The sequence below is a fragment of the Salvia splendens genome, chromosome 4, assembly GCF_004379255.2.
Source record: "Salvia splendens isolate huo1 chromosome 4, SspV2, whole genome shotgun sequence".
Taxonomy (NCBI): Eukaryota; Viridiplantae; Streptophyta; class Magnoliopsida; order Lamiales; family Lamiaceae; genus Salvia; species Salvia splendens.
In genome coordinates, this window is record NC_056035.1 from 35605964 (window position 1) to 35678052 (window position 72089).

Consider the following 72089-nt stretch of genomic DNA (forward strand, 5'->3'; position numbering starts at 1 on the left):
TCTCACCCAAATTCGAAATAAAATCCTTCACATCCCCAAGTCTATTGCTGCGAATTTTTGTTGCCTCGAGCTTTGATCCTACAGAATAAGACGTCGCAACTGATGATATCTTCTTCTGCTTCTTTGAGTTTTGAGATTTTGAATTTAGAGAGAGTGAGCGGAAGATTTTATATTATGTATTTTTATTTTTTAAGGATTTTATTAATGTGGTTTTTTATTTTTTTAGAATTTCAAGTTGTAATTTTATTTTATTTAATGAAGTGTGTTTTTATTAATTGAATTTGTTGGAAATAAAAATAAAAATGAAATTGAATGAATAGTTAAGGGATGAGATGGTTAAGAGATTGAGGGATACAGGTGCTGTCTCTTAGAGCATCTCCAATAGAAATAGCCCAGCCATAGCTCAGCCATAGCCTAACCACAAACTCCTCCTGCCACATCAGCAGCACTAAAAACTTCTCCTGCCACATTATCAGGACAAGTAACTGGACAAGTAATAGGTCAGCCATAGCCTAGCCACAATAAACAAAATTATAAAAACAAATAATTAACAATCACACAATATACGGAATTAAATTTACGTCATAGATACGAGAAAACTCAATAATAATATTAAAAATTAAAAAGTACATTAATTAAAAAAAATACATTAATTAAAAAAAATTACATTAATCTAATAAAACTCCTCCGCCACACACGAGCACCCCTACCTCCGCCTCACTCCTCTCCGTCGTCGCCGTTGTCGCCGCTATCCAGGACCCCCAAATCTGCGGCATCTGAGCCCGCATCTGAGCCCCCCACCTATGCCGTGGTGGGATTCAAATCGGCCCGCATACTCACGAGCATTGCGTGAAGAAAACTCTTCTCCTCGGGGTCAGTTGTCGTCCTCCATTCATCTAAGATCTTGTACATCAGAGCTCGCGTTTGTTGACGCGCGAAGAAGAGGAGCTCGGCTGTCGACCTGCCAACAGGGGGGATGCCGACTGGACCTCCTGGGAGGCCTGGCAAGCCCGTTGCGCCCGCCTTTGACTAACCGGGCGAGTGCGGCGAGCAAACGCGGGAGGGGACGGGAACTCCTGTACATCCTCGGGGAGGTCGTGGGAACCGCTGCTGCCGCCGCTGTAATCATCGGTATAGTTCAGGCGCTGCTTCTTCGGCCAGCCAGCATCGACACCTGCCCGAAACTTCTCGGAGTCCATCAGCACCTCATAGCAGTTCCAGTACGTGAACTCCTTATAAAGCCCGGGCACGGGGAAGGCTTTCTCCGCTATCCTCCTGCAGTCGTCCTCAGTTTGGCCACTGGTCTGCATGCGGAGGGTGTTGGTGTACAAGCCCGAAAATCGGGAGACCCCAGCCCTGATTCGGTCCCACCCTTTCCGGCACTCCTCCCCATCCGGGTAAAATGCCTTGTAGGCTGCTGCTATTTTAGCCCACAAGTTGACGATACTCTGATTGTTCGAGGTGAGGGGATCATCGCAAACACTCACCCACGCCTTGGACAGCGCGACGTTCTCCGCGTCCGTCCACTTCCTCCGTGCCGGGCTGTCGTCATCAGCCGGCTGCGACGACTCGCGGACCACCCTCTTGCCCTTCCCCTTCTTCTTCTTTGGCACGCCCCGACCCCGCCCTACTCCCCCCGTTTGAACGGGGGTGTCCACATCCCCGATATCTATCCCCAACTCCTCTAAGGAGAAGGTATCACACCTAGTGAACTGCGTCTCCGATGGGGTCGATGTGTGCGAAGAAGCAGTCACAAAATCAAAACTGGGGCGATAGACGTTGTCCCCCCCCGGTGTCCCATCCATCCTCTGGTACCCCGGCATCATCTGCATCCCGGGTTGCTTCCCGGCATCGCCAGCCCCCCCGGCATACCACCCCCGGATGCCATCTCGGGCATCATCTGCTGCCAAGGGTACATGTTGTAGTACCCGTCCATCGGACCCCATCCACCTCCCACGGGTACCGTCGGAGTTTGAGACCCGCTCGTCCCTAGAGTAGGCTCGTTGTTGTGCTTCATTTCACGTTGTTTCTCTTGTACAGAAATTAAGATATAGAGAATACTCGTTAAAGCAAGTGGTGCAAATGAAAATGACGTGCAAATCACATATATATAGTGTTTCGAAAAAAAAATAAAAAAAATCCGCTCGCCGATCGGGAGCCTGCATTGGCGGCCAGTCGATCGGCCAGCGCTCGGGAATCGGCGTGCGCTTGCCGTTTTTCTCGCCGATTTGGCGCTCGCCTGCTGCAATGGTTCGGCGAGCGCCAGGGATCGGCTAGCCGGTCCGCTCGCCGCCATTGTGGATGCTCTTAGTTAAGAGATGAGGTGAAAAGTACAATGGAGCCCATGAATAGTGAAGAGATAAGACGGTTAAGAGACGGATAAGAGACAACGTTGCGGATGGCCTAAGTGGACGTAACAATGGTTGAGTTCAATTGTCGTCTATCAAACAAAATTATTTGGTTGAATTTTCAATAATATATTACTCCATGGGGAATAATTACAATCAAATTCAACTTGGTTTTCTAGTTTTAACTACTCCACTTTTTAAAATTGTGAGATTGACTAAATTTTACCAAAATATTCATTATTTTTTTTAGCAATTTTACCTTTTTTGAACTACTCCACTTTATAAATTGTGAGATAGACTAAATTTTACCAAAATATTCATTATTTGTTTTAGCAATTTTACCTTTTTTTGAAGTCGTGCAGATAATATGGATTCTTCTTAGTTAGCATATTTGAATACACACACATTAATTAGTAGCGAATTATTTACGAAATTCCTATGCATGAAATTTTTCAGTGAATATGCTTATATGCATGTGCAATTCACATTTGTGAACCTTGCGACGTAATGAAAATAACACAGGCAACATTAGGGCCGGGGAAAAATATCGAAATATCAGTCTTATTGTACTGAAAAATACCAAAAATATCGAATTTTTGGCATACGTGATTTTCTGTGCAGTATGATACCTTATCGAAATCTTTATATCGAATTTTCGGCATACGTGATTTTCAGTGCAGTATGATACCTTATCGAAATCTTTATATCGAATTTTCGGCATACGTGATTTTCAGTGCAGTATGATACCTTATCGAAATCTTTCGATAAGGTAAATGAATGAATTTTCGATAAGGTAAATGTATTAATTTTCATATACAGCGACATACTAAAATCTGTATATGTCGTAATTTAAGGTATATACCGTAAAATTTTGGTATGGTAATGTATGATTTTTTCACATACCGAATTTACGGTAAGATACACAGTATGATGGTTTCATTAAGGTATACCTTAGTTACCTACTCCTAAGCAAGATATATATGTGGTCCGACGTAAGCCTATGTACATCTAAGGGCGAACAAAGGAACTTCTTTACTAAAGTCGATCAAACAAGATTACAATGTTTATCACATAAGGAAAACGAAGAACAAGAGAAGAGATTACTATGCAAGTACAATCGTGTCCTCCATCAACTATATGTATCACTCTCTTTTCTCAACAATGGCGGATCCAAGTGAGGAGAAAGCCGTATGAGGGTACCCCAAAACAAATTCCGGCAAGTGGTGCAGTGGTAGGAAGCTCTGTATTGTTAGTAGTTGGCGTGGGTCGACTCTCGCCTAAGTGCATATTTTATTTCATTTAACATACGTGGAATTTGAGCATATAAATCATTATTTCATATCTGGAATACATCTATTTTTTTAGCTCTTCAACATCTAATTCATTTCATTTTTACTTATAAATAATTTTTTAATCTTTTTCTAATACAATTTATTTTAATTCATTTCTCAATTTGTTGTGTAAATTATTTTAATTATCGTCAAATACATTTAATTTCTTAACTTTTGAGTTTGTAGTCTTTAAAGTTTTAATCTCTTAATTTCTGTTTAGAACAATCAAAACTCACTTTGACAAATGATAAATATTTTTAATAAAAAATGATATAATTATAAACAATCTACTATTAGAAAGAAGAAAAAAGATTCATCGATTTCTAGATCCGCCGCTGTTTCTCAAGCAATGAATCAGTCGACTCCGCTGATCATATATGTGAGTTAACCGCCTCGGTTCCTAGCCTTGCTTTCAAGCCTTAAGCTAGTTGCAAACTAGCTGTTGCGACCAATATTTGAAACTGCTCCACCTCACTCACTCCCTTTGCTTCAACTCTTGCTACGATCACGATATTGTCCGACCAAATACTTAACAGCATTTAAGCCCCATTCTCAAATTTCAAGTTAATAAGTGGAGTAGTACAATTTTTACTTGTTATATATAAAAAAATCTAAAATATAGGAGTATAACAAAAATACGTGGTTGATAGAGCTTCAACCAACCCCAACGGCCCTTGAATTTGTTATTGTAGTACTCCTTGCATCCGTAAAAATAGAGACATTTTCCTTTTTAGTCCGTCACATAAAAATAGCTCACTTCCATTTTTGAAAATTTCTCCTCAACTCATTACTTATATACATCAATATATTTACATCTTATACCTCCAGGGTTCACAATCAAACACTAATTATAATGTGGGTCCCACTAATTAACTAGCATTCCCCTAATCTCTCTTACTTTATCAATTATACATTAATTTTCGTGTCAACTCAAACGTTCCTATTTTACCAATTTGCAGCTCTTTGGTCACAATGATATATTGTTGATGTATCTCCTTGCTAGATGAGTGTAACTGATACGAGGGTACTCGTATCAGTTCCGGCAGCGCGAAGTAGCCGGAGAAGGGTTAGGTTCGTTCGCGGGGTCTCCCCGTCGAGCAGCCTAGATTTCTCGGCAATTAGGGTTTGGCGAGATGAATTTGCAGTGAAAGTAAATAACTAAAAGTAAAAGACGAATAAAAAAGATAAATTGTATTTCTTCAATGAATGATTCAAAAGATAACAAAAGCTCCTATTTATAATACTCCCTAATAACCTAACTTAGTGATCAAGAAATAGGAAATATATGCTAAATTAATAATATATAAAATAATAGAGATATGAGAATATCTTGTAGATATACTCGTATCAGTAACACCCAAGGTTTAAATCACATAAATGACAATATTTCAGTTTTTTAATATTGTTAATTTAACTATAGGAAAATGATTAAATGAGAATAGTTCTATATTGGTGAGAAATGAGAATTATTTTCAACTCTTTCTTCACAAAGGTTGATGGTGAATGCATCTTGAAGAAACAATTAAGGATCGAAAAATGGTATAATATTATTGCTTGAATGATATGTGCAGAGATTACATTCTTATAGGTAAGATTACAATTTTCATATGGTAATTACAATCTCCTAATTTTGGAATATGATCAATTTGAGATCAATTAGAAATCAATCACATTAACTCCTTGATTTCTTTCCAACACTCCCCCTCAAGTTAAGCAACGGGATTCTCGATACTTAACTTGCTTAGTACTTCTCTGAATGACTTTGCGTTCACAGCTTTGGTTAGGATATCTGCCAGTTGATCTTCTGATCTTACATATGGGAAATCAACGATCTTGGCTTCAAGCTTCTCTTTGATGAAATGTCTGTCGACCTCCACATGTTTGGTTCTATCATGCTGAACTAGATTTTCGGAGATGCTAATTGCAGCCTTGTTATCACAGAACAATCTGCATGGTTTAGACATATGAAGTTTAAGCTCCGTCATGAGTCTTCTCAGCCATAATATCTCAGTGAGACCACTCTTGATCCCACGGAACTCTGCTTCAGCACTAGATAGTGATACTACCTTCTGCTTTTTGCTCCTCCAAGTGACAAGGTTTCCTCCTACTAACGTAAAGTATCCTGCCGTGGACTTTCGGTCATTTGGGTTTCCTGCCCAGTCTGCATCAGTAAATCCATTGATCTCCAAGTGTCCATGTTTTTCAAATAATACCCCATACTCTGCAGTGCCTTTCAAGTATCGAACAATGCGTAGAACTGCTTCCCAGTGATCCTCTTGCGGTGAGTGCATAAACTGGCTTACAATTCCCACGGCATATGCTATGTCAGGTCTGGTATGGGAAAGGTAAATAAGTTTCCCCACCAATCTCTGGTATCTTCCTCTGTCTGTGAGTTTTGCCCCTTCCACCATCTGCAGTCCATGATTCTGTATCATCGGGGTGTCTGCTGGCTTGCAGTCTACCATGCCCACTTCTGCTAGGAGGTCAAGGACATATTTTCTTTGATTGATGAAGATCCCTTTTTCTGATCTCAAAACCTCAATTCCCAAGAAGTATTTGAGCGGGCCTAGGTCTTTCATTTCAAATTCTTTGAACAGGTTTTTCCTCAATTCGCCAATTTCTTCCTCATCGTTTCCTGTGATGATAATGTCGTCGACGTAGACAATAAGGCATGTGATTTTTCCATTTTTCTTCTTGAGGAATAGCGTGTGATCTGAGTTACTCTGCACATAGTCGTATTTCTATATCACTTCAGTGAATCGACTGAACCAAGCTCTGGGGGACTGTTTCAGTCCATATAACGTTCTCTGGAGCTTGCATACTTCCCCGGGTTGAAACTCATCTGAAAAACCTGCTGGGGGATCCATGTATACTGGCTTAGGTAGTTCTCCATGTAGAAAGGCATTGGTCACATCGAACTGGTAGAGTGGCCATTCCTTGTTTGCAGCGATCGAGAATAACACTCTAACCGTGTTGATCTTCGCTACAGGTGAGAAAGTCTCTGCATAATCGACCCCGTATGTCTGAGTATACCCCTTTGCTACAAGTCGTGCCTTATACCTCTCAATTGAGCCATCTGGTCTCCGTTTGATGGTGAACACCCACCTGCACCCTACGGCTTTGACTCCTTCTGGTAGCCTTCCTTTCACCCACGTATTATTTTTCATCAATGCTCTCATCTCTGTAAGCATAGCCTCTTTCCAGTGTGTGTGCTTCATCGCTTCCTCGGCAGTTCGTGGGATCTCCTCTTCCTCATAAAGCGCCGTTTGGAATGCTCGTGCCATCTTACTCAGATTTCCTTGGACAAAGTTTGTAACTCCATATCTACTCTTAGCACCGATTCTGTCAGGAGAATATCTTTTTGGGGGAATGCCTCGGGTACTCCGTGGAGGAAGCACATATCTCCCCGTGTCCCCGTCAACGGTGTTGTTTTCTTCTCTTGCAGTGTTAGTATCAACTACAGTACTCTCTTCAGGGATAGATACGGGGCATACCTGGGATACTGGTCGAGGTCGATCGAGGGGTGGTTGAGTAGACTCTGATGGAGAGGCGTGCTCTGCGGCAGTGACCGCAATAGTCTTTGTTGGTTCCTCAATTGAAGGACTTGGAGGTGACACAAACCAACTTAGACAGTCCCCATGATTAGTTTCAGGATTTTTCTCCCCCTGACTGCTAAGGTGGTGTGGGTAAAAGAATTCTGTTTCCAAAAAATTGCAATTTATGGTGGTGATGATTTTCTTAGTATTCGGATCATAGCATCGATACCCCTTTTGGTTTACCCCGTATCCCACAAAGACACATTTGGAAGCACATGGTGAGAATTTGGTTCTTTCATGTTTGGGTGTATGGACATAGACTGAGCAACCAAAGACTTTTGGTGGCATACTAAGGGTTTCGGGTATTTTGGCTTGTTGGGAGAGGATATCCAGGGGGGTTTTTTTGTTGAGGATTTTTGTGGGTAGTCGGTTTATGAGGTAAATCGAGGTTGCCACGGCTTCGGGCCAAAGAAAGGTAGGCACTTTGGATTCAATCATGAGAGCACGGGTGACTTCGAGAATCGTTCTGTTTTTTCTCTCTGCTACCCCATTTTGTTCGGGTGTATAGGCACAAGAGGTTTGGTGAACAAGGCCTTGTTTTTTAAAGAACTCAGACATGTCATTGTTTACAAACTCCCTCCCATTATCAGATCGAAGGATTTTTATGGTGGTTTGAAACTGAGTCTGGATCATATGAAAAAATAAGCTGAATTTTTCGGCTACTTCAGATTTGTGTTTCAAGAAATAAATCCACGTCATCCTAGTGCAATCATCAATAAAGGTAATAAAATATCTAAAACCCTTTCCCCCAGTAACAGGTGTAGGACCCCAAACATCAGCATGCACAAGTTCAAACATAAATTTCATACGAGTATTTGAAGGTTTGAAAGATTGTCTGTGGCTCTTGGCCAAAACACATGTCTCACAAGAAAAATTTCTAGGAATTTTAAAGTTTGGAAATAAAAGCTGAAAATAACCATGGGAAGGGTGTCCTAGTCTTCTGTGCCACAGCCAAGCCTCCTCTCTCGTGGATCCTTGAGCTAGCATTGCACTGCCATGTTGAGCTACCCCATCCACGTAGTAGAGTCCCTGGTTCTCAGTGCCACGCCCAACGATCTTCCTCGTCCGAATATCCTGTAAAATGCAACAATTTGGGTGCATTAGTAGAGTACAATTCAGTTCCCGTGTGACATGGCTCACTGACATTAATCTTTGAGATAAACTTGGCACAAATAGACAATTTGACAAACGAAGATTTGGGGAAATTTCTATTGTTCCGGCCCCTGCCACTTTAATTAACTCCCCATTCGCAGTTCGAATATATGTCTTAGTGACCTCACTGAAATCGCTAAAGTCCGTTTTTACCGGAGTCATAGTATCTGTGGCTCCACAATCAAAGATCCATCCCCGTGTATCAATTTTACCCATATTTTGCACGTTGAATGCAGCGGAAATTTTCATAAGAGGTGCAAAACGATTTTGGGTTTTAATTTGGTCAATATGTGGGTATATTTCGGATTTCAGGAAAGCTGTGGGTGATTTATCATAATATGAGGAGTTTAGGGGTCGATTTGAAGTAGTGGGGTTATTTGTGTGGTTTACAGAAACTGGAGGGCTTAATTGTAAAAAAGGAAAAGTATTAGGGTTTGGTCTAAGACCAAACCCGTTACTTCCATCCATTGCGCCGCTGCTCCATTTCTGCGACTCCGTCGCTCCTCCGGCTCTTGCCACAAAATTCCCGACCCGAACCCCTCCGCCGCCGCCGCTGTTGCTGCCACCGTGGGTTTCCGGGCGAGAGTTATTCGCCTGATTTTCTCCTCCAATCGATTCTCCCCTGTTCTGAACTTGGGGGTTTTGCCGCTGCTCCACCTCAGCGACTCCGACGGCGGCGAATTTCGCCTGAGTTCGTGCCTTTTGCTTCTCATCCCACCACTCCGGATAACCCACACGGAGGAAGCAAGTTTCCCTCGTGTGTTTGTTCTTCCCACAGTGGGAACACCATAGCTTGCTCTTGTCCGTTTTTCCTCCGGAATGGTGTGTAGCTCCAGCAGGTGGCGGCGCTCCGCGGTGGTTCGGTACTCCTCGGTTCGGTCGATCTCTCTGCGCCCCGAATCCATAGCCTATTTCCCCCGATGATGCATCGGCGCTCCCTACGCCAGTGGAGTCTCCGGAGGGTGGAGAGGATGCCGGTGGCATGATTCTTTGTCGAGCCGCCTCCTTCTTCACCCATCCGTAGGCTTCTTCGACTGAGGGGTAAGGTTGCTCCTTCAGAATCTCCCGACGGATATGGTCGTATTCTTGGTTTAATCCAGTGAGGAATTTGATGAGCCGTTTTTCGCTCGTGTGTTGTCAGAATTCCCCGATCCCCTTATCGCAGCATGTCACGGGTGGTTTCTGACTTCGATCAATTGTCACCCACAATCCGTGGATCCGACGGTAATACGTCTCGAGATCAAGATTTCCTTGTCTCATGTATATTATCTTGTCTTCCAGGTCGTAGATTTGATAAGGATCCGCCTTGCTCTCGAAAGTGATTGCGAGATTGTCCCACAAGGCTTTAGTTGTTTGATGATGAGCAAAATCGGCGATAATATCATTTTCGATATTATTGACGATCCAAGAGAAAACAATCAAGTCGGTTTCCTCCCATTCCCGGTACCCCTTGCTGTTTGGCTCCGGTGGTTTGTCGTAGATGTGGGAGTATCCCCCCCTGCTTCCAATCTTGACTTTCATCAGTCGAGCCCACAACGGGTAATTTTTCCCGTTCAATTTGAACGCCACGGTAACACCCTTGTTTGTCCTCAACTTTGAGGATTCTCCTGTTGGCTTGTTGTCTGTATCTGTCATCTTTGGATTGGTTTCTTTTTGGCTGAATTGATCTATGGTTTGGTTTTGGTATAAGGGCCGAGAGTTTGGGTATCACTCGGCTATGATGAGAATTCTCTGAGCCGGAATTCTTCCTGCTCTGACGCCATGAAGAAACAATTAGGGATCGAAAAATGGTATAATATTATTGCTTGAATGATATGTGCAGAGATTACATTCTTATAGGTAAGATTACAATTTTCATATGGTAATTACAATCTCCTAATTTTGGAATATGATCAATTTGAGATCAATTAGAAATTAATCACATTAACTCCTTGATTTCTTTCCAACACATCTCCTATATGATGAATGCACCATGTACGTTCAGATCTCATTAGTTGCAAAGATCTACGATGAGTGGCATCATCTTGTTGGATCAATATAGGACAAGGGTATAAATCTCCTTATCGTAAAAATTACTCGTTAAGGGCAAAAATCTTGTTGGATCAATATAGTAGTACTACATTTTGTGTGAACATTATAATACAACAATGTATAAAATCAAAGTTAAGTTTTGCTCCTTATTGGATTTGAAGACAGTGCAAGGAAATGAGTTCATTTGATAAGAAAATATATCTGCAACAAAGTTTTCCTTAATTATTAACGAACTATAACGGAAATGGAAATACAAAGAAACTAATGTAAACCATTATCGACAAGATTTAAGATTAATATCCACCCTTTTTTTGTCATCTTGTTGCCTTTATACCTATATAAAACTAACTCCAGCATCTATTTATTTTGTAAAATAATTTTATGGATTTTGATTCAAAGTTACTTCTAATATTCTAATTCAATTTTAAATAAGTTGTTTAATAAAATCAAATAATTGATACAAAATGATAGTGTAATTCCAAATTTTTTGGTGAAAAGTAAAAAAAAATAACCCAAATTTGATAGTATTAATTTTTAACTGATTATATACATTTTAAATTTTATTTGTATAGCTATACATTATTTGTATATATAGTATGATGAGTGTTGTGTGTCGTATCTGTGTCCAATATTGTGTGCGCATTGAATGTGCGTTGTGTTCAGTATGTTTGGGATGTAACATAAATTATATCTATCGAGAATCGTAAATATGTATTTTTTCTACATTATTCAACTTGTATAATTAGGATATTTAGAATTGTAATTTAATTATAAATCCAAATTTATTTTTGATATTAAACAGTGAATTTTGAATCAAAGACTCTAATTTCAAATTCATTTAAAACTCTAATCATTCAAACCCCAACTCCATAGTATTAAATGTATCCTACTCATTTTTTAAAGATTTAGCCAATCTTTTAAAGATTATCTTAATTAAGATAAAATAAATGGGGATGTAGGTCATACAAGTTGTTATGCTGTTAATGGTTTCGTTGCACCCTTATCAAATGAGATCCTATGAATGAATAATATAAAGCTGATATATTATGTCTCTAACATAATAACGACATAATGGATGATTAATAAAATGAAGAATCTGAAACATTCGATGTATGTTGACATATGAATTTACTAATAAATGAGAGTTCCCAATATAGAATAATAGTTTGGTCTTGTCAAGTCCTTGTCCATGAGGTCTTCCAAACCAACTTTCTAAGAATATATGAAGCAAGTTGTATGGTCTACATTTTATAAATTAAAAATATTTCATAAAAATAACATTGCATTATTGAGAGGTTCAATCATTGAAGTCAACTGGGGACATCTCCACAATAAAGAAATGACGAAATCCCAACCGGCCAAGCATAAATAAACATTACATGTTGGTTATTTTAGTGTAATTCAATTAACTTGATTGATCAATATTGTTATAATAAGACATTATATAAGCTGGGAAATGCGGAGTGCACGCTTATTTGAATTCATTATGATTAGACGGGGGTTTGGGGGCAGCGCCCCCAAGTAGCGGGGTCCAAGGGACGGCAGCCCCTGGCTGGGGTCAAGTTGTGTAGAAAATTTTTTATTGATCATTTTTTATTTCCATTAAAGTTGCTGTGTAGAAAATTCATCCGGAAATGTAATTTCTGATAGTCGAAGGACTAATTTGCAATTTTCAAAACCCTTGAAAAACAGTTAAAAAAATCGGTTAATATCCGGAGAGACGCGACGTTTCGTTTCGGGCCTCTTCTTATTGATCATTTTCGGTTCAAAGTTGTTATCGCAGAATCAACATACGAAACTTCTAAACCTGAATTGTACCCGATCAAATATTGGTAGAACCACCAAATTGATTTTATCTGAAAGTGTTTCACGCCTTTCAGGAGATCCTATTGTCCAAATTTGAAAAAATATCCCTAACATCACAAAGACATAGTACATGTTACATGTGCTTATTCATGTGTGCCTCTAATGAATTTGAGTTAATCATGCATTTTTTATTTAGTTTGTAGGAGTATTGTTTAATTATGTTAACATTCATATGCTATACTATAAGCCTTCTCTCTCTCGTGACTAATCTAATTCTAAAACAGTTGATTAGAAAGACAACTCAGCTGGTAAAATTTCCTCTTACATTTAATTGGAGTATATAAAGGGTTACTCTGCGTGTAAGCATTAGATTAAAAATAAATCATCTAATTTTGTCGTGTAAATTTAATGCTAATGAAGTCATTCTCATACGGAAAAGATTTGAAACATACAATTTCACTACAGTTTTTTACAAGAAATTTAAATTTATGTATTTTTTTATACTTTGCGTATTGAAATTTAATTATTTGAATTTATTTGTAAACCTAAATTTTGATTTTATGCGAAATTTAAATTATGAACTTGATTAAATCTTAAGTTTGGGATGGGTTCTTAATATTTAGTATTTGGGCAGTTTTAAATAAAATGTTCGGGGACAGTTAAACTAGACAGATTAATTATCTTAATTGACACGTAATTAATCTTTTTTTTTCTTTACAACAAAATCACGAATTCTCCGAGTTGAGTGGGGAATGTCTCCGAAGATGTGATCGTATGAAGATCGAATCAAATACAAAAGCCAATTATGAATCTTTCAACTTTAAAAAAAAACAAGAACAATAAAGGAGACACAAAGAAGGATTAAAATTGAGCTTTATGTATTCTAATTATTTCAAAGAAGGATTACGTGTCTTTCTTATAGAACAAACTATGCCTAGTTCTATCCTATAGAAGAATGCATATTATCTTATTTTCTTACACAAACTATTACATAAGCCCTAATACTTATATTTTAATAGGCAGCCTACCAATCCACCTCACATTGTCGATGTAAGACATGCTAGTAAAATACTTCACTTCTTGTTGTGTTAGGGTTTTCTCCCACGCAACGCGCTTGGACTTGTCCGATCCTGGTCCCGTGCATTTTTCCTCAGCGACAGCTATTGCGCCCCTAATCAATGCAATAGAAGCAAAGCTACATTAATGAGAAAATCAATCAAATAAACACATGAAGGTGGTGAGAAATGAAATGGTAAGCTACGTAGGGTCGTCAGGAGTCCAAAGTTGCCATCCTTCGGGAACGATTATGTTCGAGAGAGAGGAAGCGTAATAGGTGACTCTTGAATAAGGGTACCATGGTGGCATGGTCTACCGAGGAAGGCACGTCCTTTTCCATAAACATTGCACTCTTTTAACACAAACCCAATAGTTTCATCTTTGTTCTTTCTCGCTTGTGCAACTATGTAACCAGTTCCAGCAGGGTTTACTTCTCCAATATTCACTGATATGTCGCATTTCTGCCACCAACAAATTATTAGTAATGCAATAATAAATAGATGTTATGGAATTTCCTTTCCTACTAATTATAGAGGTATGGCTTTCTCCATTAATGAAGAGGTCATTATATTGGGAATAAATATTTAATCCGTTAATGTCAAAAATTGCAATTATTACAATGCTCTTAATTTTTCGAGCAAACAATGTTTCATCCTTATCGTAAACCCATTGACGTAACTAGACTATGAGTCAACGTTTGACGAGCAACTTATGATAAATGTAGATCTTGTGAAATTTGGATATCTTGCAATCAACATCAACCTACTTCTCTTTCTACATTAGATAATAGTAATACTAAATAAAGACTTAATCTTAACTGTCTGTGCTTTTAGTACATAACACAAATCAACGACAATGTATAAATTTTAAGCAATTTCAATTTTATTTACCTCTTAAATCGATTGACCATTTCCGAAGATGAAATCCACAGCTCCTTCAATGGTGCAAAGCTTGAAGTAATGTCTACCCTTATCGTCCAACAATGTGTCCTGATACCCCGAGAAACCACACTCGTAGAAGGCTGATTGGTCGCCCGAGATCCTCGCTGCCACCGCCACCTTAATGTTCATGTCCTTTCTTGGCGGATAATTGTAACCATTCTGTCAAGAAAAATATTTTAATTTTAGGGTTTCTTCTATATTGGTTTATACTTATAAGGAAAAATATACTACTATGATCGTTAATAATATAACTAAAGTTTTATCATCATATGTATAATGAAGATTTTACTCATATTTTGGTTTACATATTAAGATTTTGAGTTTTTTAACATGAGATCTATTTGAATGTCGGAAAAATACACATGAGATTTATTTGAGATAGCCAGCCGGCTAGTCCACATATACTTTTCCGACTATCACGTCATGCACCTTTAATTTTGATCGGCGTCATAAACAATAGAAGAAAAAAAAATCATTTCTTGCCAAGATATAAAAGTGAGTACGTTACAAACCAAAAATGATTGAAGGCGATGTATTTAATGGAATAAACCAAAACATTACTCCATTTCTTACCACAAAAGTGATTCCTGAGACCAAAATATTGTCAGCTATGGAACTAAAAGTTGGCATTTCAAAGATTGTACCAGAGGAATCACTCCATACCACACTAGTTTTATCCTTTCCTGCTCCTTTCAAATATATAAATGGCCTGTTTGCTGGAATTACAACCTTTTCCCTGCCATTACAAACACATTAAAAAACCAAAAATAAAAAATACTACTCCCTATATATATAAACAAAAAAAATCACAAATTCGTGAAGGCGGAGCAAGAACCGGCAATCTTTTGTGCTTGGCTTCCAGAGAAATTCGTCGGTGAAGGCTGCCCGGACGCCTTTGCAGAATTGGAGCAAACACATTCTCCCAGTGCTGTCTCCAATGTGGAGGTATTCGTCGAACACATCCGTCGTTTGTCCAGTCGCAAGCTGACGGATTCCTGCAGTACATTTCTGCAGCGTTGTGTGGCTGGGACGGCCGACGGCGTCGAACCTTTCTTGTAAGAACTCTTCCCGACCCACCAATGTATCTGCGATGTGGAGAAATAGCGGTCGCCGCATGCGGAAACGGCGACGGAAGTAGGTATCTCCCCACACCGGATTATCGCAGAAGTAGTCGCGGACTAACCTCCCGGTTACGATGGATGTAAGTCCGGGAGCGTCTTTGGGGCGGCGCGGCTTCGTCCGCTTCCCAGCGTCGATCTTCTTCAAGTGATTCTTTCATTATTTGACGCATTTGCTCATATGGATCCATGAGATCGATTAAATTTGGGGGAAGAATAAAAGAGAGATGATTTGAGATGAAAATTGGAGAAGAAATGGATATGATTTGAGAAGAATAGATGTGTAGTTGTGTGTGAAATGAGGATGAATTAGGAGTATTTATTGAGTAAAAACATAAAAAAATTGGAAACGGCTATAAAAAAAGGTAACATTACCGTTTTCACAATTAATTTTTTTTTATTTCGAATTTAGAAAAATATGAATTATTGCATCAGCGTGACGAATCCCATTCGCGGCCCGGCGAGTGGGCGTCACGCGTCGCATGGGAGCTCGCCACGTCGCCTCGGCGCGTGGCGAGACGTCACGCGATTGGTCACGGCAGGACGGGCAATCCGGCGGGCTTGGGACGGGACGAGACGCTGCAACGCGTCCCGCCCCGGTTCCGTCACGGCGTAACGGGACACGGACCACCCGCGTAACGCGTTGCAGGTGGCCTAAGAGCATGCACAACGGTGGCGAACGGCGATTGGGCAACGGCATAGCCGTTGCCTTTGAATATATTTTTATTAAAAATCGTTTTTAATTAAAAAAACTAATTAAAAATTTTAAAAAAAATTCACTTCTAAAAAAAATATATCCGTTTATTACGTTTTTTACCACTTTTAAATTTTTATTTTTATTTTTTTCCCCCAAAAATATACACTTTCATCTATAAATACCCCCACTTTCACACACAAAAATTCACATCAAACTACACAATTCTAATATTCATTCTCCCATATCCATTCTCATCTTCATTCTCTCATATCCATTCTCAATCTTTCTTCCACCCTAAAACATAACAATGTCCGGCCAAGGCGATGACCACCCGTCCTCTCACGGTTGGAACCCCGAATGGTTCGGTTCACAACCGTTTCCTAGTCCGGAAACGGAATATTCGGTCCCTCCTCAAACCCAAAGTTCGGGCGTTCTGGGTGGCTACCGGCCATACCCAATCGACGATCAAGGTGCCTCCGAAGGGCGATACGGGTGGACACCGGAGCCTAGGCCGACCGCCCCCTCCCAAACTCCGACTCCTCCTACTCGCGGTGCCCGCACACCGTACACTCCGGCGGAGATGGATAAATTGTTCAAGGCGTACTTGGAAATCTCCGAATATGCGGTGGTTGGCACAAACCAATCCGGCGAGCACTTTTGGTGGCGCGTCGCTCGTCGGTACAATGAAAACCGGTCGCCGGGAACGATCGAGCGCAACGAGAGTATGGTGCGCAACGCCATCAGCCGAGCCAACGATGAAATTGGCAAGTTCAGTGGTTATTTCCTCCAGGAACAGCGGAATGTCGGGAGCGGCCAGAGCGAGGTCGACATCATCACTGCCGCGCTGAGCACCTACCAATCCATGAACTGCAAGTCGTTCAAGTACCTCAACGTTTGGCAGGATACGCGGACGCACCCGAAGTATATGGGAGGCGTAACATCCTCCTCTAGCGGCTCCTCCAAACGGTCAAGGTCGGTATCCCTATCCGACGCCGGCTCCGAAGAAGTGGCTAGCCAACTCGCTGGAGCTAATTTGGGTAGCCCCGACGCCGGACCGAGCGGTTCCCAACGCCGACCGCAAGGAAGGAAGAAGGCGGCGGCCAACAGCCGTCGCGCCGAACCCGCTCCCTATGCGCCACCTCCACCCCCGAACAACTCGCTGTGGATGCTCTTAGGCCAACTCAATATGCCCGATAGGTCAACTATGACCCCCACGCAACTTCAAACGCACGAGGCCATGATATTTGGTCTCCAAAAACAATTGGGGTTAGTGCCGCCGGATCAGTAGTCTTCCACGGGTAATATTAGCCAATAATTATGTAATTTTTAATTTTTAGGAGTTTAATTATGTAATTTTTAATTTTTAGTATTTTAATTATGTAATTTTTAATTTTTAGGATTTTAATTATGTCTTTTTTATTTTATTTGTAATTTGTAATATTTATTGTGGTTTTTTAATGAATTTTAATATTATGGAAATATTTTTGTTTAATTGAATTTTAAATTGAATTGTGCTCGTCATTGCGGAAGAGCACAGCTGTACATGTTGTGCTCTTGCCAAAGAGCAAGCAGGAATAGTGGCGCCGAACCCACAACCGTGCTCGCTGGCAAGAGCACGGTTGTGGATGCTCTTAAAGTTGTTAAGTAATCTTAGAATTTTATAAGAAAATAAAATGCCAACTCAGAAATTAAAAATAAATCCAGAAAATCAACAAAAAACTTTTTCGTCGTCTAATTGTCAATTTTTAAGCCATTCAGGCACCAAAAAATATTTTCAGCATAAGGAGTATTAAATTAATTCGGGGAATAAAATCAAAGATTTCATCTGAAAACATTCTGTAAGTATTGAAGTGGGGCGGACTGCTGAATGCAACTAACTCAGAAAAAGAAAATTCTGATTTAATGTGACATGCGAAAATAAGATATTCCGAGGACATGAATTACTAATAGAATCAAATCCAAAAAGCAAATCAGTAACCATTAAAATTGACACGGCAAAGGACTACAACACTAAATTCAATATTTGATCGGAGTAATAACGTCAAGTTGGGAACCAAGCTTCTCTTGGGCAATCTTCTCAGCTTTAATCCTCAACTTTGTCAACTGCTTCTTCCTCTCATATGTTACCTGAGCACGGTCTTTCCTCTTCTTCTCCAACTCCTACAAAATATCGCCGCAATATAAATATGAGGTTACATATACCATAATAACATCAATCATAAATTGATATAATAACAGCAAATTCAGCTAGGATTTAAAAAAAAGAGTAGAGAATAATTTAGAGGAAGGTAAAATAAATTTTGAAACAAAAGGGAGTTTTAAAGAAATCTCAGTTCTGTGCAACATAACAATAACTGTATCCTAAATGAAGCAACTTTAACAGAGAAATCTCCCAGAGTTATGTATAGCTATGCAAAGTAGACTTATGAGATATTGATATAAAATTCAATGTAGTATTGAGTATAATCTCTAACTCTACAGATAATAGAAATGATAGATGAACTTACCCTGATGGTATCATAATGGTTCCATCCGACTTCAGATGACAGTCTTCCCAACAGGCAATACTTGTGGCCAGCTTGAAGCCTCAAAACCCTGTTGTCAAAATATAATATGTAACAAGGTTTATTACCAAAAACAGACAAACAAATTATAATGTCATTTGATCAATCAAAATCGTACTTGAGAGCGTCTGGAATGACCATTCTCTTGATCTTATCATATGGTGGAGGTACACCTTCATAGACCTTAAGACGAGCAAGAGCAGCCTCTCCTCTCTTAGTCTTGTGAGGAATCATTCTGTGATAATGCATAACTAAAATGAGCATAACCTCAACATTATCATCCAAAGGAATCCAAATACATTAAAACACAAGTCATTGAAAATGCAATTAAGTCCAGCATCGTTAATATAAGAAAGGAATGGTATTGGTATGCATCGAGCTGGAAATTCTTTCATCAATTTCAAAAGTGTGGAAAAACTATGCATAGACTAAATACATAAACTAAGTACATTAACCATAGCCAACATATGGCTAATGAACTAAGCAATAGATCATATCTATACTATTTGATTGTCAAACTACAGTTATAGTGCACAGCATTTAACACGATGACCTAAACAATATCACAATATTGAAAAGAAAATTGAATTTGAATTGATGCCAAGTCCAAACAGCATTCATATATCCAAAGCATTTTCATACAGTTTAAACATAAAAAAATGTAGACTGCAATCGAAAACGAAAAATCGTACCCACGAATAGTCCTCCAGAGAATTTTTGAAGGAGCACGGAAGTGGATGGGGCCATGTGAGGGCTTGGTGTTCATACGCTTACGGAGGAAGCGAAGGTACTTCATTTTCTGGCGAACGAGGCCGCCGGAGAGGCAGATTTCCTCGCAGCGGACGACGACGACTCTCTGGCCGTTCAAGAGCTCTTTCGCCAAAATGGAGGCCAGGCGTCCGAGCATGTGGTTCCTGGCGTCCACCACCACTCTCTTCGCGCAGATCCCCGAACCCGACACCATTTTTTCTCTCTCAGGCGGACGAAATGGGGGTTGGCGGAGATTAGGGTTTGAGGATGGAGGTGAATGTGGTATTTTTATGTTGTTTGGTTTAGTTGGTTGGGCTTTAATTGTGGGTTTGGCTTGGGCTATCAATTCGGCCCATTTGGATTGGACTTTCACATTCTTATTTCCAATGCGTAAATTAGACAGACTCGAGCGGCAGTCTCTTTTTTTCTTCTTTATTTTTTTGAGCTAAAAATTAATTATACGGACTATTTGGTGATAAAAATGTGATGCAAACTATCCTTCTTTATATTTTTTAAATATTTGCATTTAGTTTTAATTTTGTCAAACATAAAAGTTATCGCATCATATTTCACAAACATTTCTTACATGTTGTGTCCATAGCCTATAGAAGAAGGATTCCATCGCACAAAATATATTGTCCACCACTAAAATGCAACAAAAACACCAATACACAAATCACTACAAAGAAAATTATCACAAATTGTCAGTACACCTTAAACATACAACACACAACCGCAAAAGTGTGTGAGCATATAAATACACCAAATACTTATTTGAATAAAGTTGACTCAAAAACTATGATCAAGCAAGATCGCAATCCCATGCCCAAACTTCAGCATCCACAAACGTCTTTGATGAAAGCTACAAGATCTAGATGAGAAGATCCTCCTACACCACTTGCACTCTTACAAATCTCCTTCATCTCCTTAGCCCTTCTTCTCCTCTCCTTCGCTTCCGAATCCATAACCCTCAACACAAGCTCAGCAATCTCATCCCCTCTAACCAAACTATCATCCTCCTTCTTCAACCTCATTCCAAACCCCCAATCTTCCACAACCATCTTACTATTAGTAACTTGATCTGAAAATATAGGGAATGTCAACATGGGAAGGCCAGCAAACGCGCCTTCTTTAGTTGAGTTCCATCCACAGTGCGACCAGAACCCCCCTACGGACTATTATCCCTCTGCCCCCGCATTTCTCTTGAAGGAGATCCTCCTCTCCACGCCCGACCCACAGGAAACGAACACCACTACTAATCACCCCTGCAACAATTTCCTCAAATTGAGATGTAAAGAACAGAGTCTTGTGGCTGAGCAACCAACCATTTGAGGTAGTGCGGCTTACCGCAGAATTCAAGGTTGGTATTGCGAGCATCCACAACCGTGCTCTTGCCAGCGGCACGGTTGTGGGCCCGGGCGGTACTATTCATGCCTGCTCTCTGGCAAGAGCACAACACCCACAACTGTGCTCTTCCGCAAGGACGAGCACAATTAATATAAAATTCAATTACACAAAAACATTTCCATAATATTAAAATTCATTTAAAACCCACAATAAATATTACAAATGACAAATAAAATTAAACATTGCATAATTAAAATCCTAAAAATTAAAAATTACATAATTAAAATCCTAAAAATTAAAAATTACATAATTAAAATCCTAAAAATTAAAAATGACACTACTCGTTGCCGAATTTCGCCCACATGTGGTTGATTAGGTCTTCTTGTAGTTGATTGTGGATTCGAGTATCGCGCATTGTGTGTCTTGTCTCGATCCTCTGGCCAACCGTCGTATGCTCGCCTCGGCGTAGGGGAGACCTCGCTGTTGAGCTTCCGGCTTCGTCCTCGTCGTAGAAGCTAGCCGCCCTCGGCCCTTCGTCGGCTATAATCATGTTGTGTAATATAATACACGTGAACATGATGTCGGCGATATTATTCACGTACCACAGCCGAGCCGGGGCCTTCACAATGTTGAATCGAGCTTGAAGGACCCCGAAGGCTCTTTCGACATCTTTCCGCGCTGACTCTTGACGCTGCGCAAAAAGAACCCGTCTCGGGTCGTGCGGGTTGTGGAGCGTCTTCACGAACGTCGACCACCTTGGGTAGATACCATCGGCGAGATAGTAACCCATGCGGTATATATTTCCGTTGATGGTGAAGTCGATCGCCGGTGCTACACCATTCATCACATCATTGAAGAGTGGTGACGAATATAGCACATTCAAGTCGTTGTTGGATCCAGCAACGCCGAAATATGCATGCCAAATCCATAGGCGGTAGTCGGCGACCGCCTCAAGGATAAGCGTTGGGCCGCCGCCTTTGTGACCGCTCAAGTGTTGCCCCCTCCAAGCAGTCGGACAATTCTTCCACCTCCAATGCATGCAGTCAATGCTGCCAAGCATTCCGGGAAAGCCATGGACTGATTCGTGAAGACGAAGCAACCGTTGGCAATCATCAGTGGTGGGTGCTCGAAGGAATTCATCCCCAAAAGCAGAACGAACGCCCTCGCAAAAATTCTTTAAACATAGGATTCCAGTGGACTCGCCGATATGCAAATACTCGTCGAACATGTCGGCCGTTTGCCCAGTAGCGAGTTGTCGGATGGCACACGTACACTTCTGCAACGCCGTGATACTTTGCCGGCCGGCTGCATCTACACCTGTTTGAAAGTATTCAACACGTGCGGACAATGTGTTGACAATTAGCATGAACAAGCGCTTTGACATGCGAAAACGGCGCCTGAAGTAATCTGCCGGAAACCGCGGCTGGTCGGCAAAGTAGTCGGCAACGAGCCTTTCGTGGGCTCCCTCCCGGTCACGATGGATGTACCGTCGATTTGATCTGGTTCGTTGAGGAGGAGGAGCAGGGGTATTCGCCGCGACATATGCTTCGTAAGCGGCACGATGTTGTTCGTAGTATTCTTGTTCTTCGCGTTCCGCTTCCGCCATAATATGGGTGAAATCCATTTGAGAATTTGAGTGGGGGATGAATGTGTTGATAGTTTGTATGAGAATTATGAATGAGAGATGAATGAGAGATGATTTGATGTGATAAATGGATGATGAATGTGTGTATTTATAGATGATTTTGGGGAAAAAAAAAATAAAAAAAAATCAAAAAAATTCAGAAAAAACGGGAAAAAAAACGGCCATATTTTTGGGATTTGGAAAATATTTTTTTTTTATTTTTTAGCATTATTTATAATTAAATACCGATTTTTAAAAAAAAAAATAAAAAAAAATTTAAACACAACGGCTATGCCGTTGACGAATGGGAGCGCGCCACGTGTGCGTCCGCTGGCACGGACGTGCTCGATACATCGAGCAGCGCCGTGCCAGCGGCGCGGCTGCAGCGGCGGCGGTCCTGCGCCTTGCCAACGGCGCGGACGGCGGTGGCGTCTTTCGCCACCGCTGCGGATGCTCTAATGAGTAGATTTTGGGTGAATTTTTTTGTCTCAAAGCATCAATAACTTGGGATTCGAGCTCATAAACAGAGGCGAAGAGAAGATATTGAGTTTTTGATGTTAATTAAATTGCTTGCAAGACTTGAGGTAAAACTTCATTGCATTTGCCATGGATTAAGTTGGCAGATCTGTGAACCTTATTGGAGGGACTCCAGGGATGTAGTCTGTTAGGATCGTCGACTGCAACATTAGTTTGATATTGTCCGCTTTGGGTCAAGCCCACATGGATTTATTTTTGGGTCACTCCCAAAAGACCTCAAACTAATTGGGGTTGGACAGGAATTATATACACCTTCCAACTTCTCTCACTCATCCGATGTGGAATAGGTTTGTACCCCAACATAGTCTACAATGTTTCCCTCTCTTATTTGACCTGAAAACAGATGCAATGTGAATCTTAATTTAAATAGGCACATTCTTCAAACGTAAAATGAGTTTGTTTTTAATGCAAACACCAATGCAAAATGACAATTTTACAATATATGTATATAATTGGGTCGCAAAAATCAAGAACTCATGTAGTGTATTGAAACTCTACGAATTGGAATTTCGACAAAATTTGAAAGAGATTTTAAAACTTAAGTAACGCACAAAATAATGTTGTTTACAGTCATTTAAAGCGACATTGATTCTTATGTTGACTGTTTCAACTATATAATCCGATGTGTCACATCAAATTTAACTTAGTAAAAATAATCTCATGGAAAATTCGCTACAAGGTAAAAGTTCATTATATTAGCGACCAAGAGTTAAAGTTGATGAGATAATCAAATTTCAGCCTACTTTGTGATTTTACGGACTATTACTCCTCAAGTAATCTATTGGACATCTTTAGATATTCTACCGAGCTGCATACTTTATCTCTAGCTCTATAGGCAATAATTATTTGGAAAATTACGAGATAAAATATAAAAAATTCATTAAACTTAAACCAGAGTTAATAGTAACCATAAAAATAAAAATATAGGAGTAGTATTAATTATATATTATTACCAGAATACTTATCCTTTTACTATTAAATTTTTCTAATAATTAAAATTTTAAAATTCCGATTCTGTTTTGAAAATAAATCAACCTGAATCCTAAACCCACCATTAATTGAATATCATATAATGATTGAAAAGATTAAATCTACAATGCATGGAAATAAGATCAAATGAGATAGTATTAAAAAAAAAGGAAATTAGAACCTGGAGGGGAATGGCGGTGTTGGGAGACGAGATCATAGTGGTGGAAGATGGAGAAGACGGTGGCAGACATGGTATAAAAGGAAGCCACCGGAATATTCCGGTTACGGCCGACGTCCAAGACCCAGGTGTCGGGTGTTGTAGAAGACGGCGGGGACGGTGTATCGCCGAGGAGGCCGAGCCACTCCTGGGTGATGATGAAGGAGACGGTGATATAGGGGCGGGAGTGGAGTATGAGGTGGCAGAGGTTGAGCATCGGGTTGATGTGGCATCCCATTCCCACCATATTCACGACTGGGTACAGTTGGTCAAGGACACGAGATGTGTGAAAAATCTTGTTGCAATTCTATTTTATGTTTTCATGTTATCGAGATATTGCAAATGTAGAGGCATTATTCTTGAGTTTTTTCAAAATGTAGGTTTTTCATATTTTAATAGCCAACTAATTTGTTCGTGCATTTTAGGAATGATGACATTGACCACAGCTTGCGTGTTTAGGGGTTTGGGGCGACGATCTATTACTCGATAGAGTTCCTACACTTAGAGTTGGACCATATTTGTTTACGGACAACTAAAGTTCTCCGGAAAAAGATTAATTATGATTCTTATGAGTTATGATTATGATTTCTAAAATTTATGATTCTTTAAAATTTGGAATATCAGGATTATGATTACTAATGATATACTAATAATTGTGTCTGGAAATATGTAAGGACTTTTAAATTACAAATTTTATTTACTCCCTGTCGTCAATGGGGGCAAAAGAAACAAACCGATGCAAATCCAATTCAACGATCTATGATCATTCGATCCAATCTTCTAGGCTTGAAATTCTTGAAATCAACATGTAATTCATCTCTTTTTAAGAAAGAGTAAAAGTTCGAAAAAAAAAGATATGTTTTTGTGGGTTAGATGGAGATAAAATACAATAGAAGAAAAAATAATAAATAAAAGGATATTGGTGTCTAATATCACGATATTTTTTAACACGAATTTCAACATTAGCATCTAATATCACGAACTTAAATAATTATTGAATTGTTTTCACCGGAAACGGAATTCGACTACATTAAAATCAGATGGTAACCGTATATGCCTTCTAGAGACTTAGTAATCAGATCACTATTATTGTTTTTTTATTGAGTAGTATCAATTACTCCTACGATAATTAGTGATAAAAAGTATTATACGCTTACAAATGGGCAGAGAACATTTGTAACTGGAAATTAAATATTATTAATAAAATGTATTGTACTACTCTTAACGATTTTATGAGTATTAAGTTTTTACTATTTTTGTTTAATAATTCAAGACGTATGTATGGAAACTAGAGATCTGTGCCTAACTAAGCTTGTCAAATTAGCCACCGACGTTTGGAGCACCAATGAATTTGTTTCCCACAATTAAATTATTCCTTTCATGTCTGTTGTCCAACCAACAAAAGTCAGCTGCATTGGGCTTGGCGGAGGGTCCAATTTGGTGTAAAATGCACGTGGTTTGGGCCTTCCCCGGCCCCTTTTTTGGTTGGTGAGGAACATAACATAAAACAAATACTACTACAACGTATGGGTTGTACAACGTGATCAAGTGAGATTAACTCTTTGGCAATCTGGAACGGAATCCAGATTTCACATTGTTGAAACGTAAGTAAGAGCATCCACAACAGTCCCGGTTGGACGGGCTGTCTCGTCCCAATCTGGCCATCGTTGCATGCGGAGAGCCGCCCTCTGCGGAGACCACGTCTCCGTCAGAAGAGACTTCCGCGATATGGAGTGCACGGCGACACCCACTCGTCCTCCGCGAGTCGGCTTCCTTTTAACCGTTGGAATTTTTATTTTTTTAAAAAAAAACTTGGAAAAATTCAAAAAAAGCGATATAAAAAAAATTCTCACTTCCTCAAATGTTACCGTTTTATTACCAATTTCTAAATTATTTAATTTTTAAAATTTTCTTATTGTTTTAACCTCTAATTCATAGGGGTTGGTCAATACGATATATCTTATCGAAAATTTTGTATCGTTATCGTATCAAAAATATCGATATGAAAAAATTTCATATCGTTACCGTATCAAAAGTTTCGGTATACCAGATTTCGGTATAGATAATATCTATACCGTTACCGTATTGAAATTTCGGTATAGTAAAAATTCGTTATTTTTCGATACGATACGATCAATATACCGTTTTTTCGGTATATTTACCCAGCCTTACTAATTCATCTATAAATACTCTATTCATCCAAAAAAATTGACCTTTAATGCTATTTATTTTCATGAGTACTATAAATTAAATATACAACCTGGACTTTTCATATGCCAGTTTCGCAATTCACTCTTAAAATAAAAGAAGTAAATAATATTATAGTAAAATTCAGGGGTTAAAAATGTAGTACAGTAGTTTTTTCTTCCAAAAACACATCATACAAAGACAATATAGAGGAATATACAAAAACTAGAGATGGAGGGTAATTAAATTGACTATAGAGAAATATCAAAACCCCACCACCATGTGCAGTCCTAGAATGGGCCTTATACGAACAAATGTTGACTAGCTAATTTCGCAAAATCACATTTTAGTTTTAATTGATTTTTCTGTAAATTACACTAGAGAACAACACGCATGTAATTGTATCAATTCTTAATCAATTCGATCTGTCCCATATCTGACAAGTCAACCTATATACGAGTGGGGGAGGAAGCGTTGACCTTGAATTCTATATGCTCTAATTTATTACTTCCTTCGTTCCTACACAGTAGATGAGTTTCATTTTGAGCACTCGTTTTGAAAAAATTATAATAAATAGCTAAAGCGTAAAAAAAAGTAAAGTAAAAAAAGAGAATAATATAATTAAGAGTCTTCTCTATATTATTTTTTCTCTTATTTTACATTTTTTCTATTTTAATTATTTATTATCATTTTTTCAAAACGAGTGCTCAAAATGAAACGCATCTACTACAGAGGGACGGAGGGAGTACAAAATGAATTCGACACCTTCTGCACATTTTGTCTTGCCCTACATAATATCCATGGCTTAGGGCATCCGCAATGGGCGGACGATGGCACGCCCGATGGCGCGCATCGTCCGCGCCATCCATCGTCCGCACCCATTGCGGGTGCGCGCCATAGGGCGCGGACGATAGCATTTCTTTTTAAAATTTGTAAATTAAGATTTACTAATCTTTTTAGTAAATTAAGATTTACTAAAAAGCTCTGATTTATAGGTGCGGACACCTATACTTCGGTCGCGGACGATGGCCATCGTCCGCGCCATCGTCCGCCCCATTGCGGCTGTCGCGGACGATAGCCATCGTCCGCCCCATTGTGGAGGTCGCGGACGATCAACCGCGGACGATGGCACGCGGTTTCGTTTTTTTATAAATACCATTCATTTGTAACATTTCATTTCACTCAATTTCATTTTCGAAACTTACATTTACATAATTACTACGAAATGGATTCAAGCCCCAATAGTCCTACGTTTAGCGCAGGGGCGCATTGGCCGGGTACAGAACCCGACGATTATCGTTCGTTCGACACCAACACCCATTACGATCCCGATTTCAGTACGGAATCGTATGGGTTGTCTGACATGGAGCCGTCTCCGCACCGCCCAACCGCAGCGGCCGATCCCGACCCCGCCGCGACCGCTTCCGCCCCAGCCAGAAAAAAGCGGAACCGGCAGCGGGCGCAGAAGTTGCCGCCTCCCGGTGATTGCGATGAGTACGCCCCCGGCCGTACGAACTACAACGACGACGAAACTCTCACTTTGGCCCGGTGTTGGGTAGATATATCGGAAGATCCGATATTCGCGAACAACCAGCGACATATCGCGTATTGGGAACGCATCGCGGACCTCTACAATTCGGTCAAGCCGCCGACCGCGTACAAGCGCAAGCGTGAGCAACTCCGCAAGCACTGGGATCAAGTCAAGAAGCAAGTGAACTTGTACGCGGCGGAGTTCGAGAAGTTCCCGCGGTCACAGGGGAGCGGCGAGAGCTTGAGCGACGTGCGCGCTAAAGCGCTGTTGTCGTACCGGTCGATGTACGGCGACTTCAAGCACGAGGCCATCTGGGTGCTCTTGAGTGACAAGCAGAGTTCCAAGGTAGAATTCTGCACACTGGTGCGCCGAAGAGGACGAAGACCACTGAAGCTGGTGATTACACGAGCAGCGGCAGCGACAATCACCCGGTTGACCTCAACCGGACGTAAGTGGATGAAGGGAGTTCCGGCACACCGGTGTCCTTCCGGCGTCCTCCCGGCGTCAAGGCTGCGAAGGCCAAGGGGAAGGCGACCGCGACCTCATCGTCGACCGCTGCAACCCAAGCTCCGGTCCCGGTAGAGCTCCCGGCCCAGACGGCCACCGCGTTTGAGTCGTTAGCAACAGCGTCGATGGCAAGGACGATGTTGCAGACGCACAGGGCCCTCAATAAGTGTACCGACCCCGACGAAGCCGAATATCTCCGGGCGTTACTCGATGAGCTGCGTCGGAAGTTGGGAATTGGTCCGACTTAGTTTTTTTTTTTTTTTATTAGTTCAATGATGTAACTTTTTTTATTAAAACTTCGCCGTTTGTTATTTAGACCGTTTTTTATTTACTCGTTACTTGTTATTTGAAAACAGTTAAATTAATTAAACAAAACAATAAAATGATGATGTGGCGCGCCATAGGGCGCACCTTAGAGCGCCCCACTGCAGGTGGAGGGGTAGGAGGATAAAACTGCTGACGTGGCGCGCCATAGGGCGCGCCTTAGGGCGCCCCATTGCTAATGCTGTTATGTATAAACTATAAACCAATAAAAGGTCTTGTATACAGACATATAACAAATGGGTGTTGTCGTGTTGAGCCATCAAATCAGAGTGTCTAAACAATGTTTAGACATTCGTGTGTTACTAATATCTATGGAGTTATCAATACCTACGAAACGTAAAATACGACATTTATATCAATCGTCGTTTATAGAATACAAACAGATATGCATTATCACATATTAATTGGAGAAATTTAGGTTTGTGCTATGTAAAATTTTAGTACTCCATATAAATTGATTAAATTCAAAAATGTTATGTTACATATGTTTTGTGAGCATTGTCCAATAATACTTCTCTTGTTTAGTTCATATTGACATTATTTATTTTTATTTATATACTCCCTCCGTCCTATCATGTCACACTTTCATTTTTAGTTTGTCTCACAAAAGATGTCACATTTCCTCTTTTCAAAAAAGTTCCTTCTCAGATCAATTATAAAATTATATTTTTTCTCACCATTTAACACACAAAATAACATCTCTTAAAATCACGTGTCATCCCCCAAGTGTGACATCTACTATGGGACGAAGGAGTATTTAGTTTACTACTATATCTTATGTAGTACTTTAAAATCAAAACTTGATTTATTCATTTCCACTATAATTTCAAATAAATTAATAAAAGATAAAATTGAATTTGGATTGTGCATGTAATTTATAAATTAATTATGTCAATAATATTAAGGAAATTAAAATCAAATTAAATGTACAAAATAAAATAGATAATGCTAACAGTTGATATATAACATATCATTTCTCCCTATATATAAGTAGATCTATATTAAAGAATGTAAAAAAACGCCTAGATAATACAATGACTATATTGGTGGACACATTCATACAAATACTGTATACATATATGATATATTTACATCGTAATCACAGGCTATTGTTTGCATGGATAAAACTGAAAATTTGTTGAACTGAGTTTGCCAGGTCTTCAGCTGTGAAACTTGCCTCTCCATTAATCTGCAACACACAAAACAAACATTTAATAAAAACAATTAGTAACTAATTAATTATCATTTAATAAAAGAATTAGAGTAAGATTAATTACCTTAATATTGAAAGAATAAAGAACAGTTTGTTCAATAGTAGTAATATTAGTATGCAGAATAGTGAGGTGCAAATCTTCAAGTGCAGCAATGGTTTTGACGAGCTGTCCTTGTCTTCTCCTCGACAGAATCTTGATCAAACCATCAAACCCTAAAACCTTCACCTCCACATCTGCTAAGCCTGACTTGCTCTCTGCCGTTTCTTCTCCCAATCCCGCAGTTTCATAGCCGCCGCCTTGCTCGTTTGGGATGCCCATGGATGGATCTCCACCCGGCCTCGCCCCGTCTCCATACAGCCGCCGCCTCTTCTGTGACTCAAGGCATTGGAGCAGCTGCTCCAGCTCCCTCACAAACTCAATCGCTCCACCAATTATAGATGCTTGATCACCCTAATAAAAAATTAGAAAATGAATTAATGTTAAATCATATATCCATAATTAAAATTATAAGGATTTGGTTAATTAACTACCCTTTGGACATAGGAGCTAGGCATGAGAGACCTCAAAACACGAAGATGTTCATTCATTTGCTTCCTTCTATTCCTCTCCACAGCTATATGAGTCATTCTTTGACTCTCAACTTCTTCAACAGTCTTAGAAGCTCTAGGCCGTTTCCTCTTGCTCTTGCCCTCCACTTGAGGGCTCTTTTCACCGAGAAATCTCACATTCTCCACTTGAGGGCTCTTTCCATCCTCTCTCTCCTGCTCCTCAGAGGCCATCAAGGGGAGATGGTGGTTCTGATGCTGCTGATTGTGATGCTCGTTCAACACCGGGAACTTGAGGAAGAAGACGGGGTCGATCCCGCCTTCTTCCTCGGGCGCCTTGCCTTGATTCAGCCCCAGTTTGGGGCCGAAGTCTGCGAACTGCATCACATCTGCGAAGCTCAGCTTGTCGAATGAATTCGACCCGCAAAAGTTGGATGGTGATAGAAGAGGTGGTTGCTGGTTTTGTGGTGGATTTTGTAGCATGCAATCCACAATTTGGTTGCTGTTGTGATCTGTAGATTTTGCTCCCATTTCTTGATTGATCGAATCTTGTAGTTGATGATTTTGAAGCTCATAATCAAGGCCAGGAAAATTTGCCTGCCAAATGCAAGGTTCTAAGTAAGACAACATTTTTATGAAATGGTATAGCATGTAAGTCAATGAGGAGTATATAACACAAATGATTCTTGGACCTATTCATGTGTGTGTGTGTGTAATTATTCCCATACCATGTAACTTCCTTCTTTCTCCATATATTTGTGGGTTTAGATGAAATTTTAGTTGGGCTCCAGTCAAGTAACAAAAATATCCTTGTAATATTTTTACAGCTCAAAAGGGTCCACCAAAAATACCTGTTCAAGTAACAGCAATTATGAATATAAATCTTGTCAAATACCAAGAAGAAGAAAAAAGTATAAACAAATTAATGATTGGGTTGACATATCATATGATGACAAAAAAAGATTAATTATGCAAGCATACAAAAGAAATAAAGACACAACATGATGAAACAACACTATTGCTATACCATCCCTGAGAAACAGAGTGGAAAATTCAAGAGTTGATTTTGTACAGAAAGTTAGAGACAAATTATTAATCTAATCGTGATGAATGAAGATACATACTTATCTGAGAGAAAATGAACAGATTTTGTTGTCTGAAGCAGCTGTATTTTAACTTTATAATATGCATATATATGTGTGTGTGTGAGTCATGAGGTGGGAGAGAGGAGCCAGTGGATTAATTTCCACCTCACACAAAAGATTATCATGCTACACTTTTTTCACTCTTTAATTAATGCATATCACAGGTTAGCACCACCACCTTCTTTTTCATGACTGCTGTAATTGACCAACGCTCGAGAGATCTATACTTTTTTTTTGAACTTTGAATCTTGAAAATGGAGATTGGTTTGGATCTTTACTTTTCTTCGAAGCTCTCTCTACCTATACGTATAAAATCAAATCTTAATTTAGGGCACACTCACACACAGAATTATTTGTTAAACTAGCCAGAATCATTTGTTAAAATGGGAATGAGGTAAATGATACCAGTGTTTTAGTACTTGTATAATTTGTTGTATGTAAAATGGAGTATGTAATTAAGAGAGTTTTTATTGCTTTCTGGTACCTATATAATTTGTTGTATTTTAATAGTACAAAATTAATATTTTTTTCTAGTGAAGTGTAAATACCTAAAAGTTGTGGGTTCAAAACTCAACCGAGCGAATATTTTATTATAAAAAATTAAATTTTCAGGTGAATATTTTATTTTTAATGAATCTCGTATTTAATTAAATTGATTATATAATTTACTTAAATCTCGTAATAAATAAATTTAAATAATAGAGTGATGAATTGAATATAAAAATGTGGTACCCATGAATAGTTAAGAAGATGAATGATGGGTTGTGCGTGTTGTTCATTAGAGCAACGGTAACTAGACATCACCAAACCGAACCGGCCCGGCTGAACCGGCCCGGAACCGTCACCGGCGGTTCCGAACCGGAACCGGAACCGTCGGCGGCGGTTCCGAACCGTGACCGGAACCGGCGGTCCGACGGGCCGGTTCAGGTTCATGAAATTTGCGAACCGTAACCGGCGGTTCCGAACCGCCGGTTTTCACCGGAACCGGCGGTTCCGAACCGGCGGTTCGCCGGTTCCGACACCTTTTCAGGCTACCACCGGCCTAGACGTAGCCTTTTCAGAAACCGGGTCAGAAATCGCCGGTTTTTGTCAGAAAACCGTTGACGAAACCGGCGGTTTCTGACCAAAAACCGGCGGTTCAACGAGTAAACCGGCGGTTCCGGCGGTAAACCGGCGGTTCCGCCGGATTTCAAAAATTTGAAATTTTTTCTTTTTTTTTCTTTTTTTAATCACATTTTTCCCCTATAAATACCCCCTCATCTTCATTTTCTACTTACCCCATTCTTGTGTTGATAAGAATTTCTCTCTCAATCTCAATTTCTCTATTCTCCATCCTCTTTCTCTCAAGTTGTTTACGTTATTTGCGCTCATAATTTACTCACGTTGTTCTTGTTTACGTTAATATCACATAAACACTACTCTCTATTCTCTACTTCCAATTTCCATAATATCATGTCTTCATCTCGTCGTGGTGGTGATCGGGGCAAGGGAATTGCCCAAGATCAAAGTGACTCTCGTCGTCGTCGTGCCCCTTCTAGAGCACAAGTTGCGGAGGAGGTGGGAAGGCGAGCCGCTCTTCGATTACAAGTAAGTTCTAAACTTCTAAATTAAATGTTTTACTATGTTAATATGTTATAATAAGTTTTAATATGTTAGTAGTTTTTTAATATGTTTTATTATGTTATATGATATAAGTTTTAATATGTTAGTAAGTTTTAATAAGGTACTGCCACTCGAAGAAAATAAGGTACACAAAGTTTACTTTAGACGTTTCTACTAGATGGAACTCTGCATATGACATGTTGCAATCTACAATGGAGCATATAGACTATTTAGTTGATTTTTATAGAACTTACCATGTTGATGATTTATATCTAACATCTTCTTGTTGGGAACAAAGCCTGAGTTTATTTAAATTATTCAAAAATTTTCGAAGTACAACTATGGAGTTATCGGGTGTGTATTATTGCACATCCGTTCGTGTTTTAGAACATTGCATGATCATATCACTTGGTTTTAAAACTGCAATGAAAAATTCCGCAAACAATCTTGAGCTTATGTGTGTTTTATATTACATGGTTGAAAAATGGCTCAAGTATTTCAATGAGATCCCAACAGTTTTTTTGCTTGCCAAAGTTTTGGATCCAAAGTGGAAACTAGTTGGTACTTTCAAAATTTTAAAATTTTATTACAACAGTTTAGCTTCTATTGATCTTGAACCACTCCGAGCTTTGCAAACTGACGACGACGACAACTACATAAACCTTGCCCAAACATTCCAAATAAACCTCCCCCACCTCCCAAGCCTCCAAAGAAATTTTGAGTTCGACTTGCGGTCTCTCTTTCACGATTACGAAGTCAAGTACAACACTACCCACCAAGTTCGACCTAGACCCCCCCGTCAAACACAGAACTTTGGCTTCTTCCAAGTTGATGACCCCGACACCCAATCCCAATTGGCGGACCTATACGCCTTCAGCAGCGGAGGAAGGACGGCACATTCGGTAAGTGAGTTAGATTTATATTTACACTCACACTTTTCATTCAATGAGGAAGAAGGAGGTCCCGTTCCCCAACAAATCGACGTCCTAGATTGGTGGTCTTCACACGAGAAAGATTTTCCCATCCTTGCATCAATGGCCAAGGAGATCTTTTCGGTTCCGGCTTCCACTGTCGCCGTCGAGTCCGCCTTTAGTGTTGGAGGCAACGTCTTGGACGACCGAAGAAGTAGGCTCACCGGACAAAACATGGAAGCCACCATGTTACTTGATGATTGGTGCTCCGCCGAAATTAGAGACCAAGAACCGGATTGGGACAAACTAGTAGTACAACCCGACCAAGACTACTTCCCCGACGAAGAAGAGTAGGCGCCAATACTTCCGATCAAGCCAAATAGGTAAGCAAGGTAAGAGAACTACGTGGACTTTGATTCCAAAATGCAATTGAGCATTGAGGATACGTAGGCATCTCAACTTATATTTCAACTTAAATTTTAAATTTAAGTTTAAATTTAAGTTGAGCTCAAGTCCTTTTCCTTTATTTCTTTTTTCTCCCCTTTATTTCGAATATGTAATTTTGTAAATTGTAATGAAGACTTTAAGTCTTTTGTAATTTATAATTTTGAAGTTGTAATTTCTAATTTTTATGTTGTAATTTGTAAATTTTAACTTGTAATTTGTAATTTTAAAGTTGTAATTTGTAATTTTGAAGTTGTAATTTGTATCAATAAAATTACATTTGTACATCGCTTCATTCTAATGTTATTTACGCAAGTTTTTTTACATTTTAAACTTGAATTACAATTTACAAAATGCAAAAAAAAAAAAAAAAATCAAAACGAACCGCCGAACCGGCCGAACCGGCCCGGAACCGGCCCGGAACCGGCCAATCACCGGCGGTTCCACGGTTCATTTGAACCGGCGGTTCCACGGTTCACGAACCGGAACCGCCACACCTTGGCCGGGCCGGTTCAGGTTCATCAATTTATTGAACCGGAACCGGCGGTTCCGAACCGTGAACCGCCGGTTCCGGAACCGTGGTGACGTCTAACGGTAACGTGGGGGAGTGGGCGCTGCACCATCGAGAGGTGTGCGGGGTGATGTGCGCCTGTTGTAGGGAGTGGAGACTTGGAGTGATGGATACTGGAGATGGTGCCAAGCCGGGCTGGAGCCTGGAGGCACGGGACGGAGCGTGCCACTCGTTGCAGACGCAAGCTCACAATGCAAAAACTTTTTTATATAAATTCGAATTTATACTATACAGAATATTTATTGTATCTTTTTAATTGATTTTTTTAATCAATAAATAGAAATCTATATTAGTATATACATTTGGTGTATAATTAATAAGTAACTTTTATGAAATTTAATTATACAATTTTTTGTATTTGTAATTTTCAAACTCTATAAATACCAACACATTTTCACTTTTAAAATTTTTTTATGCTTTTTAACGAATGATTTTGTTATTTATAATGTTATTCAATTTTATATATTAATTGGTGATTAAAAATGTGAATTTAAAATTTAAGGGAGATATATGAGGAGAGAGGTATGGCCGTATGGGTTGAGAGAGGTATGATTTTTGAAACACGATTGTTGATGGAATAAGACAAAGTAAGTGCAAAGATTTTTATGCGGACGTCTACAATATATGTTAATTAAAATTAAATACCATTACGATTAGTAGAAATTAATTAAAATTCTAATGAGTATATCGAATTTCTAATTATAATACTCCATAGTACTAAGCTTCAATTCAAATGAATTAATTAAAATTAAATAAGAAAGGGTTGTGTCTTCACATGAGTGTGGTTGGGGCATGCGCAACTCTATAATTAGAGATTAATTAAGATGGCTGCACCATACATCCAAACACACACAATAAATTTGGCATTAATCATAACAGCAAGAATCAGAGAAAGAATAACTTACACCCTAATTTTCAACTTAAATAAGGACTACAAGATGGAAAGAATAAATGAGACAGCGCAGCTTCTAGAGTCCAGGTTTTGGCCCTCCATTAGTGTACATAATCCTTATTGAAAACCACAAATAATAAAATGGAAGAAGAAAAGCATGGCAGAGAAAGAGTTGGACACATCAGCAGCCATCGACATTGCTACGACTTCAAGATTCTGCAGCAGAGCGCCACTTGCTTGAACACCTCCTGACCAGCTACAACCAATCAACTTTCTCCATCAAAACGTAAACACAGAAAGTTACCTTCAATACTAAAGGATTACGAGCTGTATTCAAAGGGTTGTGGAGGTGCAGGCTCTTCATCGACAGCCATTGCTGTGACCGATCCCGGCTGTCCAGGGACTGACCCGCCAGTAGCAGGATTAGAGGTCGCGGACGAGGGAGACTCAGTGAGAGATAATTCTTCAGGCTCATTCGGTCGTAGATCTTTGAATAGTACAAATCCTGAAGGTGCTGTCTTAACTGGCACGTATCTGCTATCTTGAAGAAATTTGATGAATTTCTCTTGTGGACGAACCACCCTTGCAGGATTGGTTAAAATTTCAAACGATGGCTCAGGTTCCGTCTTCTTCTCTGTGTTACTATCTACCTGACAAAGGAAGCAAAGAGAATCCGAGTTGAGCAAATATTCAATTAAAACCTACCGAGCAGCAAAAGCAATGAAATATTGAAATGTCATTGTAAATTAGCAAATTAGGATCAAGAGATGTAATATCCACCCTCAAAGATATGCTTCATGAAAGAACCCAGAAAAGGAAAGCAAATAATCATAAACAAAGTGAAGGATCGTGATTATGAAATTTATATCCCATAGCAAGAGATAGAGATGACACGCATCAAGAGTTGGAAAGCTAAAAGTCCATAAGTCTCAAACAAGCAGTCTGAAATAATTCAGGAGCATCCTCAGGATAAGGTATTGTTCCTCTAGCGATCGTAGTACCAAGTACTTTTTGACCCAAATCATTATTAGTTGACAGAAGAAGATCTAATGGAGATATGACTTTGGGCTATTTTTTCTTTCTTTCTTTAGAGTTAGAGTGGCAATTAATCAGATGAGCTACTAAGCTTGCTGAGAGTCCCTATAGGTTTGAGAGCAAGGAATAATATTTTAGTTTAGCATAAGGACGGTAAATAAGCATAGGGACTCGTAAGAGAAGTGACGTCGTAAGAGGCTTATTATTTGTTTTCGGTTCTTACAGCTCGTTAGCCTTCTGACCTTTTTACTCTAACAAGAAAAATATCAAAACTATAAACAATGGCATCATACAAACATTTACCTGCATAGAATCCCCATCCTTGTCGCTTGATTTACCCTTTTCCGTACTTGTTTCTGCCTTCTCGGCCTGCTTCTCAGCTTCTTTCTTACTAGCCCTGGTTTTGGCTCTTACTGATGTTGATAAAATTGCAGTGGGCAGTTTAACAGTTGAAGCAGTGGTAGGGACAGTAGTAGGCTTAGGGTATTCAAACAATGACGGCTTCGCATGTGAAAGGAAATCAAACTTGGGTATTTTCAGGTCATAGTTCAAACCAATTAAAGCAGTTGGTGAGAATGCCAAGCTGATGAAGTAGATGAGTGGGTACCAGTACCAGAACTGACTGAAAACAGCAAGGCCTACTACTGCAGTGATTTTATCATGTTTTGTTTTTGAAAGTAACTTGATGGTCACATTCCGTCCGCCAGCATCTAAAATCCCCGAAGCTAATATAGCACCCATCTTGCTTATCGTATCTTCATGCTTATCTTGGATTATCTTTTCCAATTGTCGCCTAAGTATTTAGCAACAGGGAGAGATGAGAAATATAAACCATAAACAAGGTGAACATAAAATTCAGATACAACACCTGAAAGCACCAACACGAGAGTCACTAGCTTCACTGATCTGAACCATCACCATTGCCATTGCAATTAGAGCACCTTGACGGACAAAGTCGACAACATCCAAGGTTAATGGCTCTAGCAATGATATGGCCTCACTAAGTCCAGTGCCCGCACAAGAAATCCCAACTGCTAGTGCAGCACCATAACGCACATGTGGATTGTAGGACTCCGATAACAGAGAGACAATGCGAGGGCACTACATATAAAAAAGTTAATACAACTTCAAATAAATGCAAGTTGACTTCTCAAAAGTCTCAGAGTCCATCAAGACAGCATCCAAGAGGGAATAAAAGGAAAACCAAATACACAACCTGTTCAGGATCAGAGTATAACACAAATCCAAGGGCAAGAACAGCAGTCCGTCTGACATCATCGCTTACATCTGACACGGCAAAATGCAGCAACTGACGAATGGCCTTATTATTTGATGTTCCTCTGTACGCCAAGGCTAAGGCATACATGCCACCATAACGCAGTATAGGGTCTTGATCCCTTGTCATTTGCTCAATGAGTGTATCCGCTTCTTCCTCTCTTCCGTAGACTGTAAGTGCTATTCCTAAGGCTAAACCCCTGTTATCATGTCACAGTAAAATATAAATATAAAAGCGAGATCAAATGTGGTTAAAGAGTCTCTCAAACTCAGATTCATGACTTGAGTCACCTTATAATCTTTTCATGTTGGGTTTCATGTGCATATGCAAGCATTTCAGCAGCCTTCTCACTAGCTGTTCCAACCATTAGGAGACCCATACTAATCCCAGCAGCCTCACCAGCAACAGCACTGTCAGTATACAACACATTTTTTATTTCATCAAAGACGTCCTCATCAGCAGTGCCCAATGCAGCCAAACCAAGACCCAGGCAGGCACCATGCTGAATGACCTGTACCATTTATCATAGCATTAAGTTACAGTCACTGCTCGAGGGGAAAGGAGGAAAAACAGGTTTTAAAGAATGGTTGGACCTCAACATTAGAGCTCCTTAGGCTTTCCTGCAGAAAGGGTTTAATGCCTTCCCCATGGTTTGCATGAATTAGACCAAGAGCATATAATGCTCCACCTTCCGAGTATGGACTGCCACCACCACTGCCACCTTGTGGCAAGTAAGGTGCCATGAGGGATCTTCCTTGCTGTAGATGGCCCCGATGGATAACGCCAAGTCCTGCAGTTGCACTGAATTTTGCCCAATTTGTGGCCCTACTCAGCCAGTCCTGACAATTTATATAAGTAATGGCTGAATTAACACCAAAACAGATGGAACAGAATCTGGTATAAATGCTTATGTACTTACCAAATTTTCTCTCAGAAATGTATCAACAGTTGTTCCAGCATGCATAATAGCATTAGCATATATAGTTGCACTATGGCAGACACTATTTCTCATCTCAACAGACTGCTTTATGGTTTTGAGAATGAGGAGATCTGATCTGTAAGCAGATGGGAAAATAAAATCCATCACGCCTCTTAAATTTTACTAGTAAATTATGTGGCCTGAATATGTTCGGACTTGATATAAGATTATAAAGATTAAAGATGAAAATAATAGCCTCACTTGTTATGGCTGTGTAAGAATTGCAGGGTCAACTGTATGGAAGTCTCTCCATCCAGAATTCCTCTTAGTTTTGTAAGCCTCTCAGCGTAAACTGCTTCACGTGGATCCGTAGATGTTATGCTTTCATCTGCTTGATTTGCCTCTGTTATGTGAACATCCTCAGATGTGACAGCAATTTCAGTTTGTGAAGAATCTGGCTGAGCTGACTCGGACAACTGAGTAGGCTCTGAATGCTGTGACTTGGGAGTCGGAAGCAGATCTCTCACCTTCAAAAGGAAAGCTTGGTGCTCATTCTCCACAAGATCAAATGCAATTTGAAATGCCAGTAGTGCATCATCAACATTTTCTGATCTTAAGAGTTCTTCAAATATGCTTGCAACACCCTTCGGCTCATCTAGAAACATTAGGCGCTGACAAATGCTCAAATAATCAGGAGATGGCAGCTGCTGATATATTTTGACCAGAAGGCGGAGTATCTGTAGAACCACATGTCAGAATATATGCATTTAGAAAATTCTCAAAACTATGGATCAGAATGAAATTCAATAATTTCAATCTGAAATAAATTATCGTCTCATTGTAATTTAGAGACCTAGTACAAGTAACAAATATAGTTCAGACACCTTAGAAATCAACATCTACTCCAGTCTCTGAATATAACATAAATAGCACAAGAAAGGCAAAGCATGTACATAATACACACTATTTCTTAGAAAGTAGCATTGTTCAAAACGAGAAGGCTAAATTCCTACCAAAAAGAATGGTCCTACAGAATATTTTACGAAATATGCTAAAGGAGGTTACCTCACACCTATACTCTCGCCTGTTCACAAAGGAATGACAGATATCTATGCAATAATTAATAGTCGAATGGACATTGTCACTACTTATAACTGCTTCCTCAAGCTTATCCAGTCTTCTACATTCAATTGCCATCCCTATGGTTTGTTGATATTTTCCATCTGCAGTACATCTGTAAAACATTGAGAACAGCCAACAGGAATATATGTCAGGATACCACATAATTAGGTTTTCCAACCACAAGGTTATTATACATACTTATCCAGCATTCTCTCAACAATAGCTTCCATCCTAGGGTCAATCAGTATAGATTCCTCATTTGTCTCAGCTGCTTTTGTCTTCAGATTTGCATATTCGTCAATTGCTTTAGCTGAGTGAGACAACAATACAGTATAACTATTATAAGCAATAAAGCATTAAAGCACATCCATATGAGTAGGACATTAGCACTACTTATTAAAGATAAAATGATATCAAGTGGCCACATCATCTTACTGAAAAAGAGAAAGTAGTGTGAAAAAAAATTCAAAGGGGTGGTAAGAATTCTCACCGAGTAGAGTATGAACGTAATCCGAGTCCTCAGATACATCAAAAAGAGAGCCAGCTCCCAGAGCATAGGACAATGAATCATTGAGCTCACTCAAATAATAGAAAACCTAATGATAGAACACACAATAATTTGCAAGAGAAAGATAACGACAATTTAACATAACCTAAATCTGAAAGAAGTTAAATACTTTTCATATAGTTGATACCAGATATATACATAATTATGATTTATGACTAGATACTATAAAAATTTAGATCATATGCTTCCCTTCTTCACAAAGTATAAAGTAATCAAATGCAATATGATAGTATGATGCCCTTTCATGCAACTTCTTCAGGACCCAGCAGCAGCAGTTGCAGCATTCTTTATGATACTTGGAATATACTTATATCCAGATAGCAAGATATGTCTTATAATGTAAATTTCTTCATATCCCAAAAAAGAATACATAAGAGTTCTGTTACACTAAATAATCTTACTTAACAATAGCAGCACTTCATAATCCGAAATCACGAGTTAGGACACAGGCTCTCACTCTTATCTCTCACAAGCATAACTGACCCATGAATCTGTTTTACAACTACTTATACCATAATAAACTTTATCTGAATCTAATACAGCATACCCTATGTGAACCTGATGTGGATATGGACCAATATTCCTACTGGTATCATCAGTGATTATGTGCTTATATGCTTATATGAGTTATTTCCCAAACTTCCAAGTAATTACTGACTAAAATTAACACAATTTTACAAAGAGAGAGAAAAGACATGTGAGACAAATCTATTTTCATTTAAAGCACATTACTTATAGTTTTAAAAAGTTTACAAATCTGAGAAATATTTCATGACTCGTCTGCAGAATACTGGAAAAATTACATGACATGGATATGTAATTTCTGATTGACCAACCAACTACACAGCCAACTAAAATATGCATGCAGAAGAAGAAACTGAATTTCCTGAAAGAAGAAGAAAATTCGACCTTTGAAACCAACAAGGCAGCTAGCTGTCTGTGTTCAAACTCTTCATCTTCGTACAAACTTTCTCTGCAACCAAAAGCAAAAGGAGGAGAGGATTCAATTGCCATGAAAAAAAAAGTTAAAAATGACTCAATATGAGAGAAATTGCTCATAGAGAGGTTGGTAACATTTATAAAAAGCTCATCACCATGTAGCAGTCATCAAAATCAAGAGAGATATCACATGAAATCACAGTATGGCAAGTTAATATTGCAGAGAGCAGAAATAGCAAAAAAGAACTGGAGAGCACAATCAACGCATTAACAAGTCAGAAAGGGCAAGCTGACATCTTTAAGCTAATTCTATAACTCAATCAATGGTATAAAGTTTCTGGGTATAAAGTTTTCCAGAACTAAGAAAGCAGTTCACCCAACTTATATGCATAATTCATGCAGCGTCTAGCGAAATACCCAAACAACAGATCCTACATAATAATCATGACGAGACACACGAAGCAGAAATGTATACTACAAACATTCAATAATCTAAAATTGGATGTCATAGTCCAAAGAATACCAAGCTCTTAACTTTGTTCATCTAATTATGTTCTAAAACAATAACTACCTCACAAGAACAACCCCAATTTTCTCACCACTTGGTAGCATCAACACTAAAGCACTCAAAATTTGCGTAAATAACCACAATGCTACCCTAATTCAATCCAATTGAACCACAAACTCTACCATTCCCTCAATAGAAACATCACCAAGAATCCACAATTTGACAACATTAGCCCCAGTCATAGTAATGCACGAAATTCAAGTTCATAATTAAATTAAATAAAAAAAGATGACTAAAAGAAGGTTTACATAATCGGGACAGCAGTGGAGATCTCAGGCCAGAAGTAGTCGACAAAGGTGTTGAGATTGGAGAGTGCGTGCAACTTGAGAGCCGGGTGAGTCTCATTCAGCATAGCCAGAAGTGCGCCCGCCGAACTCACCAACGTCGCCGCCGCTGCAGCCATTCTATAACCCAAAAATGTAGGCTTTCGATCTAATTAGATTTGAGGTTAGGGTTTATACAGAAGGTACCAGAATTTTAGAAGAATTATGAGAAGTTCAGTCTGCACCCAAAAAATTTGATTTGATTTCAAGTTTATTGTTTACAATGGTTTCTTGATGAATGGGCAAAGTATGAAGCTCTTTTATAGCGTAACAGTTGCTAGATTTTATTTTTTTTAATATCTTTTCTTAATTATCTGGATTTTCCTATAGGATTTGATTGTGCATAACATAAGAACGAACTGAATTTATATTTGAAATTTAACACCATGGAGACACCTAGTTGTGGCCTTCCAAATAAAAATTTTAATTGATATCCTTCAAAATATCACATTTCCCATTCTAATTTATATTTTAAAAGGTAATTTTTTTTATTTTTGATAAAGTAAATTATCATGAATACATTTAGCTTTTTTCTCTCTTTTCATTTTCAATTACTTTCTTATATTTGCATTAATATGGTCAAATATCTTTTCTTTTTCTACTTAAAACAAATCAAATAATCACTCAAATTTTTGTGTTAAAATCAATAACGCCCAACTATTCAAGTGAATACAAAATTAAATCGTCACCAAATTCATCTTAGCAAAAAATCTTGAATTCAAATCTTGTCTATATTAATACTCTACGGGGTGTTCGGTTAGCAAGATTAAATCTCATGATTAAATATGTATCATGTTTGTTTCATAAGATTGAACCATTCAACTTAATCCTAGATGGATAGTCTCATGATAATTAGTCATAGCCTCCCCCTCCAACTAAAATAATCACACAACTTAATCCTAGATGAATAGTCTCATGATATTAGTCATGGCAACCGAACGCCACCTACATAAAATATCGTGATCTCATCTGTGTGTACATTGTACATACGGTGTGCAACGCCTAGAGTAGAGTCATGGTCTCATGGACTCGTGAAGATCTACTGTTCATGCATTCTACAAAGTTATGATCAATGTTAAATTAATTTTAAAGATCGAACTAGAGACTAAGTTATGATCATTAGATCTAGTTTTTTTATGAGATTTGATAATGTGTAAATTATTTTGGTCTTCATTACAAGCTCATTTTACTTCATTGTAATAGGTTTATTATTTCATTCCAGTACTTGATACTTTGAAGTTACAGTATGTTTGTACTTACTTCCAGTAGGTTTTGAAATGATTCAACACATGCTTCATTCGAATTCATCGAATTGAGTTTTTATTTTACTCACTTTAAAAAATAGTACAATTCATTCTAGTAGGTTTATTACTTCATTCACAAACGTTATTAATTCATTAGACAAGGTTTTTACTTCATTCTAGTAGGACTTCAAATGCTTCTACACATACTTCATTCAAATAGTTTATTAGTACATTATTTCATGTTCTTATTACACCATTCAATTAGGCTATCATTCCATTATCAGCGTCGTGGAGGCAGTGATAGACATTGAAGTAATAATTCTATTGGAATGAAGTAATAATCGCATGTACGTATTGGAATGAAGTAATAATTCTATTGGAATGAAGTAAAAATCTACTAGAATGAAGTAATATATATTTTGGAATGAACTTGAATCCTCCGAATATGTTATGACTTATTTGCTTTGAGCTGAAGTAAAATAGGCTCGTGATGAAGGTGAAAATCTCATCCATAAAAAACTAGATCTAAACACCCTAATTTAATCTAGTTTTGTGATTCTGCAATAAGGAATGAATTTGCATATAATGAGATTCTCTTCTACAAATTTACAATTTTCTAAAACTCTCCTTATTTTTAATGAATTACAAATTTACAATTTTCTAAAACTCTCCTTATTTTTAAATTTTCATTTTACAGGCGTTATACCAATTGTTCCTTCACATCTATATTAATAATAATCACTCCATTGTAATAATTGAGTACATATTATAACTTCGAAAAATATAACACCGGCCAATCCTAGCCTAGTTGGTGAGGCATTGATTAACCTCTAGGCGGGGGTTCGATGGCTGGTACAAGGAGAGAGAATAAGAAGAAAGTAAAGGTATTCTAAAATACCTCTTTTATAATATATCTTTATGAAATAAGTATATTTTCTTTTAGTGCTAAAGCGACGAGATTTTATTTCTTTATTGAATTTGAGTGATTCATGGTATACTTACAATTTTTTTCTTTTAAAACCTGTATTAATTTTTTTTATTTTAATAATAACTCTATTTTCTTTTAGTACTAAATCGTCCAAATTTAACTTTTTTTTAATTTCTTTATTGAATTTGAGTGATTCATGGCATAGTTACAATTTTTTTTCTTTTAAAATTCCTTTAATGATTCTTTTTTAATTTTAATAATAACTATATTTACTTTTATATAGTGCCGAAGCGACCAAATTTAACTTATTTTTATTTCTTTACTGAATTTGATTGATTCATGGTATAGTTACAACTTTTTTTTTCTTTTAAAATTCCTTTATTGATTTTTTTAAAAATTTTAATAATAACTTTTTATTGGTCAATTACGATATATGTAACATGGATGTATAATAGAGTTGATTATTGAATATTGTTCGCCTCCAACACTGTACAGAGTACTTTATTTATGAACGCATTATTCATATAAAAATCTCTCTGAACCAATTAAAATTAAAAGAGGTTTTTTAAAGACTATAAAATACGACACTATAAATTAATGTTCTTCCTGTATATATTCTTAATGCTCGTGTTTGAGTCTCTAATAAAAAATGGTGGATTAGGCCATGATATCGTACCTCGCTCAATTGGTAATATCATAAATATATGCCCAATATATTAAAATCATAAATAATAGACCTAGACATTATAGTTATCATTTTCTTGAAAAAGAGTTGCGCTTTTTTTTGCGTAGAGCTATTTTGCCATCGGTGACCTTATGAAATTATCTATTAAGGTACGTGAGAGTAGTGATCTAAGTAAACCAATGCTTAAATGCATAATTAGAGAACATGAATTTAGTTTACTATAAGAGTGATTTAGTTTATTATACGAATGAGTGAACCAAAACGCCATTACAGTGAACTAAATCCTTCACTATAATGGTGTTTTGGTTCACTCCTTGTTTTCAAATTCATATTGTGAACTAAAACGTCCATATAGTGAACTAGATCGTTTTGATCTAATGACTGAGATTTGTTCTCTAGTTATACACTTAATATTAGTTATACTTTGATCATCTATATATGTATATATTTGGAGGTCTTAAAATGCATATATTATTCAATTAACAACTAATACCAATTCTACATTATTAAATCTTAAAATAAGTAGATAAGATTAAAGCTCACATATTTCAATAAATATAACATAATAATTTTCACAATTTTCTTATAGTGTATTACAAATATCAACACAGTCACATGTTTTGGTTACCTGACTTATGGGACATCTAGTTTATTTGTTCTTATTCTTCCTTTGGTTTCTAGTCACTTTTGGGCTTGGATCATGTTTTGGAAAGATATATTTTGATTCTATTCACGGGTTAGTGGTCTGCACTGCCTAAACCCCCGCCCACACTGGGTGGTTTTGATTCAATTTTCCAAGATTTAAACCTGTTTTACAACAAATTAAATACTCCCTTTGTCCGCAAAATATTGTCCATGTTTGACTCGGCACGAGTTTTAAGAAATGTGAAGAAAAGTGAGTGGAAAAAGTTAGTGGTATGTAGATCTCATATTTATATATTGGTTTTTAAAATAGAATGTGAGTGTAATGAGTTAGTGGAAAGTGAGGACCATTTACCAAAAATGGATAAAAAGCAAAGTGGACAACATTTCGCGGACGGACCGAAATGACAAAATTGAACAACATTTCACGGACGGGGGAGTAACTAAACTAAAGTATAATATATATATTTCTTAATGGGTTATCCGTATCCAACCCGAACCCAACCTGAAATTTTTGGGTTCTTAACGGGTCAACCCAATAAAGACACGAACCCATTAAGGTGTGGCCCAAACCCACTATTTTCATGCGGATTCGTATCGGATCAAAAATTGTCAGCCCTAGAACCACCGGCCGCATCCCTAATGGCACATCCAAGTAGAAAAGGAAGTTTGATTCATCCTTAATAATTTAATAGTCTAGCACCAGAATAGTCCTCTTTATTCAAGTTGATGTTGAGAAATTGAACAAGTCCTCTTTTCCCCTGATTTTTACTTACATTTTTCTATTAAATTAATTTTCCTGTTCCTTCTCAATAACTGTAATAGGAGGAATATCTAACAATCCACTCAATCCAACAAATAGATACTCAAATTATATTAAAAATTCAATGATATCAGTTCTATACATTCAATGAGATAGACATTCAACTAATAGACATTCTATGATTTCAGATCCATACATTCAACGAGACAGACATTCAACTACCAGACATTCTATGATTTCAGATTAACAAAATACTACTCACATTCTTAGAAAACAAATGAAATACACTTCACCAAAATATTGAAAGGATCTATTCACTTCACCAAAATGATCTACTCACTTCAACTCATGTTGCTCTCACTTGTTCCTCCATTTTGCGTTCTTTCTAGACTTGTTCCAAGCAGAAGAGGACCTCATTTCAGATCCAGATGAGTGATATAGATTCGTAATCGGAATCAGAGGCTCGAAGACAGCGAGCGCAGGTGCTACGAGTGCAGGAAGAGGCGCGACGACAACGATCGCAGCGCAGTCTTAAAGATGGTAATCGAGAGAAGAGAGATTGGTGATAGAGAACACATATCAGTAGAATGCTTATGCTTTATATTTCTTGTGTGTTATTGTAGTGCTCATCACCTTAGTATTTATAGGGATATTTGAGACTCTTCAAGTACAACCATAAATGAGGATTGAGACTATAATAAATGGTGGGCAGCTGATTTATTACTTGATTTAACATTCCCCTCAAGTTGAGCAACGGTACCTCTGATACTCAACTTGCTCATAATTTCTTTGAAGAGTTTAGGACTCGATGCCTTGGTCAGTACGTCTACAAGTTGCTCCTCAGACCGGACAAATGGGAATTCAACAATACCGCATTCAAGTTTTTCTTCGATGAAGTAATTATAATATTTTCTCCCAAATTGCTTCTCTACTTCTCAAATCTCATATACGAAGAAGAAATCTGGGTGGACAACACCCATGAGCAGGGTTACTTGGTCCGGCTCCGGCCAAGCCTCCGCTTGATCGGTAAGTTAGTTCTGTCCCTAGTCAAGGATTCTTCTGCCAGTACCGGTGGAAGTTGTTAATTGCAAGGAGGAAACTGAAAGCTGGTAAAAAACAAAATATTGCTTACCTCTCCATTACTCCACCTACAACTAATCACCACAAATAGCATCATTTCATTTGAGAATCACATTTGACAAAAATTTCAGACTTGAGAATCAACAGAGATGGATGCTCTAAAGATAGGTAATATCTACATTATGTTTTACTTGATTTTAAGAATATAATGCTCATAATCCTAGTATTTATAGGAATATTTGAGACTCTTCAAGTAAAACCATAAATGAGGACTGAGACTACACTACTAGGAACTCAACAATAATAAATGTGTTCTAGGAACTCCAATCACAATAAATGGTGGGCGGTTGATTTATTACTTGTTTTAACACGCAGAGGGTGTAAGTGCAGGAGGAGGAACGACAGCGACCGCGAGCGCAGGAGGCATGAGTGCAGGAGTATGCGAAGTGATGACCGTGATATCAGGAGGATCTGCGGCGACGACGACCGCAAGAGGTGTGGCATCGGCAGAGAGGCTAGAGAGAGAATGATTTTGCGCCATGAGAAAGAGGTGTGTTTTGAGATGTGAAAAGGAGTCTTTTATATAGTGAGAGTGTGTGTGTACAAAGGTGAGAGAGTTGCGTGCATTATGAGTTATGAGTGGAATTAACTTTTTTTGTTATTTGAATATATTGAAATAGAAAAATTAAAATGTAATTAGTAGTTTTTAATTAGTTAGTTTAACATTAGTCAAGCCTATATATAAGGCATATCATTGTAAGGTGTAGTCAACACTTTCAAAATATAGTCAATAAAGAAATTTCTCCCTTTTCTCTCACTCTCTATTCGACGGTTTCTCCAATTTTCTTCTTCCTCATTCAATGGAGTTTTTCTCAGTCAATTGGATTTTTCATTTTCAACAGGGTATTAGAGCGCAAATTCGTTGCGCGCCTCTAATGACCTCTATCTCCTCTATCCTTGTTTTTTGATTTTTCATTTTTTTCATAGAGCCAGGGTTTGTGATTTTGATTAGTGAGAATTTTCTGCCAAGTCTCTCACCGGATTCCGTCTTCTCACCGGTGCTCCACGTTTTTCAGTTCTCTCTTTTCGGCTTTGAAATTTTCGCCGATCAGAAATCTCAAATCTGTTCTCAATCTCATTCTTCGTTTTCTCTCTCGTTTTTTTAACTTTTCTCATTTGATTTGTAAGATCCAAGTTTGTATCCATTGTTTCTGGATTTGTATGATCCAAGTTTGTATCATTTGTTTTTGGATTTGTATGATCCAAGTTTGCATCATTTGTTCATTGAATTTATATGATCCAAGTTTCTCTCGTTTTAGACACCGATTAAAATCGGTTGATGTTTCTGTTTGAGATATGTTTCTCAAATTTGTTGTTGAATTTCTGAATATGTTTTCAGATCTATCTCTATCTTCCGATTAATTCGGATGTTTGTTTGATATCTCTCTCCGTTCAAAATCGGATGATTCTCTGTTTTTTCGATTGTCCTCTCCATCTCTTTTTCAATTTGTTTTCACAGCTTCAATATGCAAATCTCCATTCTCTAGCATGTTGTTTGAAATTTGTATGAGAAGGCAAGTAGTGTGGTTGAGTAACTTGGATATGCAAATCGGGTGTTGTTGCACGTTGTTTCCACAAATACAGAGACTATTCCTTCTTGTATCTATGTTCATATTGAGAGTTGGTGTTGATTTGTAGAACTCCTTTGTTAGCCTATGAGCAATTGTGTTTCCAGCCCCTCGTCCCATGTTTATTTGTTGTTGATGAGTAATGGATCGGAGGGGAGGAAATTGTTGGTTAAAATGATGGTATGCCTGGCTTGTGGCTGGAGTTATGGCTGTTGAAGTCACTGGAGGACCTGATGTTCAATTTGGTGAAGAAGAATCTGTGAAGCTTACTCATACTCACCATGCCTGGTGCTAAGGGGGAGTGAGATCATTTTTAGTTTTTCTGCATTTGGTGGAGTGGAGACTTTTATGTTGCACCTGTAGTTGTTGGGGAAGTTAGAAATTAGAATAAAACTTGAGGTTTGTAGTTGTTTTGTTGTTTGATGTTTGATGTTTGATGTTTGATGTTCGGTGTTTTTGTCAAGATGGTTGCATTTGTTATGCTTCCATCTTGAGGGAGGCTATTGAAATAGAAAAATTAAAATGTAATTAGTAGTTTTTAATTAGTTAGTTTAGCATTAATCAAGCCTATATATAAGGCATATTATTATAAGGTGTAGTCAACACTTTCAAAATGTAGTCAATAAAGAAATTTCCCCCTTTTCTCTCAGTCTCTCTAATCGACGGTTTCTCCATTTTTCTTCTTCCTCCTTCAATGGAGTTTTTCTCAGTCAATTGGATTTGCCATTTTCAACAGAATAATTTCTTACACGTCGTAGTTGTCTACTATCCAAGAGTCTACTAAACAATTTCCGAATTCCAAAACTTTTTTGTTGGACATCTTTGTATATGCCTCACAGTTTAGGCAAATTTTTTTAGCACGGAGTTTAAGAAATAGATGTTTACTATGTTAAATAAATACATATAAAAGTAAGAGAGAGAAAAAGTAGAGAGAATAGAGTAGAGAGTGAATAAAATAGAGATAATAAAGTAAGAGTGAGAAAAAATGTTACCATATATAGACTTGACTCTACTATGAGAGAACTTTCTAAAATAGAAAAAATGACTCAACTATGAGTAGAGGTGAGTAGGTACCATATACCTTATCGAAAGCAGCTTACCGTAAATTCGGTATGCAAAAAAATCATACATTTACCTTACCAAAATTTTCGGTATACCCTATTCTCGTATGATGAATTTCCATATCGATATCGTACCTCATTTTCGGTATACCATACTTTTGCGGTATACCTTACTTTCAATACCAATGAAAATAGATAATTTGAGTTTTTAGAATATTCTTTATATTTTATAATTTAAAAATATACTAAACATATTTTATTCATATTATATTGTCACGACCGCACTTCCTAAGGATAGAAAGCACAGTGGATCGCGACTAATGGGGGAATTAAGAAGCGGGGAAGAAGGGGGAAAACGATCAAGACAATACAACTTATCGATCAACGATGAAATTTCATTTATCAACAAGGTTTCAAATCCCGAAGGTACATAACGTGAATGACATAGTTTGACAATTCAAATGAATTAAAAGAAATTCTTAAAACTTGACGTAGCGGAAGCATTTGAGAGTTAGCTACTACTGTGTATGAAGACACAATAGCAACCGGATCATTTATTGAATATTGTCTCTGTCCAATGCTCAACATCCTCCGTCCCCCGTCCACGCTCAACCTGCACATAGGGAAAACATATGCAGGGGCTGAGTACTTGATGCACTCAGTGAACTCATGCCCGAAATACTTTCATCGATTAAATTATGTCAAGCCATCATCGAGTGAATCTCGGGTGTTTTACTTTAAAAAGGCCGAGAAACACTAAAATCATTTCTATCATAAAACATGGCTGCGCAGCCCATCATCATCTCCATCATGTACCATATCTGAACTATCATGTGAAACGAGACTGTGGCCACAATCTCGATCACTGGACCGGCCGACCTAGGGGACGGCTCACGATCCATATCAGTGCACTAGTCCGAGTAGGGACTCACTCCCTAGTCAGACCCGAATTCGTTAACTATCAAAGTCTAGTAGGATATCATCCCAGTAGACAATCAGATGGCAATTCAAAACATAAAAACGGCATGACATACTATTTTAAACCACCCTTATTTCACCATAAACATATCATTTCAAAATAAAAGAATTTAAGTAATAAAGCCCACCTCGAAAGCTTAGAATTTCCGTAAAATTCCTCGTTCCGTCTGTTAGTGTGCGTGCGAACCACCTTTTCGAAAAATACATAAGATTCATATCAATTCTCGGTAACGACGATATTTAGAATGCATGCACTCTAATTAACATCTTTTATTTTGTTTTCTCGGTTTTTGTATATTTCCAATTATTTGGCAGCCGCCCAAGGCGTCGCTTGCGACGTCGGTCGGCCGCTTACGCCCGTTCTTTCCTCCGTTGGCTCCTCGTATTTTCCATGACGTCGAAATAAATTTCCAAAAATGATTTAAGCGCATAATTAAATTATCGCAACTATCTTCCCTTGCAATTATATTTATTTCGCACTTGGGATAATATTATTCGCCTTTCAAAAAAAATCCGAGATTTAATTAATTTGGCCCAAGATTATTATTTACTTAGTCCACCTTATTCCTCCAATTTATTTGATGAGGCCCAACAAGAAATAAAAGAAGAGGCCCAAAAAGTAGCCTAACTTTACTCCCATTCCCCACTCTCGTCAAACTCCCTCTCTCTCTCTCCCCCTCACTTCTTCCCCAATTTGACCAAATCGAAGAATCCCCAAATTGAGAGGGGTTCACGATTCGTCGCCTCCCTCCAACTCTTACCGCTAAATCGACGCCGGTCACCACCGAAAATCAACAATCGGACAGCCTAAATTCCACGGTCTCCGGTTCGTCCCTCGGTCATCGCCGCTGGTCACCGCGGTCTGCTGTCTCCGACAAGATTCGCTGCAGCGTCGCCCTCGGTCGGACATCGCCTCCGGTTCGCGCTGCTGTCAACGCTCGAACAGCTGTACCGAGCAGCCATCACCGTCGCTGTTATCGTTGTTCCGAGCAGCTGCCGCCTGGTTGTGGTAGCTGTGCACAAACGCCGCGCGCATCAGCAGTTCATCGCGCCGATGGCTGCTGTTCCGCAGCCCGTGCACTCCCAGGTCGTCGCCGCAGGGTCAGGCCACAGCAGGAGACGCAGCGCGGTTTGCCGTGCTGCACACCGTCGTCGCCGTGCTGCACACCGCCGTCACCTCTTGATTGCTGTACCACCCCGAACGTGTTCGGGCAGCATCGTTCATCACTGAACCAACCCCGAAACGCCCGAAACCAACCCGAACAGCCCCGCATAACCCCGAAAGATAAGTTCTTTACTCAACTTTTATGTAAATTTGCATTTTCCGATTAATTGCCGTGGGGTATTCAGTTGTAGTGTTCGGTTTATTGTTTGATGATTCCGCGAATTTTTGATGATGATAAATGCTCGTAAAAATAAATCACGACACAGAGAATTTAACGTGGTTCGATTTACTGAGGTAAATCTACGTCCACGGGGAGAAATGGGGGCAGGTTTGTATTGCTTGATCTGCCAAATACAGCTTACAACACAAACTTGCTATATGATTGTTTCTCCAGAGAGATTCTAACCCTTTTCTATCAGATCTAAGTTCTATTTATACATTGAACTAAGATCGTGGCTTACATCATCACTCTAGGTCGTGGAGGTCGTGTAGGTCATGGCCTAAGATCGTGGCCTGAGTTGACGCCACGTGGTAGTGGGTGTGTTGGAAGTTGTGGAAATCCTGCATGGGTCCACTAACTCCTTGTTCGGTCGAATACTGAGACCGAACTGCTTTGGTTGCCGATCTGAGAGTAGAGCTTGATGCCGACCTGAGAGCAGAGCTTGATTGGTTGGCTTTTACCGAGCTGTAGGCTGAGGCCGAACTCTTTGGTAATGCCGAACTCCTCCGAACTCTTTGGTAATGCCGAACTCATACTCTTCCTTGGGCTTTGGGCTGATGGGCCGTCACTGCTGTTGGGCTTGTTTAGTTCGTACCCCATCACTACCCCCCCCCGAAAGACGAAGTGAATCACTTCGGCGAAGCGAGTCACTTCGGCATTCTGGATAAAGGTACGGGGGAGGCTGACGTCAGGGGACGTGCCTTGCATGTGACTGCATTAAATGCGACAGTAAAATCCGGCCGTTGAATCCTGAAAAGGTGGGATTCGAAACGGTGCGACGATTTTGAAATCTTCGCCGAATCTGATAAATATGCTCTTTCTTCCTCATTTGAACACCTTTGCTGTTGCGTCTTCTATACTCTCTCTTTCTCGAGAAATTTTCTTCCGCTTTCAAGAGCTTCTTCAGACTTTCTTCACTTTCAAAAAGTAAGAAAAATGTCTTCTTCTTCTTCTTCGGTGTCGGGTAGCGGTAGGAAAGGGGATAAGGGGTCTTCTAGCCGGAAAGAATCCGGGGAGAAGACCGTAGAGTATTTTCACAGTATCTTGAGTAAGGATACTGTGATATCCCTTCACGAGAAATATTTTTTACCTGGGGGGAAGGCGGTGGTTCCCGACGATGATCATAGGGCTAACGACCCGCCGGAGGGTTATGCCACCGTTTACGAAGCCTGCTTAGAATGCGGGCTTCGTTTTCCTCTTCCCCCACCTTTTGTAGAGCTTCTTGATTTTTTTCAACTCCCTTTAGGTCAGGTGACTCCGAACTCTTGGAGGCACTTATCGGCTTTTGCTGCCGAACTGCGTAGGCTAGATAAGGATCTGTCTCTGAGGGCAATCCTTAATTTTTTCCAGTTTAAAAGGAAGGGATCTTGGTTCTACTTGATCCCCTTACAGCCTTTTAGGGCCTTCTGCCGAACCAAGTGGCCGAAATGGCAAAACCGTTTCTTTTTTTATAATAGGACTTCGGCTCCGGGCTTTCCTTGGAGAAGGCCGAAGTCCGTGATTCCCCATCCTCGGTTAGAACCGTTGGCCGAGCTCGAGGGCGAGCTCAATAAGATTCCTATGATTAGGAAACAGTATTCGGAAACTGAGCTCGTCAAGGGCGACCTCGTGTTCAATATCTCGTCTTCGGACGAAGAGGCCGAGGGTGAGGATTTCTCTTTATCTTTATGCTCTACTGCTTTAACGAAGAAAACTAACCTTGTTTTCTTGCTTTTTGGCAGTGTTCATGCTGAATAAGGCTATCCGAAAGTCCTCCGAGCTTGAGGAGCCGGAGAAAGAGAAGGCTACCAGCTCGGCGCCTGATGCCGAGAAGAATCCGAAGAGGCAAAAGACCTCTTCGGGTCCAAAGAAGCCGGAGTCGACTTCGGCAAGTAGGAAGGGGAGGACCCAGAAGCCCCCGAGAGCGCCAGAGAAAGATGTGGTCTTGGCGCCTCCTTCGGAGCATATCTGTGAGCCATTTTTATGGCCCACGGACTTCGCCGAGGTGAATTGTCTTCTTGATTCTTTGGCTTGGCTTCTGTCCTGTATTTTTGGTGCCCTCTGTTGACTTTTTTCCTTGTCCATTTTCAGAGGAACGATATGCTCTCCAAGCTCGTCGCCGTCGAACTCTCCAAAGCGTCCAACGACTATGCTGAGATGCAGAGGAAATTGGCGGCTGCTTGTCACCGGGCCGAGCAGGCCGAGGCAAACTTTGAGAAAGCCAGAGCTGCTAGGATTTCGGCCCAGGATGAAGCTCAGTTTGCCAAAAACCAGCTCGTCATCCAGCGAGAGCAGACGAAACGGAGTGATGCTGCCGCCGTGGTTGCCCAGGGGGAGGCTCTCCGTGTTTACACGGAGAAACTCTTTTTGAGTAGCCAGTTCTCGGCTTTTGTCGGTAGTCTGGTAAGGCTAATTGCCGATAAGGGCGAGCAGGGGGCCGATGTCGTACTGCCTCTGTACAGCCGAGAGATAGCAGCTCGGCTTCAGAATCTGCCGCTCCTTGAGGAGCTCGCTTCATCTTCGGTCCTGCTTTCTGCAGACCGAGTCCGGAGTTGTCGAGCTGATCGGGACGAGAACCTGGAGGCTATCTTTGCCTCCGTGGGACCCGTTTCACCCGCTTCGACTTACAACGGAGAGGGTGAGGCCGAGCCGCTGGAGCGGGAGGCCGAAGTCGAGCGAGCCGGGCATCCGGAGAAGGAAGCCGATCAGGAGGCGCAGCAGATCGGCTACGGTGGCGCCGAGCAGGCTGGGGAGAGCAAGGAGGCAGAGGCTGAAGCTGAAGCAGATAAGAAGGAAGCTGAACCTCACCGAGAAGGCGGAGACGAAGCTAGCGAAGTATGATTTCGTCTCCCTTCTCTTAGTTTAGTTTCTTCCTTTATGTAAAATGGCCTTGAAGCCCTCCTTGTATAGAAAAATTTTTTTTCTTATGAATGAAAAAATTCTTCTTTCTGCTCTTGTGTCTTCGTTTAGCCTTTCGTACTCTCTTACTCCTGTTGTGGTTTACTACCTGCTCGGTAAGCTGAAATGCCGAACTGACGTAGCTGCTTTGTATTCTTAACTCTCAAGGAGCTGGAGATACTTCACTGGAAACGGCTGTACTCTTCGGCTTTAGACGAAGCTGAGAAAAGAGCTATAGCCGATCAGACGAAGAATGACGAGCTTCTGGCTCGTTTAGTGAAGCTGGAGGCCGATAATAAGGACTTAGAGTCCGATAAGAATGATCTGGAGGCCGAGCTGAATACGACCATTGCTGAGAGGACTGCGTACGAGGATTACATCCGTGTGCGCGGGGGAATGACCATATCAGATGCTCAGAGTCGAGTTGACGAACTGTGGGAGGAATATAATGTACTCCGGAGGAACAATGCGCTGGAGAGCTCGGCTTGCCAACAAGTCGTGACATCATTGCGGCGCTGGGCTTCTCGGTACAACATTGTTCTTTCTCGGCGCCCCTCCATAGAAAGATTCCTTCGGCATATCGCGCCAACAGATGCTCGCACTCCAGATCAAACCTCTGGTTCCCTTGTTCAAAATCCTACTCCCAGCCAACAACGAACTCCGGAACAGCCGGAAACGTCAAGACGAGAACGGGCTCAGGAGCAACCGGAATCGTCAAGACAGGGACGGACTGAAATTCGCCGAGGAGTTGTGACTATGAGCGAGCAAGATCAGCAGATGCTTATTGCAGAGACTCTTCATCGCCGAGGTGTTAGGACTTCTCGAGCTCGGGGAAGAGGCGTTGGGTCGAGGATAGCATCTCGTCGACCTGCTTATTCTTCATCTGCTCGGAACAACCGAAATCGGCTTCCAGAGGATTTTGCAGATAGGTGGCTTAACTTCAGCAACCCTGGACAGTAGAATAGTCCTTTGTAATAGCGTAACGCCATTTTGTAGGGTAGCGGAGTTGTGTGCCGAACAAGATTTGAAAATGAAATTTTGTTTTTGTTTTCGCTTCTAACACTGTGTATTTACAGCTTAACTTCAGCAACCCTGGACAGTAGAATAGTCCTTTGTAATAGCGTAACGCCATTTTGTAGGGTAGCGGAGTTGTGTGCCGAACAAGATTTGAAAATGAAATTTTGTTTTTGTTTTCGCTTCTAACACTGTGTATTTACAGCTTAGCGAAAAAATTTCATCGTACTTGTCCTCGGTCTTATGAAGTAAACTTCTTTGACCGGACTTGTCTTTGGTCTGATGAAATAAACATCTTTGACCGGACTCGTCTTTGGTCTGATGAAATAAACATCTTTGACCGGACTCGTCTTTGGTCTGATGAAATAAACATCTTTGACCGGACTCGTCTTTGGTCTGATGAAATAAACATCTTTGACCGGACTCGTCTTTGGTCTGATGAAATAAACATCTTTGACCGGACTCGTCTTTGGTCTGATGAAATAAACATCTTTGACCGGACTCGTCTTTGGTCTGATGAAATAAACATCTTTGACCGGACTCGTCTTTGGTCTGTGTTCTAATTTGGCGATTTTTGTCGCCGGGATCGAACTTTCCCTTGTCCTAATTCGGCGAGTTTTATCGCGTGGATCGGACTTTCCCAGTTAACCGAAGTGGTCTTATGCAGTAAACCTCTTTGACTAGACATGGTCGTCCTCGGTCTTATGAGGTAAACTGCTTTGACCGAACTTGGTCGTCCTAATTCGGCGAGTTTTATCGCGTGGATTGGACTTTCCCTTGTCCTAATTCAGGCAAGTTTTATCGCGAGAATCGGACTTTTGTTGCAGTTCGTTTCAGACGAAGTGCTTGATTCTTAAGCAGAATTGTGGTCTTGTATCCTCTTTAGAAGCTTTGACACACAATCGTGGGCTTGTTGCAGCTCGTTTCAGACGAACTGCTTGTTTAAGCTGAATTGTGGTCTTGTATCCTCTTTAGAAGCTTTGACGCACAATCGTTGGCTTGTTGCAGCTCGTTTCGGACGAACTGCTTGTTTAAGCTGAATTGTGGTCTTGTATCTTCTGTAGAAGCTTTGACTCACAATCGTTTAGCTTGTATATGTTCTAAGAAGGGGATCAGCCTTCGAAGAACAAGATACCTCAGTAACATTTGTAAGAGACGACACGCACATAGACAAGGCATATAGACAAATAAAAAGCACATAGAGACGAACAAAAACCAAGCAAACCAAAGAAAGCACATTGACCGGACTGTCTCTTACAAATGGAACTTTTTGAGGTTGGAAACGTACCATGTTCGGGGTACTTGTGCTCTTGACACGTGAGTCAATTTGTAAGACCCTTTGCCGAGGACTTCTGACACCCGATATGGAACTTCCCATGTGGGTTCGAGTTCGCCCAGCTTTTCTGCTCGGCTTACTTCGTTGTTTCTCAAGATGAGATCTCCCACTTGAAATTGCAGCTTTTTCACCCTTTGGTTATAATACCGGGCTACTTGCTCCTTGTACTTGGCTGCTTTTATGCAGGCCAATTCTCTTCTTTCTTCGGCCAGATGTAGTTCGGCTCTTAGTCCGTCACCATTCATTTCTGAGGAGAAATTGAGTTCGGGGACTGGATATGCCGATCTCAACCGGAATCACGGCTTCAGTGCCGTACACCATCGAGTTCGGCTCCGGTGTGACTTCGGTCATTTCGCCGGCCTCTGATTCCGGCTGCTGTGATTGCTATGCTTGATGGTGCCGAACTGATTGCTCGGCACTTTTAAGCGCAATCTGCGAACACACTTGCTCTTTTTCGATCACCTCGGATGACCGCTATCTCTCCTTTAGTGGAGAAGGTGTTCGGCGAGGATGCCTCTGATCGCTATGACCGGGCTTCTTTTTGTCTTCTCTAGATGAGCTGTCTAAAGACCGTTTTCGACGGTCTGCCTCATCGGCACGAGAAAACTTGTCCGCAAGGTCCCACATCTCTTGAGCTGTTTGCGGACCGCACTCCACGAGCTTTCTGTAGAGAGCTCCGGGCAGGATTCCATTTTGGAATGCCGAAATGACAAGTAGATCATTGAGATTATCTACCTGTAGGCATTCCTTATGGAATCTCGTCAGGAAGTCGCTGATCTTTTCGTCGCGACCTTGACGTATAGAAAGCAGCTGAGCCGAAGTATTTCGGGCTTCCGCTTTCTGAAAGAACCTCCTGTGGAAAGCATCCATCAGATCTCGGTAGGATCTAATGCTGCCTTGAGGAAGGCTGTCGAACCACCTTCTGGCGTTCCCGATGAGCAGCTCGGGGAACAGCTTGCACATATGGACCTCATTGAGACCTTGGTTCGCCATATTATACTGATAGCGTCCCAGGAAGTCATGAGGATCCACGAGTCCGTCATAGGTTATCGACGGAGTTCGGTAGTTCTGTGGAAGGGGAGTTCGGGTAATATCGTCCGAGAACGGAGTCCTCAATACTCCGTACATGGCGAACCCGACATTTCTTCGGTATGGAGGAGATGGAGTTCTCCTGTGATTCCGGTACCGAGGATTCTTTCTTCTGGAAGACATGACACTACTGCGGTAGTGACTGTCTCGTATGGAGGGAGAGGGAGAATCCGCCGTTTTTGTCCCCGGCTGCTTTTGGCTTTTTTGCAGGGAGGTTAAGAATTCCTCCTGCTTTTCCGCCAAAAACAGCTTGACAGCCTCGTTCAAATCGGGCTGCTGGGAAGACTCGGTGTGACGGCTTTTGGAGCGGCTTGTTCCTCCACCATGAGAACTGGTGGTGGATTTATCCCTAGGCTGTTTTCCCGACCTATGGGATGGATTGGCTTCCTCCTGGTTCTCACGGGCAGGAATACGGGTACTCTGCGATCTGGTATGCATTTTTTGGGTGGAAAAAATGGATCAAAAATTCGCTTTATCACAAATTTTGTTCTCTGTTTCCCACAGACGGCGCCAGTGATGATTCCGCGAATTTTTGATGATGATAAATGCTCGTAAAAATAAATCACGACACAGAGAATTTAACGTGGTTCGATTTACTGAGGTAAATCTACGTCCACGGGGAGAAATGGGGGCAGGTTTGTATTGCTTGATCTGCCAAATACAGCTTACAACACAAACTTGCTATATGATTGTTTCTCCAGAGAGATTCTAACCCTTTTCTATCAGATCTAAGTTCTATTTATACATTGAACTAAGATCGTGGCTTACATCATCACTCTAGGTCGTGGAGGTCGTGTAGGTCATGGCCTAAGATCGTGGCCTGAGTTGACGCCACGTGGTAGTGGGTGTGTTGGAAGTTGTGGAAATCCTGCATGGGTCCACTAACTCCTTGTTCGGTCGAATACTGAGACCGAACTGCTTTGGTTGCCGATCTGAGAGTAGAGCTTGATGCCGACCTGAGAGCAGAGCTTGATTGGTTGGCTTTTACCGAGCTGTAGGCTGAGGCCGAACTCTTTGGTAATGCCGAACTCCTCCGAACTCTTTGGTAATGCCGAACTCATACTCTTCCTTGGGCTTTGGGCTGATGGGCCGTCACTGCTGTTGGGCTTGTTTAGTTCGTACCCCATCATTGTTGAATATTGATTATGTTAAGTGTGGGAGGTTGATATATGAGATGTGTTATGCTTATGCACTGGAATTGATCGATGGAAAAGGAGTATACCTCGTTGAGAACTAAACTTTGTGGTAGGAACGTTTGGACAGAGTGTTGAATGAGGAATTTGGCAGTTCCTCGGCTCTCTGTTGTGACCGTGAAATTTCATTGTGAAAAGATGAGTCCTTGGTTGTAATCAAATTGGAAAAAAAAGGAAAGATGATAGAGCATTACCGTGAATTGTAAGAATTTGAAACAAGTTCTCCTACTCTCTTCTCTCTCTCGGCTCTCTCTCTGACTGTTCTTTCTTTTTTTTTTTTGCTTGAAATGTTGAAGTAAATGGTAGGGAAAAGATAACTGACCATAAGTTTTAATTTGGGTGACTCTTGATTTTGTAGAATTAATGGAGGGAGATGAAAGGTGAAGTAGTTGAAACATGGAGAGTCTCCATGGGGAAGTATCGGCCGAGAAGGAAGAAAGAAAAAGAAGAGGATTTTTTTTTGAAATGAATTGGGCTGAAAGACATCTCCCACACTTTATTTAAATTGTTTGGGCTCATTAAATTGTAAAGCCCAAATTTGTGTAATTATTTATTTGTTGGACTTTTTGATTGTCATGGCCCAAAGCCATTTTAATATAAACATTTGGACTCTAATTTTATTTGACAAGCCCAAGTGTATATACTTTACATTCTCGCATTCCTTTCTATTAATTAAAGTTCACGGAAAACTTTAATTAATTTCGTCGTCTCGCTTCCAACAAAGATTAAAATCGCCCAACATAACAATTAATATTTGGTGTTGTTCCAAATATTAATTCCTCCACCGATCCTTGATTTAAACGCGCCAAGTACTATAAAATCCATGTCCACCATCTCATTCAATCATGCCAAGTATAGCAATATTGTCATCATTATTTCAACGAGACCTTCTACATGTCTCCCAAAGTTTCATAATTAACTAAAAACATCCCAAAGTCACATCGTCACATAAATACCATACTACTTTCCGAAGCACAGTTAACGAGAGGCATAGCATAATTAATAAAATTTTATTAATTATCCCATGACATACTTTAGTTTAGTACTTAAAAGTACGGGTGTTACATATATTTATATTTGACAATAATTTTTATAATTTAAAATTATATAAAATATATTTTATCTATAATATTTTATATTTTGCGGTATATATCGAATTTCGGTATGCAGCTTATACCGATGTATATGAAAATTCATATCGTTACCTTACCGAAATCTTTCGGTAATGTATCATATCGTACCGAAAATTCGGTCGGTATTTTTTTTGTATGATAAGGCAAGTATTTCGGTACTTTCCCCCAACCCTAACTGGGAACAGATGGAGTACTATTTTATTTACAACTTATTGAGTATCATTATACTCCATCTGTCCCCAAAGAATATGCACTTTGGGTTCGACACGAGTTTTAATGCAAAATTGGTAAAGTAAGAGAGAGGTAGAGAGGAAGAGTAATTAAAGTATTGTTAGTGGAGAATGGGTCCCGCCTCTTTAGAGAGAAAAGAGTTTCTAAAATTAGAAAGTGCATATTCTTGTGGGACGGACTAAAAAGGAAAGAGTGCATATTCTTGTAGGACAGATGGAGTAATTAATAACTTAATATTTCACTGATTGTATTAACTATTAATACTCCCACCGTCTCACTTTAGGAGTCCCATTTGAGTTCGGCACGAGTTTTAGAAAAGTAAAGAAAAGTTGGTGAAAAAACTAGTAGAATGTGAGTTCTACTTTTTATATTAGCTTTATAATAAAATGTGAGTGGAAAAAAGATTAGTAGAATGTGAGGCCTATTATCATTTATGGAATATTTCAACCGAGACTCGTAAAATGGAACACCAAAAAATGGCACGTGATGATATTAAAATTTTGAAAAATGTATAATATTATATAATAACAAATCGAGTTCATTAATTAGCTACGTTGCGTTACAACTTTATTCAAATAAAGCCAATCAACCACTATTACATTAATTAAAACTTTGGATTATCGCAATGTGATTGGGGTTATACATAGAAGTACAGAACTATATTTTTTGTTATCTATATTTGCAATTTTAAAAATCGTCACATTCATACCTATTACTCTATTACCTCTGACGTTAATATTATATAATGGTGAAACTGAAGCTCAATAACAATAAAAATTAATAAAATAACTATTACTCACATCATAATCATTAATTTCATAATTAATGTAATCACGAATGGAGTTTGAAAAATTCTCTAAATAAAACCAGAATTTTTACCAAAATCTACATAAGATTCCGTAAATCTAATGTAGTCAATAACTCATATAATCTCTAGATTTAGGATCATTCCGTAAAATCTTATTCCACAAATCCAACAACGCTACCAAAATTCATACTTCTGCAGGTTTATAAATTAGTTCAAAATAATATTTGGATGCATCATAATAAACTAACAGATGGATAATTCAAGCATAAAGTTGTTTATCCTAATGGTGAGTTTGATTATGATGAGAATGAGTGAGAGTGATGGTTATAATATTTTTAGCGCCTTCAAGCGTCACGAAATTTATATTTATAGCAATCTGCCGAATGAAACAAGTCCATTGGTCACCCACTGCAGATCTAAACATGATTTCGGAAATCAAACCCTCTATTCCGGCCACCATATCAATTGGCATCTCCGAACCAAATTGTTTGAAAAAAACCTATACTACTGTGAATTCCGATGGGGTCTAAAGAAACAGGGATTTCTTGTATTTAATTCTGAATGGCTTGGAGATTTTCACACGTACAACTATGTAGTTAGACCTGAAGGTTTCTATGTTGGTCATGATAAAAATGATAGGATGGCAACTTCATCATTTTCACTAAAATGGATTTGATCCAGAGTTTTACTATATATATTTAGTAGTAGTTGATCATAAATGGCAGGACTAGTGATATTGATGCGATCACGGATGGTGCACTTCATATTCCGAGTTTGTTGAAGGACTTGAGACGACCACAAACGAACCATCACCTACACGATGCAATAATAATAGGGCATTTGTTCGAAGCTGCACGGAGGAAGAAAAGTCAAGGATGGAAAGGATGTCGGATGTGAAGATGGTGCTTGGAGTCAAGGCCAAAAGCCCGGGCGAAGGAAGGCTGACAGAGGGACCGAGTGGCTCAGAGTCGCACGCCTCCTGCGCTCGGATGGCTGTTACAGGCAGAGTGTCCAAACCGGATAAATAGAAAAATTATTTGCCATCTATCATTATTTGTTGATTTAATTCATAGAAAAATTAATGGAGCAAATAGTCTTTCTTATATATTGTAGATTGATTGTAGACTCGTGTTGGAGATAAATAGAAGATCTCTCCTCCCGATAATCTCATACGATGATTTCCAAAAAATTCTCGAATTAATTTCACGAAATTAATACACTATCTAAATAAGAACGCAAATTCCTTCAAAAAAAAAATAGAACGCAAATTGACATGCATGAGATCGAATAAAAAGATTCTAAACATGATCAACTTTGATTTGTATATAGTTAACTGTGACATTTTGCTTTAAACATGATACTCCGTAACTTTTTTAAAGAAAATAAGTTTAACTCATATAGATTTTTTAACCTTTCGAAATGATCTTTTGTAATATAATAATAGTATTATATTATTGTATTAACATAAAGAAGTATCAATTAAGATTTGAATAGTACGTGAAATGGTTATAATCTTATGACATAAACCTACTTAGAGCATCCGCAATGGCGGACTTCGTCGCGAAATTCCCACGGATGTGCCGGAATTCCGTGGCGGACGTCCGCCATTAGGTACGAATGGCACGGATACGGAATTGAGCTGAGGACGTCCCAGGTCCGCGGCCTTCCGCGGAATTCCGCAGGGACGTCCGCCATTGCGTCGACTCCCGTGGAATTCCGCACGGAATTCCGATTTATTATTATTTTTTTGTAATGTCTATATATACGGCTCGTTGAATTTCACTTCATTCGCACCACTTGTTTTAACAAGTTTCTCTCTCTCTAAATTTCTTTTATATAATAGTAATGGCTGGTAGTGGTAGTGGTAGTGGCCATCACGAAGACCCTATGGCTCGGATTTGGGCACATGTGCGGGAGGCCGCGGCAAGAGAGGAACAAGCGGCCTTGGCGCCGGCGGTGCCTCGACCCATCCATCGTCGCACTATAGTATCCCGCGACCATCTCGCGGCCCACCGTCGGTTGTACGATGACTACTTTGCTCCGGAGCCACGGTTTGGGGAGAACCTATTTCGGCGACAGTTTAGGATGCATCGGCCGCTGTTTATGCGTATCGTTGGCGCTTTGGAGCGTCGATACGGTTATTTCAGGGTGCGGGAGGATGCAGCGGGTAAACCCAGCCACACGCCGATCCAGAAGTGCACTGCCACAATCAGGCAGTTGGCATACAGAGGTGCAGCGGACATGTTCGACGAGTACCTCCACATCGGCGAGTCGATAGCCCGTGATTGCCTGAAGTATTTTTGTCACGGCGTGAGGGAGATATTCGGGGATAGGTATCTTAAGAAGCCTACCCCCGAAGATTGTCAGGCTCTGCTGAATATGCATGGGTCTCATCACGACTTCCCGGGGATGCTGGGCAGCATAGATTGTATGCACTGGGAATGGAAGAACTGCCCCGCTGCCTAGAAAGGGATGTACACTACCGGTTTTAAGGCCAAGAATCCTACGATGATCCTTGAAGCGGTAGCTGACTACCGGTTGTGGATTTGGCACACCTATTTTGGAGTAGCCGGGGCGAACAACGACATCAACGCCCTCCAGTCGTCGCCCCTTTTCAACGACCAGTGCATGGGCGTCGGTCCGGCCGTCAACTTCATCACCAACGGCAACCAGCACGACATGGGCTATTATTTAGCGGATGGAATATACCCGATGTGGCCCGTCTTTGTGAAGACAATCAGATGCCCAACGGATGAGAAGAAGGTATACTTTGCACAACGTCAGGAGGCAGCGCGCAAGGATGTGGAGCGGACATTTGGTGTGCTCCAAGCTCGATGGGCGGCACTGAAGGGTCCGTCACGGCTGTGGTATGTTGACAGCATCGCCGACATCATGCACGCATGTATTATCATGCACAACATGATCGTCGAAGATGAAGGCCCATCACTGACTGATTGGGCCAATGATGATACTGACGCTGCGGGTCCAAGCCACGACGTGACCACGAGCAATGTACGCATGGGGATACCCCATGACGACGTCGATCGAGTCCGTGCATTTGCCGACATGCGCCAAAAACAAGCCCACGTTCGACTCCAGAACGATATTATTGAAGAAGTGTGGCAGCGTAGGGGTCGTCGTTGATGTAGTCTGTAATTATTGAAATGTATTTTTTTATTTGGTGAAATGTACTTTTCTTTTTTTAATGGATTTTTTCCCTATTCGAGTCGAAATTTTAATTCCGTAAATTCTTTACTTCCGAAAAGTGGTTAATTTATGAATTTGTGAATTTTTTTTAATGTGGTAATTCCGTCGGGAATTCCGCAGCTGTGCAGTGGGAAGTTCTTATGACGTGGCAGAGCAGTGAGAAGTCGTTATGACATGGCAGAGCAGTGGGAAATCCTTACGACGTGGCAGTGAGAATTCCACGGGGAATTCCGTTGGGACATCCGCACCACTGCGAATGCCCTTAAATAACTAGTAGAGTATACCGTATTAGTCAAAATATAGTACAGTAATAATCATGACAAAACAAACGTAAGGACATTCTGGCATAGAGATATTATATCTCAGAATTACTATTCTTTGATTTTGTAACATTACCAAAAATAATTTACAATATAATATTTCTTTGTGTAATTTATGGAATTGATTTGTGATTATTGGGATTAATGATATTGATTGCTCAATGACATTAATGGCGCAATTCGTGTAAATGATTTGGTATTTTTGTCATTTCGTATGATGTATTGTTTAATATTTTAAGGGTCGTGCATCGGTTGTGATACTAGTTTTGGTAAAACTTGAGTATAATACTTTATGCCGCATACTTTTACTCGCGCCTTACCCTTAAAATCATTCTCCACATATACTTCACCCGTCCCATAAAAGATGTCACACTTGTGAAATGTGATACAGATCAAACAGAAGAACTCATCCCAAAAGATTAACCTGTTAGGAGAGAGAGTCCATTTAGTCTATATACCCCACATCAGTTGTTCTCACAACCGATGTGGGAATTGAGTCCGTAATAGGATGACACGAGATTTTATGAGGTTTTGTTTTGTAAATTAAGTTGAGAGAAAAAAATATATAGTATTGTACTAGTTTTTATATTAATGTGAAAGATAATTTTAAAAAAAATAAAAATATGAAAATTTTTAATGAGACAGACTACAATGGAAAGTGAGACATCTTTTGTATGACGGTTGTTGGACGGATCTGCGAGGACAATATAACAAATTATACTTATAATCCAAATAAAAGCAATTGAAACTTTTTGAAGTATAAAGTTTCCAGTTTATTTTCCGTGATTGCCCTAAAGTGGTATCAATATTAACATTGGAATTAGAAAAAAGGTAAATTCATCATATCGCACATAGTTGAAACACCTAGGAATTGATTATGCGATGTTTTGTCACATAAAAAGCATCAATAATTCGAATCTTGGACGGTTACATTTATTCGAATCATATCAAATCACTTTCTTTGTTGTCCAGAACCCCTTAGGTTCTTGGGCCACCCTTTAACACGACAAACACAAAAATCCATAGCTCACATTGATAGTAATTTTCAAAAATGCCGCAAAAAATCAAAAAATAAATAAACAAAAAAATAAGTTAGGATGAAGACAACACTTCACTATTGACATCTCATCCTTTTCATTTCTGAATCACTGCCACCAAAGATTCTTGAAATGGCCATCTCATATTGGCAGGAAGATCACATGAAATTCACCAAACGTGAATGGTAATAAAAAGTACGGGGTAATTTATAGCGTTGTTTAGCATTAAACGATGAAAAAATATTACTCCTATATCACATTCACCCAACTTTGAACCAACCCTCATCAAATCAATCAAAATTAAATAGCACTGTACTTACTTTACACATACATACAAGAACTATAGATTATGTGAAAAAAAAAACTTTAAAAAAACACTCTTAATCAACTAGCAAAAATATAGTAGGAAAACCTGAGAGAAAATGTACAGTTGATGGCAGCTAAGCTCGAGTTCTTCCCCATCACCTGCAATCCAAAATCCGTAGCTACCACAAACTCAAATCAACAACTTCTTCGAAACCCTAATTGGATTCCGGGTTTGGACCACTAGGAACTTCATGAGCAGCGTCGCGAAATGAATTACTAGTGGCAGCCGCGGAAGCGTGGTGGTGATGAGATGCCCTTTTCTTGATTTCATTTGGCCTTATCTTGTAAGAAGATGAAGCTTGTAATAACACACGAGAATTATTGCAATGCAGAAGCACTCTCCCTTTTGATGAATTTGGGAAATTGGTGATCAAGAATAGGAAGAGAATGAGTGAGAAAGCATGGAAACTTGTGCTGGTTTTTGCCATGAAAATGTGAGCAAGATAAATCCCAGACCCCCCCAATATTAGTACACAAAAAATCAATATCCATGAACTGGGTGGACCTCAGTGTGTGTAGTGTGTGTTGTACTACTGAGGTGGGAAAATACAAAATAGGCTTTTAGTCGTTTTTTAGGTTTTATGGTGTGGGTGGATTTTGAATGATGCATAAACCAGAAGATATATATGAGCATCTCCTGTAAGATGGAGACCTATGCTATTGATCAGCTTTTATCAAGTGTGTCCTTGAAGTATTTAATACTAATTGCATAGTCATACTCCTAAAGTTTATTTTAGTACTAATATATACTCCATCCTTCTCATAAAATAGACATTTTTGTGACGACACGAGTTTTAATGTATAAATGGTAAAATATGAAAGAGATAAAAAAATGTGATTAAAGTATTACTAGTAGAATTGGTAGCTTTGTAACCCTATCATAGTATCATACTGTAGTACTATAAAAACTGTCTACAAGTCTTCAACCGATCCAACTCACAACAATGACAAAAGTTTATACGACATTTGATAATCTATTTTAAATTCACGCACTCACTCCGTTCCTTGTTAATAGATACACTTCTTTTCAGAACAGAAATTAATAATAGTGTGCTAAGTGGATAGTGAATAAAGTAGAGAGAATAAACAAAGAGAGGGTTACTTTTTGCCAAAAATAGAAGTGACTCAATTATCTTTGAGCTTTCCAAAATTCTCAATTATTTTAGAACTTTCCAAAATAGAAAAATGACTATTAACATGGAACGGATGGAGTAGTATATTTATAATTTTATTAGCATTTGATCGTATTAAAAGTCGAATTTCGACCCATAAAACTACACATTTACATAAGAATCCCCCAACTTGGAGACTTAATTTAGTTGCATTGATTTCGCTTTCTATTTCGCCTACCCTATTCTTCTAGTACTATTTATTTGTGAGACAGATTTTCTTGTAGAATATGATGTGTGCATTCATATACTTATTGCATTGATTTGTTATTTTTTATTGAATGGAAAAAAAAGTTATCAGAGCATTTTGCCATGCATGTAGTGTAGCCTCGTTATAGCAACAAAGCTTATGCAAAATTAAATGGCCAACAATTGAGTTGGTAAAAAAAGATAGAAAGTAGTAAAGTAACCAATAAATAAAGCGACAAAGTTAGCTGAGTATCTTTTTCTGTTTCGATTTTTATCGTTTATTCTCAATTATTTCCCGTTGGATACTTTGCTTGCGTTGCTATAAATCTATGCTCTTTGACTTGGCCAATCGCCATGCATGCACTTGAATAAATTGATAGTTTTTTCAATATAATTAGGATAAGTAGGTAAAATAACTTAATAAGTCCTCCATATTTTTCAATATAGTTTTGCCATCATAAATATATCGTGTGCACATAAAGCGAGAAGGGGTGGGCTAGCTAGTTGTGAAAATTTCAGCACTTGCCTGCTTGATTGGATGCATATTGGTCCCCACTATTTTGATAAGCTGCAACAGAAATAATGCAACTCATCTACATTTTTCATTTTACATCAAGCTCCATTTTTGTTTTATTTATTTCACATGCATCATGATATATAGAGTTTAGAACTTGGATAATCCATGTCATGAACCCATATAATATCACTATTTGGGATTTGATTATTATAAAATGGAATAGACAATCGTTTCCACCTTAGTTATATATAACATAAAATGATGTTATATTTGGTTAAATAAAAATTGAACAAGCACTTCAATATTGAAAAATATATACAAAGAATAAAATTAATTCTACTTCTTCCTTGAGAGGAAAGCTTAATTAGAGCAACTCAATCAAATATTCAAAAAAAGATAATAACAAAACAAAAATATATCTAATGATCCACCAAGTCCAAACAATCAACTTCCAATTTCATCAATTAATTGAGCCACGTAAATAAAACCACCTAAATCTTGGCCTAAGACCAACTTTCATTACACAATATCCTGAAAAAAGTTGTGTTTACTGGACGCAAATCAAATTAATTAGAGTTTAAAGAACTTGAGACACTATTATATACGCATAAGTGCATGGTTTGGTATGGTAACTGGTTCATCATTATTTTACTATCATTGTGCACGCCTAGCGAAGATGAATAATCATTTAGGGCATTAGTAATGGGGCGCCTTATAGGGCGCCCTATGCAGTGGCGGACGCAGGAAATATTAATAGTAGGGGCTTAATCATATACTCCTTTCATTTACTTAAAATAGAAATTCTGAAAACGGTATGAGTTTTAATGCAAAATCGGTAAAGTAAAAAAAATGAAAAAAAAATGAAAAAAATTGATAAAATATGATAGAAGAGGAGAAAAATATAGGGAAATTAGTGTTAGTGGATTGTATGTCCATTTTCTAAAATGAAAAGTTTCTATTTTTAAGAAATGGTTTTTAAATGAAAGAATTTTTATTTCTTGTAAATTGATGGAGTATATTTTTATTATATTATACTCCTCTGTTCCAAGGTAATTGTGTCGTATTATTTTTTTTATTGTCTCAAAGTAGTTAAGTCATTTACTTTTTTAGCAAAAATTTTATCTTCTCTTATACTTTATTATTTTTTCATCTCTCTTATTTTATTTCATCTCTTACTTTACTCTTTCCACTTTTAACATTTAACACATCAATTTCTTAAGTATCGTGTCTAAAAAAATGCTTCACCTGTCTTGAGTCGGGCTCATATTATACACTAGTATATATGAAAAAGTAATACTTGTATAGTAAAAAATCATATACACTAGTCCAACCCATCATAAATTTAAAATAGCTAAAGGAATTAAAGGAAGTGATGTGAAAGAACTTGGAAAAGTAGAAAAAATCTTTGTTATGCATTTTAGCTACTCGCATATTTGAAATAAGTTTAACAATTTATGCAACATAGCAAAAGGAATTAAGGAAGTTTTCATTGGTCAAAATTTATAACTTAGGAGAAATTTCATAATCAATTTTATTTTATAAGAGAACATTAATTGGAGCTCAAAACGGTACAGTACTTTTTAAATATGACTTTCAATACCTAATATAGTAATATTATATCACTAACTTCTTCCCCAAAGTTTCGTCAGCCATTTTCTTCTTTCATTATCTTTTGCAAATTTTCGATCCTCAAAATTTGTCCAGCCCCTTCACATCATTCAGTTCCAACAATTTAGTCTGCAATTATATTGGCTTTGGAAGGGCTTAAAACTGTTATCATTAATTTTCAAAAAAATTATAAATAGAAAAAGATGAAAAAAATCTTGTTGGAGAGGGCTTAAGCCCTTCCATCCCTCCACCTGTGTCCGCCAATGGCCCTATGCACTGCCACATCATCATTTTATCCCCCTACCCTTCCACCTGCAGTGGAGCGCCCTATAAGCCGCCCTAAGCATTTTCTTTATTTGAATATTTAAATAACTACAAAAATTGGAAAAAACTTTCATTTCATTTAAATAGACAAAAATTCGAAAAAAAACGAAAACGCGTCGCATCGTCCGCGTCGCCCACAGTGGGCGGACGATGGCGCGGACGATGCCCTATCGTCTGCGGACGATCTATAGGGCGCAGACGATGCATCGGACATCGTCCGCACACCCACAGTGGCTGACGATGGCGCGCCCGATGCATCGGGCGGCCTATCGTCCGCCCCATCGCGGATGCCATTACTATAGCTCACTATATTCCATAAAATTTATATGCATCCACCATCCTCTCTTCAATTATTAATCAGATAATCATTAGCTTATCCACTAGTAGTAAGAGGGACCCCACAGGTGATTAACAGTAATTCATCGTGTTCCCATAGAGCAAAGTTAAAATCCCCTTTGAAAAATAAGAAAAAAGGTTGATAGAAAAGTTTAAAAGTGGTCTCATTGAACGTAACTTTGCGTCGGTGCGAGTGAAAGATATACTATATGCAGTTGGACTTATTTATATTTT

At 39.2% G+C, this 72089-nt stretch overlaps 4 protein-coding genes and 1 pseudogene across 6 annotated transcripts; all 5 read right to left on the reverse strand.

Annotated features, from left to right (window-relative positions):
• Window positions 1-13269: 13269 nt before the first annotated feature.
• LOC121801064 lies at window positions 13270-14891 on the reverse strand (annotated as a pseudogene).
• A 3059-nt stretch (window positions 14892-17950) lies between these two features.
• LOC121797650 (60S ribosomal protein L13a-4-like) lies at window positions 17951-19661 on the reverse strand. Its single transcript, XM_042196288.1, has 4 exons — window positions 19333-19661; window positions 18759-18875; window positions 18584-18671; window positions 17951-18236 (listed from the first exon to the last, which is right to left on the reverse strand). The coding sequence occupies exons 1-4, from the start codon at window positions 19602-19604 to the stop codon at window positions 18093-18095; spliced, it is 621 nt and encodes a 206-aa protein (XP_042052222.1). The 5' UTR covers window positions 19605-19661; the 3' UTR covers window positions 17951-18092.
• A 3243-nt stretch (window positions 19662-22904) lies between these two features.
• LOC121800480 (UDP-glycosyltransferase 87A1-like) lies at window positions 22905-24348 on the reverse strand. The gene is made up of 2 exons (XM_042200048.1): window positions 24049-24348; window positions 22905-23231 (listed from the first exon to the last, which is right to left on the reverse strand). The coding sequence occupies exons 1-2, from the start codon at window positions 24329-24331 to the stop codon at window positions 23164-23166; spliced, it is 351 nt and encodes a 116-aa protein (XP_042055982.1). The 5' UTR covers window positions 24332-24348; the 3' UTR covers window positions 22905-23163.
• A 5186-nt stretch (window positions 24349-29534) lies between these two features.
• LOC121799304 (transcription factor FAMA-like) lies at window positions 29535-31544 on the reverse strand. Of its 3 annotated transcripts, none has more exons than XM_042198626.1 (5): window positions 31517-31544; window positions 31121-31243; window positions 30378-30989; window positions 29911-30297; window positions 29535-29822 (listed from the first exon to the last, which is right to left on the reverse strand). In XM_042198626.1, the coding sequence occupies exons 2-5, from the start codon at window positions 31142-31144 to the stop codon at window positions 29733-29735; spliced, it is 1113 nt and encodes a 370-aa protein (XP_042054560.1). In that variant the 5' UTR covers window positions 31145-31243; window positions 31517-31544; the 3' UTR covers window positions 29535-29732. The 3 variants fall into 3 exon arrangements, with proteins under 3 accessions (XP_042054560.1, XP_042054563.1, XP_042054562.1); XM_042198629.1 differs by lacking the exon at window positions 31517-31544 and adding an exon at window positions 31420-31450; XM_042198628.1 differs by lacking the exon at window positions 31517-31544 and having other exon boundaries at window positions 31121-31502.
• A 4357-nt stretch (window positions 31545-35901) lies between these two features.
• Window positions 35902-42933, reverse strand: LOC121799695 (26S proteasome non-ATPase regulatory subunit 1 homolog A-like). The gene is made up of 13 exons (XM_042199142.1): window positions 42633-42933; window positions 41787-41850; window positions 40800-40905; window positions 40508-40619; window positions 40253-40421; window positions 39449-39924; window positions 39188-39323; window positions 38862-39107; window positions 38559-38779; window positions 38209-38467; window positions 37861-38093; window positions 37296-37785; window positions 35902-36607 (listed from the first exon to the last, which is right to left on the reverse strand). Exons 1-13 carry the CDS (start codon window positions 42785-42787, stop codon window positions 36278-36280), a joined length of 2997 nt encoding a protein of 998 aa, XP_042055076.1. The 5' UTR covers window positions 42788-42933; the 3' UTR covers window positions 35902-36277.
• Window positions 42934-72089: the final 29156 nt, after the last annotated feature.

Bases quoted from the DNA above. Each gene is read 5' to 3' on its own strand.
- LOC121797650 (XM_042196288.1), bottom strand. From the start codon at position 19,604: ATGGTGTCGGGTTCGGGGATCTGCGCGAAGAGAGTGGTGGTGGACGCC. The intron at 18,672-18,758 runs GTACGATTTTGA...TTTTGACAACAG, and splicing joins GTCATTCCAGACGCTCTCAA to GGTTTTGAGGCTTCAAGCTG. The intron at 18,237-18,583 runs GTAAGTTCATCT...GATATTTTGTAG, and splicing joins ACCATTATGATACCATCAGG to GAGTTGGAGAAGAAGAGGAA.
- LOC121800480 (XM_042200048.1), bottom strand. From the start codon at position 24,331: ATGGTGGGAATGGGATGCCACATCAACCCGATGCTCAACCTCTGCCAC. The intron at 23,232-24,048 runs GTTCTAATTTCC...ATCTGTTTTCAG, and splicing joins ACACCGCCATTCCCCTCCAG to GTCAAATAAGAGAGGGAAAC.
- LOC121799304 (XM_042198626.1), bottom strand. From the start codon at position 31,144: ATGGAGAAAGAAGGAAGTTACATG. The intron at 30,990-31,120 runs GTATGGGAATAA...TGCATTTGGCAG, and splicing joins AGAAAGAAGGAAGTTACATG to GCAAATTTTCCTGGCCTTGA. The intron at 29,823-29,910 runs GTAATTAATCTT...TGTGTGTTGCAG, and splicing joins TTTATTCTTTCAATATTAAG to ATTAATGGAGAGGCAAGTTT.
- LOC121799695 (XM_042199142.1), bottom strand. From the start codon at position 42,787: ATGGCTGCAGCGGCGGCGACGTTGGTGAGTTCGGCGGGCGCACTTCTG. The intron at 38,094-38,208 runs GTTGTGTATTTG...TTTTATATGTAG, and splicing joins TATACTCTGATCCTGAACAG to TGCCCTCGCATTGTCTCTCT. The intron at 37,786-37,860 runs GTGTTGTATCTG...CTAAATACTTAG, and splicing joins TCTCGTGTTGGTGCTTTCAG to GCGACAATTGGAAAAGATAA.